This window comes from Eumetopias jubatus, unplaced genomic scaffold, assembly GCF_037043125.1.
Source record: "Eumetopias jubatus isolate StellerSeaLion01/CBP00866 unplaced genomic scaffold, mEumJub1_p1.0 scaffold_10, whole genome shotgun sequence".
NCBI lineage: Eukaryota > Metazoa > Chordata > Mammalia > Carnivora > Otariidae > Eumetopias > Eumetopias jubatus.
In genome coordinates, this window is record NW_028274816.1 from 36,941,252 (window position 1) to 37,011,244 (window position 69,993).

The 69,993-nt window shown below is 51.1% G+C and overlaps 1 protein-coding gene, 1 long non-coding RNA gene and 1 pseudogene across 2 annotated transcripts; 1 reads left to right on the top strand and 2 right to left on the bottom strand.

Annotated features, from left to right (window-relative positions):
* Window positions 1-23,647: 23,647 nt before the first annotated feature.
* Window positions 23,648-23,952, bottom strand: LOC114199689 (enhancer of rudimentary homolog pseudogene; annotated as a pseudogene).
* Window positions 23,953-47,283: 23,331 nt separating this feature from the next.
* IRF8 (interferon regulatory factor 8) lies at window positions 47,284-69,828 on the top strand. The gene is made up of 9 exons (XM_028093231.2): window positions 47,284-47,357; window positions 50,983-51,157; window positions 56,312-56,495; window positions 58,900-58,988; window positions 60,332-60,437; window positions 61,587-61,634; window positions 66,098-66,484; window positions 66,999-67,114; window positions 67,588-69,828. The coding sequence occupies exons 2-9, from the start codon at window positions 50,984-50,986 to the stop codon at window positions 67,762-67,764; spliced, it is 1,281 nt and encodes a 426-aa protein (XP_027949032.2). The 5' UTR covers window positions 47,284-47,357; window position 50,983; the 3' UTR covers window positions 67,765-69,828.
* On the bottom strand, window positions 65,098-67,771 carry LOC148163185 (uncharacterized). The gene is made up of 3 exons (XR_015769158.1): window positions 67,570-67,771; window positions 66,934-67,194; window positions 65,098-66,704 (listed from the first exon to the last, which is right to left on the bottom strand). It is a non-coding gene; the product is annotated as an uncharacterized LOC148163185 (long non-coding RNA).
* Window positions 69,829-69,993: the final 165 nt, after the last annotated feature.

Genomic DNA, 69,993 nt, shown 5'->3' on the forward strand with positions numbered 1-69,993 from the left:
GAGGGGGTTCCTGGGAGATGCATTTCCAGCTTTTCACACGGGTACTCCCAGGCCCCTGACTGGGACCCCGCCTGGTTCGGAGGGAGTACTCGGGTTTGCTGAATGAAAGGATCCGATGTGGAGCCCCAGCCAATGCGGTGGTCGCGTAGGGCAGAGGGGAGGTGCCTTTCAGAGGAGTCCTTCTGTGCCATGCCAAGCGGCCAGCCGCAGACACACTGCCCACTCCCAAAACGCGGGGTGACCACAGGGGTGACCTAATTTGAGGGAGGTCAAGCCCAAAAGCTCCCTGCCTGTGTGACTCAGGGACGATTCTTTTTTACTGACAAGTTAGAAGCAAGAAATAGTCCTAAGTCCCAGGGACAAGACTTACTTGCCACTCTCCTTGGGACATTCCATGTCTAAAGCTCCTTCCAGATGTTCCCAGCCTGGGCAGGAGGACCTGACCCCCAACACCTCGTAGTATGGACCACAGGGACAGTGAGCCCACTCCCATGTCTGCAGAGGGAGCACGGAGTGGGAGATGACCTCCCATGTCCACAGGCTGGTCAAGGCAGAGCTGGGCATGCGATTCTGTCCCAGTCCCACAGCAACTCCAAGGAGAGAGAGCAGGCTGCATTTCAAAGTGCAAGGGTGGGCAGCATCGCTCTGCGCGGTCTTTCGAGTGTGAGTGTCCTCGGGAGCCTCGGTGGTCGGTGGTGCTCCCTGAGTCCTCACAGAGGGCCAGATCAGCACCCTTGGCCTGTAGGATAATCTGGAGCCACGGGGGAGAACGTGGCCCTATTCACACGTCTCCACACAGCCTCCAGGTTCTCAATCTTCGCCATGACAACAGTTAGGGCTGAGCCCGTAGTCTGAATGGCCACCATGCATGCCCCCAAATCTCCACGCTGTCTCTGCTGCAGCAGCAAGCTGGGGAGGGCTTGGTTCTAGGTCTGGCTCATCAGACCATCCCTTTTCCTCCTCTCTTCTCGCACAGGGAGATGCCCTCCACCCTTCCACCCGGTCAAGACTCCTCGCCCTCCAGAGCTCAAGGAAACCTTTTCCCCCACTCCCAGCTGGAGCAAATCCTTCTCCCCAGATTTCTGGAGGCACCACTGTGCAAGGGAAGGAGGGCTGAGCCGGGCTCTCATCCCCACCCCACCACGGGCTGGCAGGGGATCCTGGGAAGGGCATTTTGCCTATTGGAGCCCCATTTTGTCATCTGCCAAACAGACCGAGTGTGGAAATGCACAAGGCATTTTCGGGGGGGTCACGGGGCCACAGGGCCACGGGAGGATGCAGTGTAAGAAGGGGACGGGAAGCCAGGAGCCCCAAGCTCGCCCAGCTAGTCTGTTCCTCTCCCGTGTCACTTTAGGAGAGTGAGTTCATCTCTTTGGGCACAAAATTCTCCCAATCCTTTGAATGTGGGAACAGAAGACCTAAGCTCCCTTCTGGAGCTTTGGACGTCATAAAGTATTTCTCACACTGTGGCCTCTCTGGTGTTGGTCCCTTATCAGATTGTGAATCATTCATCCACCTGTCTGCATCTCCAGCTTGCCCCGGGCCAGGGATGCTGTCATGTGCTTTTTGGGCATGTATGTGATTTAAAATCTGCCCTGTGGTGTTAAGATTCTGAAATCTGTCTTTGAAATTTTGGTCACCCTGGACAAGTGGTGTGGGAGTGAAGACTTTTTTCTTTCAATTCTAATACATAGAATTTAAAAATATTTTCCCACGCATGAGCAGCCTTTTCAAAGCTTACCTCCATGTGGTTAATCCTACCCGATGGCAGGAAGCCTGGGTATTTATAGTCTTTGCTTTCCTCTGGTCTCCGATGACTGAGAACAAGCCCCACTGGCAGGGAAGGCTGTCCTTTGACCACTTATGTGGACTTGGTCTGTGTCAGCTAACTTTGCGAAGCTGGGTGTCAGGGGTTCTGCCTCTCCCAGAGCAGAAGTGACTGATTGATAGATTGGGCATCCACATGATTGATTTTGAAATCATGACTTGAGCCATTCACATGACAAGTCAATTGATTCCCCTTTGCATGGGGTAAAAAAGTTTCATGTGACTCTCCTTGATATACCTGCAGCTTGGGTAGAGCTTTGCGTGGTGCAGGATGCATCCTGCTCACACATTCTGCTCATTGAGGTCGGTGTGGGAGCTTGGTGCAGCTGCGCCCACTGAGGGCTGCAAACCAGTGGCCGGAAGCAGCAGGAGTGCAACTTCTCTCGGCTCCCGAGGCTCCAGGGAAGGACCCTCGCTTGCCTCTCTGCCATCTTCTGGTGCAGTCCTGGGTGTTTCTTGGCTGGTGGGCCCATCACTCCAGCCCCCGTCTGCACCATCTCTCGGCCCTCCCCAAATTTCACTCTCAGGGCACCAAGCATGGGATTCAGGGCCCCCGCTACTCCAGCATGACCTCATCGTCACTTGATGGCTTCTGCAAAGCCTCTATTTCCGAATAAGGCCACGTCCATGGGTGCACCACGTCCACGGGTAAAGGGGTATGGCTTGAACACATCTTTTCGGGGGATGCAATTCTACCCACAACAAGGAGAGAAACTGCTCTTATTTTTGGTCATCGATATAGCTTACACTTGGAGCTCATTAGTTTTGGAAGTCCCATCCAAAAGTGTAACAGAGCTCGTTTTATTTATTTATTTGGTTGTACCTGTTCCTGTGATAACTCCTGGGCCACTTCAGGCTTCCTGGTTGTCCTTCATTTGTGGCCTCTCCTGGACCTGTGTGTGGCTGGATTTCTAAGAACGTGGTCTACTTCTTCCCAGTCCTCACGCACGATGCCCTTCTTCCACCTTCCAGGGGCGTGTTGTGTGGAAAAAGCGTGAGGCTAACCTGTGTTCCAGGACTGGCTTTGCCTCTGTAAAGGGGCGGGCACGTGGGGAAAGTCTGGGGGAGCCCATGCCAGCTTCCAGAGCCCTCTCCCGGGGGTCACACAGCAGGATTGTCCACCGGTGATGCCCGTTAGGGGCTCAGGCCCTGGGATCCCTGGGGAGCCGGTCACGTGAGCACCCAAATCCCAGAGTCCCGGGAGGAAGGCAGGGGTCCTGCATCAACTACATTGTTTGCACAGGGAGCTCCTCCTACCATTTCTGGGAATGGGGGACCCTCCCCGAATCCACGCACCCAGACACCCGCAGAGGGGCCTTTCTGGAGGCTGCGTTAGCTGCGTGAGCTCGCTTCTGCAGGGCGGCCCTGCCCCGAACTCTTCTGCTGCTCCCTTTGGCCTCCTCATGACCACACTGCTTCAGGGTTGTGACATTTGGAACTTCCCACACACCTCTCAGAACCCCGGCACCTGTCCCGTGACCCTCCCCATGCTCTATTTTGGGATCGCCAAAGTCCTTACAGTGGAGATGTCGTTTCAAATTTTCATCTCTTTCCTTGCATGCATCGAGCCCACCACAGCCCAGCTTCTCTCGGGTGACCCCCCGCCCAAAGATTCATTCTACCGTTGGTGTTTGGTGTTAGTGTTTCCACTGTGGGCTTTTTAGAGTAGAAACACGTGATTCCAGATCGGTTATAAATCGCTTGGCGTCTATATTGCTGTTCATGGTCTTCAGTATTTCAGGTCGTGGAAATGTCTGTTCGTTTTTCTTGGCAACTGTGCCTAAGACACGGCATATTTGCCCAAACGCGCTCTTGCGGGTCCCTGCTTTTCTGCAGACCCTGCCACCGCACTCTTTCCCCACGTGGGTCTGCGAGCTCCACTGAAGCCCCCTGCCCCCACCCTGAGGGCTCTCCGCCGCCCTCCCCTCGGGGCCAGTTTCTCAGGGGTGGATCTTCTCTCACTGTTCAGGTGCCCATGGGTCTGAAGATCGCGTGCCCTTTAACCCCAGTGTCGATCGGAGACGTGGACGGGGCTGCTGGCGCCCGGGGCTGTAGCAAGCTTGTGTCTGGCTACTGATCTTGCCTGACAGGTTCAATATTTGCCAATATTTGCCGCTTGGTGCGGCTTCCAAAAAGTTCCCACTCCTTTTTTTTATATTTAATTTTGGGGCTCCTGGTGGCTCGGTCGGTTGTTTGCCTTCAGCTCAGGTCATGATCCCAGGGTCCTGGGATCGAGCCCCGTGTGGGGCTCCCTGCTCAGTGGGGAGCCTGCTTCTCCCTCCGCTGCTCCCCCTGCTTGTGCTCTCTCTCTCTGTCAAATAAATAAATAAAATCTTTAAAAAAAAGAAATTTTTTTTTAAGTTATCTCTGCACCCAACATGGGGCTTGAATTCACAGCCCTGAGATCAGGAGTCGCACACTCTACCGACTGAACCAGCCAGCTGCCCCCAAAAGTTCCCACTTCTTAATTTCAGAGTGCTGTTGGAAGACTGGGGGGGAGGTGTCTCACTTCATGGAAAAACGTTTACCCTGAAAATAAATCCTGCATATTATTCTGCACTCTGTGTTGGTCAAGAAAGGCCCCGGCCCCGTGGTCAAGAACAACTGAGTCAAGGGTATGACCCTCGTTTGACCGAGACCTTACTTGCACGCAGCTGATTTGTGAGGAAGCGTGGATTTCCTCTCCTGGCCAAGTTCCCACACATTCTTTGGATGCATCAGCGTGTGCGGGGCCCCGCTCTTCAACCTGAAGGAGGCCTTCTGCATCCAGCTCATCAGCGCTGAGCGTGGCCCTTTAGCAGTTGGTAGCACTTTGTCTGACTCCCCACCCTCTCTGCAGCTCTCTGGCCCAGGTCCTTCAAGGCCTTGTCCTTGGAGTTGCTCTCCAGAAAACAATCCCCATAATCCGGGCATCTCATCTTCACACGTTGTCTGTGGAGGAAGTCTTGGTCTTTGGTGGTCCTCCTTCCAGATGCTCTCTCTCGGTCCCTGTCCCCTCCTGCAAATATTTACCCAAGCCCTCCTGTGTGTAGGGCATGCCGGGCCACCCTCAGTCTGGGTCACAGAGTAGTCAGCGCGGTGGACGTGTCCATGGGAGTAAGACACGTTCCAAATGACCCTGAGCCCAGGCCTCAGGCAGACTCGGAGTTGGTCTGGGAGAGTTCCGGTGGAACAGGGCTTCCGGTCTGTTACAGTGCTAGTCCTTCTTGCTTCCCAGGCCCTAGAGTGTCCATCTGGGGGGTTGCAGGGCGGGTCTTGACACATCCAGCACCAGTGTGAGGACTCTGTCCAGTGGAGTTCGTTGGAAACGTCCCGTGTGCCCAGCACTGCTCTCCACGTATTGGGCAGACCTGGCTCCTTGCGACCGTTTTGAGGGCACGGGCAGGGATCTCTGAGAAGGGTGATGGGAGGGACCGTCTTTAGATCCAGCCGTTGCTGATGGTCTCAGCAGCAACCTGGAGCCAGCAGCTGGAGAGTGGGGTTGAGAGGACCACAGGAGGGGCACGGGAGAAGGCCTGAGCTGGAGTGGCGGACCTCAGGTGTGTCTGACTGTGAAGGAGCCACGAGAGTCTGCTGCAAATAAAGATGGGGCGACTTCACGGACAGCCAGAGGGAACCTGCAAATCCCATACTGCAGAGAGTGAGTGGGAAGGAAAAGAGACAAACCATCAGCAAATACTTGTTGGGGGGCCTAGACTGCATGTTTAGGGCAGAAAAGCAGCCTGACTCCAGGGCGTGGAGGGAAGCCAGGTGGCAGAAAGACTGGGTGTTGGAGCTGGAATCGGCAGGTTCCTGCCATGAGGGGAGGAACCAGGTGCTGCGGAGGCCCCCAGTTTCCTCGGCGGTAGTAGCTTGACTTTCAGTAGCGCTCTGTTTTGCTCTTAAAGGTGTGCCTGTTGGCCAAGGAATGGACACAACAACCTCATTCAGAAGCGCCAAACACTGCAAACAGTCCAGGAGTCTATCTACGGGAGAATGGGCGAGCAGACGGCGCTATTTTGTACAATGGGATGTTACTCAGAGATAGCAAGGAGCAGACCACCGCTCCTCACAGCAGCGGATGAATCTCAGCCAGGTGCTGAGGAGAAGGAGCCCACCTAGGAGCATACAGGCAAACCCCAGAGATGAGGTGGGTTCGTTGCAGACCACCACAATTAAGTTAGTACCACCATAAAGTGAATATTGCAGGAGAGCGGGTGAGATGAAGTTTTTGGTTCCCAGTGCACATAAAAGCTGTGTTTACACTATACTGTAACCTCTTAGCTGTGTAACAGCACGATGTCTAAAAAATGTGCCTACCTTAATTTAAAAATATACTTTATTGCTAAAAAATGCTTTCAGCGAGTCATAATCACTGATCACAGATCACCCTAACAAATATAATGAAAAGGTTTGAAGTACTGTGTGAATTACTGAAATGTGACACGGAGACAAGAAGTGAGTAAATACTTTTGGAAAAATGGCGTGGATAGACATGCTCCTCACAGGGTTGCCACAAACCCTCAGTTTGTAAGAAGTTTGTAAGAAATGCAGTATCTGGGAAGTGCAATAAATGAGGTATGCCCATATATGGTGTGAGGTAGGGGTCCAATCTCATCCATATGGATGTCCACTTATCCCAGCATACTTATTCAAGCAGAACACAATGGAATATTATCTTCAAAGAGATGAGCAAATATAACTGTCAGGCTAGAACTATCACTATCGAGAGTGAATTATGAAACCAGGCATTGTAGATGGAGATGCAGAGAGGTTCACCACCACTGGCCTGCAGGGAAAGATGTAAAGGCTGTGTTCAGCAGTGGAAGATCTACCCAAATCTACCCTGATCCAGCAAGGACCCCATTCTGTTCTTTTTTTTTTTTAATGTCATGAGAAGTGTTCCAGCAGCCCAATGGACAGGTCATGAGTATAGCCAGTGGTGAGTACCGGGGTTTGGTCTGATCGACCCCTTTCATGAGATTTTCATGCCGAGGCCGGGCAGAGCGTTGCTGGCTCAGGCGCAGAGCCCTTGCTGAAGCAAGGTTTTCTTTACCTTCACAAATTTAGGACACCAGGGGGAATCTGCTTGTTCATGTCCTTCCTAAGTGGAAGGGAGAAGCTTTTACAAGAAATAACTTTTTCAGCAAATCCAGTGTATTTTTTTAACCTCTCATTTTTTTTTCTCCCTGCAATTGTGACATGTCTACATGAAATTGGCCACAGGAAGGAAGCCCTGTTCAAGAAGCTATTTTCTGAACATCCCTCTACACCCTGGATTTCACAACATGCCTACATTTAGGTGGAGAGACAGAGACTTTGTGCTCCCAGGACAGCTGAAGTTTGGGAGACCAGGGCTGTCGTGAAGTACTTACAGCTTCTGGTGATCTCCTCCTACAGACAGAAAAGGCAAGAATCAACGGCGTAATTAAATATTTATTTTGGAGAAAGAGACTTTCAGAGCAGAAAGTCTAAATGCTTCTGGAAATAAGCCTGAAGTCAGAGGTCAACTCAATGAGATTCCACAATGGGGAAGTTAAGCGTTTAGAGAAGGACTAGGGAAAAATAGAATGACCCAACCACTGGGAGGTACCAGTGACTTGGGACTGCTGCTTTTAAAAGTACCCTTCTGGCTTAGATGGGGAGTCCAGGGTCACCAGTTTACAGCCTGAGGAATGTGCAGCCAACACTGACAACTTACTCCAACGTTTGTGCTCAGCCATCTGAAACAAGGGGAGTCACCCTCTAGTTTCCCCTTCTGTCTGGGTTCTGTGAACTGCACAGAGTTCATATCAAGCGTTTGGCACATAACAGCGCTAACCCCGCGCTTCAGGTGGGCAGGTTACTGCTGCCGTGTTCCGTGTCTCCTGGTGCTTCTCTTAGCTCATGCTGTCCTCACCCCAGCTGTCTGAGGTGGTTACTTCTGTCTGTGGGCTGCAGAGGAGGACACAGGCTTGGGGTGGTCAGAGGGCTTTTGAGAAGGGCACACGACAGGTCTAGTGGAGTGGGGCATGACCACAGGGCCGCCGGCCCGTGCTCTTCGTGGCTGAGCTCCCCTGTCCCCAGCATGGCGCCCCCTGCTCCGTGGGTGTGGCTGGGGTGGTCCGGCTGCCCTCCTCACTGGCATCCTTGGAGTGGGATAGACTCCAGCTCACTCCTGAGGGCTGCTCCCTCTGACCTGCCATCATTACCCCTGCTTTATTCACTGATGCGGCTTCAGAGCCTTAGGGGCCTAGAGACCATCTAAGTCAAACTCACTTTCCATAAGGAAACAGTTGCACTGAAGAGGAATACAGGGGCTGGGCTGATGTATCAGTGAGCGTTGCTGGTTAAGAAATGGCCTCTGGACTCAGGGGTTTAAAATAGCGATGACTTATTCCTCGGGATTCTGTGGGTGGACTGGTGATCCCTCAGCTGGTCTTAGCTGGCTCACTCGTGGCAGCTGCCAGCCGGGAAACCTTTCCTCCTGGGCATCTTCAAACGATGGTGAGTGCTTCCCAAGAGCGTGAAATAGGACCTGCCTCACCTTGGATGTCACGTGTCATTCCTGCTCCACTGCATGGGTCAGAGTTGTCCCAAGGCCCTCCCAGAGGCAAGGACTAGTCCAGCTCGTGATGGGAGGAGCTGCAGAGCCACGGGGCTAAGCAGGGAGAATGCAGGGAGCACAACAGGCAGAGGGGGTCATTATTCTAACATTGCCCGGATGATGTGGCCAATCCCTGGCAGAGGCAGAATGTGAACCCAGGACGTTCTAGGGTCCCATGGGCTTTCCAGGAGTCTACCTAATGCACTGACGGGCTTCTGGCTCCAGTCTGTCAGGGAGAGACTTTGTGTGTCCACCCGTCCACTCCAGACTGTGCCAAACAGTGTCCTCTCCCCAACAGTCCCACAGAGCAGCCACCATGCCACTTCCTTTCTCCAAAGCATCCTAAGATGGGAGGATTCTGGGTTCTCTCTCCCCAGAGGGGGCTCAGGTGGGGCAGTGGGGTCAGGAAAGAAAATACAAGACTCCATTTATATTTCCATTTGCCTAAAAAGGAGATTAGCTGCACTAATGTTTAGAAGGGGAGAGACACTGGCACCTTCCCGCGGTCCTCATGTCAGGTGTCCTGAGAGTCCTGTTGGGACGAGAAGACCTGGAGGGAGGAGGAGACACTTCACAACCCAGACACACAGGTGGTGGCACGTTGAGAAGGTGCTCACCTGTCTCATTTAGTGGATTGAGGGTTATATTGTCTTAACACTTGGCGATAGTTTGCAGTGAGATGCAGCACGGCCACAGAAATATTTTGTATGGCACAGACTTCCACTGGCAGCGTGCTTTAAAGAGTGACCCAACTTAGGGATGACTCATATGCTTTTCCATCAAGGCACAGGTTCCAAATTGCTGCTTTCATTTTTCGATGTGAGAAGTAGTTACCTGTAGATTGGTGTAATTTCTTTCCTTGTGATATACATGTATTGTTTACCTTATAAGTAAATATGAAAATACATATACTTCATCTGTCTCTTTGAAGTAGAAGACATTCAGACTATGAAGAAGAACACTTTGGGGCGTGTGGCAGCTCTGTTGGTAGAGCCTGTGACTCTTAATCTTGGGTTCATGAATTCAAGCCCCATGTTGGTTGTGAAGCCTACTTAAAATTTTAAAAAATTTTTTGAAAATGTTTGGAATTTTTCCCATTGTTATGTGATTTCTGGGACTGAAAATGAAGAGGGAAAACCATAAAATATCGCTCATCTGTACATCTAAAACGTTGTGTTTTTTTTTTTTTTTAAGTAGGCTCCATGCCCAGGGTGGAGCCCAACTCGGGGTTTGAACTCACGGGGTTTGATCTTGAACCCTGAGATCAAGGCCTGAGCTGAGATCAAGGGTCGGACACTCAACCAACTGAGCCACCCAGGTGCCCCAAGTACATCTAAAATTTTGGAAGCAATATCTTTCATGTGCGACCTGCAGCATTTTGTTATGTTTATTCTTGACTGTGAGTGACCTGAGGGCTTGCTCTGTGTCTACTCATCTTCCCATCTCTGGATCTGCCAGGGCCTGGCCCATGGGTCAGGACCTAAGTGTCCTTTGTGGCTAAATGGAGTTGCGTCCTAGTTGCTTGCTGTGTGTAGAGGCCCTCGTGGTGAGTGCCCTCTAGAACCTTCTAGAAGTACTACAAGAGGCATGAGCCCAGGGCAGCTTTATGCACGGCCCGTATCTGTTCTCCACTCTTCATCTTTTCTTGTGGAGCTGTTGGCGTAACTGACACAAGGGGGTGCCTTGGATAAACCACTCTTGTTCTGGGGGTCGAGTGAGAGGCTTTGTTCCAGATTGTTCTGTTCCCACCCCTTGGGAGTTTCCGGCTGAACCCCTGCTAGGAATAGGCCTGTTCAGCCATCAGTGTGTTTCCTACTTGTGCATTGCGTTTGGCACCTGGTATACATTGCCTTGCTGTCCTCCCAACGGTCCCTCATTTTCCTGTTTTCTTGTCGTTCAAGGAATGGATGGGAGCAGAGGACATCTAAGGGCCTGAGCTAGTTTCCCGTGGCTGCCGTGATAAATCGCCATAAACCTAGTGGCTTAAAGCCACACAAATTTGTGGCTGCATAATGTGGAGGTCAGAAGTCTGATGTGGGTCTCAGTGGGTGAAAATCAAGGTGTCAGCAGGGCTGTGTTCCTTCTGGAGGTTCCAGGATGAAGCTGTTTCTGACCTTTTCCAACTTCTAGAGGTGCCTGTGTCCCTTGCCTCGGGGCCACTCCTCTACTAAGCCTGCAACCCAGCAACTTCCAATGTCTCTCTGCCTCCCTCTTCTAAGGACCCTGGCGATTACATGGCCCCTGGGCCATCCAGCACAACCTCCTATCTCCAGGTCCTTAGCTCAGTCGCATCTCTGTGCTTCTCTCTTGCTCCCTCCCCACTTCTGTCCTTCTGCGGGACCCACACGGTTTGTAATCCTGCATACGCGCCTTTTTGGAAGCTCTATCTGCTTGTTCATGGCTATGTTCCTGGGACTTAGAAAGGAATGTTGGCTAATATCCTCAAATTGAACATTTCTCTCCTTTTATCCGTCCCTATCCACTTGTAGGCCATACATTTGTCCAGTAAGAGAGGGTGAAACACTGACACCACGTGCCAAACTCAGGGGCTTCCCAGCCAGTCTCGGGGCAGCACATTTGGGCAAGTACTGTGGCCTCTGCACATGACATCGTGCTGTGGGCAGTGCCAGGCCTGGGAGCTGGGGGTGTGAACCCTCCGTGACGGGCCTGCCTGTGGGCAGACGTGGCCCGAATCTCAGCTGCCAGGCTCCCTGTCCTCTGGTTCTCCCAGTGGTCTCGGAACTGGAGGCTTGAGGAGAGAATATCTTGGACAGCTGTCTGGAAGAGAGGAGAAGAAACGAGAAGTGGGTATGGTCACTGGACAGCAGGAAGGCTTGCTGAGGGTCACAGGCCTCACAGATGCAGGTCCCCCTCCTGCCATGGTCAGCCGCTGGGTCCAGGATGCAGCAAGCAGAGGATGGCATTTAGCCAGGTCTAGTGTTTGCTGAGTGGGGAGCACTGTGGGAGCAGGTTCCCTTCCTTTTCTGCAGAGTGGGAGGGACCTCCCACTGTGGACTGAGGGTGCCTGATTCAGAGGTGGGAGTGGAGGAGCTTATTACATCCAGAACTTCCATAGCATTCCCACCAGAGCCCAGGTAAGCTGAAATTTACTTTCCTTCAAGGCTGCCCTGAAATGTAGTCTGATCTCATGCACCCCATGTGGGAGGTGAGGGCAGGTGGGGGCTGGGCGTGAGTACCGAGCCAGAAGCTCTCTGGCCCAGCCCCAATCCCCCACTAGGGACTCTTGTCTGAAGAGAGAACGTATGAACAATCTTCATCTTGAAGGCAAAATTCTCCCATCAGCATCGTCTTCATGCTTATGGCACAAATGTCTGCCATGTGCCCAAGAGATGGGGTTCACAATGTATGAGACCTCGAGACACTGGCTTTCTTATGGAATCGATCAGCTGTGACAAGGACACAGCAATAACTGATATTTAACAAGCTCAGACCTAGGCATTATGACGGAGCCAGGTTTGTCTTGGCCCCTGAAGGCAGGCGATGGGAGAAAACCAGGGCTCAGGGGTTTGAAGAGCAAGTCTTGTCTGTGCTGCTGGTTGCTCCTGACAGGTATGATCTCGATGCCTTTCATGGGCCACACTGTGACTCAGGCAGCCCAAGGGACTCCCCCAGTTTCCTACTGGGGTAGGTCTTGCTGATGGGAAGTGGTGCCTGCTCGTTCAGTTTCCTTTCTTGTCAGTTTCTTGCGAATCCTGCCACTCTGATACTTAAAGCTGGGTGGGGAAAAGCCCTTCCTAGGAATTTTTGGTGCTGTGGGCATCTGTTCCTCAGCTCCCAGAGGGCCTGGGCGGTGGCAGGCGAAGGTGAGTGTCCCAAGGACATGTGGGTGACACCTGGCAGACAGGTCTTGGCTCTTCCCTGCCGGGCTGGCACTCACCCAGGGACGGTAGTACCCTGTCATTTCAGAAGCCACTGGCCTGTCCTCGGGACCCTGTGCCGGGAGTGGTGTCATGTGGGAGAGCTCTGCTTCGGCCGTTGTTGGGAGACACCTTTTCCTCTGAGTCTCTGCTGGAGGGCATGTAGTCTCCAGAACAGTCCCAAGGGGGTGACTGTGGTCTGGGGGCAGGTTTGAAGGAAGTGGGGAGAGGGAAGAGGCGGAGCGGAGGGGAAGAGACCTAAAGGGGACTGAAGCAAAGGGAAGAAACAAAGCTCAGTGGTTTCCAACCCGGCGCTTCTGCCCCTGGAGGATGCTGGGCGATGTGTGGAGACATCTGCGGTTGGCACAACTTGGGGAAGGGGTGCCCCCAGCATCCGGTGCGTGGAGGCCGGGGATGCTGCTCAACCTGCTCCTGCACACAGGACGGCCCCACCACAAAGAACAATCTGGCCCCAAATGTCCACAGAGCCTTGATGTGACTCCCAGGACTGGCAGAGGCTGGAGGACAAGGACCCCGTTTGTCTCCAACTGAGCTCTGCAGGGAGAGTCTTTTGACTGGGAACTTCTCCAGTGGAGAAAGCTCCCCTTTTTTTCTTCTTGAGCTGCAAGTAGTGTGCGTGATATGGCCTTTGGGCAAATTGTGGAAATGGAAAAGTTAAGTTTGGCTCTCAGCCCTGATTTTGATCTTTTCCATATGAAGCTTCCTTTTTGATTTCCCCTCATCCAGACAGGAGAGGGTATCATCAGTCATTGGCCCCTAAATACAAATGGTTGTCCACCCCAGGCCGCCTCCCTCTGGGTAATCACCAAGTAGCCTTTTCTGTAGGTGACAGAGCGCCTTGCGTGGCCTTGGGAGGAGGTTCTAGGTGCCTGGGTGCAGTGGGGCGGCCCTATTGGTGAGGGCTCCCTGGTGACCGCTTACACCTGCCTGGCCTTGCTGAGTGTGTTTGCCACGAACTGGGCTCTCACCACTGAGATTGGCAGCTTGCTGGCTGCCAACTGTCCTTTGAGGGCCCAGTTCCACGCAGGCTGCCTTCTGGCTTTGCATGGGACCCGATGGGGATGGGGCGCCGGGGAGCTGCCTGGGCCTCTCTGCCTCGTCCAGCAGAGGCCTTCCTAGGAGCAGTCTGAGGCCCTGCACTACTGTGGTGAGGAAAAGAAGTTGGAGCAGGAGCGAACCGTCATGGGGAGTGTGGTCTGGGCATCCAAGGAGGGACGGGGACCGGGACTCGTTGGGTGTGGGCATTTTTGGGGAACAGCTTAGACACCCAGTGAGGCTGTAACTGTAGGGACAACAAGAGTGTCCTGGGGGCTGGAGCATGGGGCAGTGTGCTTCACCGGGGACAGTCGGGGCAGGTGCCAGGCCCAGTCTTGGGGTGCACCAAACCATTTCTGAGGGTGTGATTACCTCCCGGAAGCTGAGATCTGAGCTGTGCCCCTGGTCCTGGCCTTCCCTTCTCCCTTCCATGCGTGTCGCTCATGGTGGGTCCGTGGAGGGCCCTTCTCTCTTTAAGACTGCCCTTGATGTAAACGTCGGCCAGGTGTCGCTGGAAGCTGGAGCCTGAGGGCCGTGTGAGCATCCACCACCGGCTGAGGCTGCAGGTCTGGGGTGTGCACCAGGGAACACAGCTTGGAAAGTACATGCTGACAGGGCAGCTGAGAGCCGAAACCCCTTCGAGCATGTGGTCATGCCCCTCTAATAAGTAGAAAAACCAAGAGTCCCCGCCCGGTGCTGGGAGAGCCGCCATGGTCAGGCTAGGGGACTGGGGGTGGGGGGAGGCATCGGGAAAACTCTGAAAATTCTGCACAATGTTTTGCTTTCACTCACCTAAACTTAGAGGAATCCTCTGGCAAAATGAAACTGAAATCTTGCTTTCCCGCTGACCATCCTCCTGGTGACTGCAGTGTATGACTTGCCCTTGAGTGTAGACTGGATGCTTTTTGGGGTCAGCTCTGTCTACATATCATTCAGGTACAAGGAAATCCACCCATTTCAAGCGTACAACCGGTACGTTTTTACCAATGTGTGCAGCTGCGTAAGCCCCGCAATCCCACCTCATGCCGTAAGGCGACATTTCCATCGTCCCAAAGTTCCCTCCCCTGATCTCCTCCCCTCCAGCCCCAGCCCCCCCCCCCCCCCCCGCAAGCCCTGATCTGCTCTCTCTCTGCATTTGACCTTTTAAAAAAAATACTTGTTTATACCTGGAATCTTAGAGTGTCTGGCTTTTAAAACTTAATGTAATGCTTTTCCGTTTCATGCACACTGTTGTGTGCCGCAGTAACTTGTCCTTCGGATGGCTGAACGCCGCTCTCTGGTGCCTCCAGGGACACCACAATTTGCTGATCCATTCACCAGTTAATGGCCACTTGGGTTGTTTACAGTTTTTGGAGCCTCTGAAGAAAGCTGCTATAAACATTAGATTACAAGGATTAATATGGACATCTGTTTTCTGGTTTTTTGTTTTGTTTTTTGGAAATACCTGTAAGTGTAATTGCTGGGAGAGCTTATGGTTAACTTTTAAGGAACTGTCCACCTGTTTTCCAAAATGGCCTTGCCATCTTGCCTTCGCAGTGGTAGTGGGTGGGGGTCCTGGCCGCTCCCTGGTCCTTGCCAGCACTGGGTGTGGCCAGCCTCTCAGTTTAAGCCCTTCAGCGACCACAGGGGGATCCTTTGTACGTCCCCGAGGACCAGTGATGTTTCCATGGGCTTACTTGCCGTCTGTGTATCTTCTTTGATGAAATGTCTGTTCAGATCCTTTGACCACTTTTTAAAACCTGAGTTGTTTTTCTTTTATGATTGAGTTGCAGGAGTTTATATATATATATATATATTCTGGATCCAAGTCCTTTGTCAGATATATGTTTTGCAAATATTTTTTTGTGGCTTTCCTTTTCATTGTCTTTTTTTTTTTTTAAAGATTTTATTTATTTGAGAGAGCGACAATGAGAGACGGAGAGTGAGCACATGAGAGGGGGGAGGGTCAGAGGGAGAAGCAGACTCCCTGCTGAGCAGGAAGCCCGATGCGGGACTCGATCCCGGGACTCCAGGATCATGACCTGAGCCCAGGGCAGTCGCTTAACCGACTGAGCCACCCAGGTGCCCCTCCTTTTCATTGTCTTAACAGTGTCATTTGAAGAACAAAATTTTTAACGTTGATGAAGCCCAATTTATCAAGTATTTCTTTTATAGTTTGTGCTTTTTTTGTGTCTTATTTAAGAAAACTCTGGCTAACCTAAGGTCACTTATATTTTCTCCTGTGTTTCTCCTAGAAGTTTCATACTTGTAGCTCTTACATTTATGTCTTAGGCCTTCTCTGGGTTCATTTTTTTGTATATGAGATGAGTCATGGTTCATTTTAAAATTTCCATATGGATACCCAGTCATTCCAGTACCATTAGCTGAAAAGATCATCCTTTCTTCATTGAATTGCCTGGGCACCTTTGTAGAAAATCAGTTGGCCATGTGTATGTGGATCTACTTCTAGATTCTATACTGTTTTGATTTTATTAGAAAGAGTAAGACTAAAATATAGTGCTTCTCATGAAAACACATTCACACTTTATCAAATAATGTATTTATCTGGGATGCCGATTAGAGTATTCCCTTCTCCCTGAGGACTATAGTCTAATTTTGTGCAAGTTGGTGGTGTGCTTTGGCTAAAGCATTAGTAGCTGGGGCCCATTTAAATATCATTAACTGGGCGCCTGGGTGGCTCAGTTGGTTAAGCGACTGCCTTTGGCTCAGGTCATGATCCTGGAGTCCCGGGATCGAGTCCCGCATTGGGCTCCCTGCTTGGCGGGGAGTCTGCTTCTCCCTCTGACCCTCTTCCCTCTGGTGCTCTCTGTCTCTCATTCTCTCTCTCTCAAATAAATAAATAAAATCTTATAAAAAAATAAAAAAATAAATATCGTTAACTTATGCAAACAAATGGGCAAAACGGCCTAACGACTTTTGAGAATGAGATAGAATAATCTGAAATATATACCTTACACCTAGTTTGGTATTTCTTTCTCTTCTACAACTCCCAGGTCCACGAGTGTCCAGAAACCCTCTGACTCAAACTTGGGAAGGTAGGTGCTGGTTTCAAACACAGTTCTCCTTGTCACAGCACGTTAGGAACGCTTCCTAATTTCCAGGAATATCTTACATTTTCTTTGGTTATCCAGATATCAGGTGTGAGTCTACCCAGGTGAATTTCTGTTCCTCGGCACAGTAATTAATACAGTTCATCAGTTGTAGGGGCTCTCATGTTACACAACCTGTTCATCCCCACATTTCCATCTCGTGGCACAGGGACACGCACCACGCAGTGTGTAAGGGGAGAAAGGGAAAAGCACTTATGTTCTTGCCACTGTAAAACCCTATTTTCATATTCCTATGTAGTCTTCATCACATGCATACAAAGGTATAGATACTCTCATCTTGTATTCTCCTTTCATATAGGATACATTTGATCACATATGGCCTTGTCAAGGGCTTCCTACTCTGTTGTGTTTCTAAGACCAGTAGGGGGAAAAAACAAAACAAAACTATGTTGCACTGGGGAGTTGATACTTTAACTCTGTAGTAAGGTTGGGCGTCTGCCCGAATGAAAAAATAAAATCTTAAAAAAAAATTAAAAAAACCCAACTACCATACAGCAGTGTCATCATTCATAAAAGAAAGGATACTTTAGCTCGACATTATGAAGGCCATCTCAGACTGGCATTGTACCTGCACCAGCGTTTCGGAGCTGCCAGGTAGACCCTCAGAAAGGACACAAGGCTAGAATCAGTCTTGGGATGAAAAATAGGGCTCTGTCCCTTTCTTCACTGAACTGTTTGCTCTCTGAGGCTTACTGTCCTCACCTGGTGTTTTAATAACAACCCATTTCTAAACTGAAGCTGCTCACAAGTTTTATCTATCTATCTATCTATCTATCTATCTATCTATCTATTTATTTATTTAGAGAGAGAGTGTGCAAGAGCAGGGGGAGTGGCAGAGGGAGAAGCAGACTCCCCGCTGAGCAGGGAGCTGACATGAGGCTCGATCCCAGGACCCTGGGATCACGACCTGAGACTAAGGCAGGTGCTTCACCGACGGAGCCGCCTGGCGCCCCTGCTCACAAGTAAATGACAGCTCTCCCAGCTTCGGCCCCCATCAGGGCTTTAAAAGCCAGAGGATCAGTTCAGTGTGACTTGCACACCCAGGACAGGAGGGTGTGCCCCTTGGGGTCTTCCCTTTGGGGCCCCATCCAGCTAACACCCTGTCCTGGAAGCGAAGGGGCCCCAGAGGCGTGCAGACCACGGGTCCATCAGCAGCCGCTCTGTCCCATCGTCTTGGGAGGGTCAGGCAGATGCTGGGCCCCCCGGTGCCTTCCCGTCTTCCTTCAATCTCCGGAGCGCACGCTTAAACTCTCTCGCGCGTGATTTCTTTCAAATCTTGCCCATTTACCTGGAGGAAAGTCAGCGTCCCCTTTTCATTCCACTTAGGAATAGAAACCCTTCACCAATCCTTTATCGGACTGATAAAGCAAGAGAGGTGGGGATAAGGCAAAAGCAAAGGAAAGCCACAGGCATCAACCCTCACCCCTGGAGAGCAGAACTAACCGGTGACAATCAGCTTGGGCATTCTTGAACGTCCCCTGAAATCTCGACTAAATGGTATGCCCTTGCTTATCTTCCTCTGATTGTATCTTTTTCTCAAGTATTAGCAATTGAATAAATCCTCACGGGAGGGAGAATAACGGCCCCCACAGGTGTCCACATCCTCACCCCGTGACCCTTGGCATATGGCTATGTCACGCAGCAGGGCAAAGGGCAACGAGGACCGCTCATCAGCAGACCTCCAGACGGGGAGAGGGGCCTGGGTTATCCAGGCGCTGTGCTATTACGGGGTCCTTAAGAGTCACCAAGGAAGGCAGGAGAGGGTCAGTGGAGCTGCAGGGTCTGAGAGATGCAGTGTCTCCACCTTGAAGGTGGAGGAAGGGGGTCGGGTCTAGAAGCGTAGGCGCCTCCGGGAGCTGGAAAAGGAGAGGAAACAGATTGTCCTCCAGAAAGGAACGCGGCCCGCTGACCCTCGGTTTTTGCCCAGTGAGTCCTGTGTTGGACCTCTGCCCTTCCGGACTGCAAAATAATAAATTCGTGTTGTTTTAGGCCAGTAAGTTTTTGGTAATTTGTTATAGCAGTGATCGAAAACAGATAAAATATTTAACCATTCCTTATTCATTTCCCCCCTGCTTTGTTTAATAGGATGGCCACAAAATTGCTTTGCAAACTTACCGATTTTTTTTTTTTTTAGACTGGCATGAGAGTGTGCCCACCATTTTAAAGCATTTTTCCTCAACTCAATCATTTTCATGTCACGCTCCCACTATCTTAAAGATTGTTTTTCAAACTAGAAAAGTAGGGGCGCCTGGGTGCCTCAGTCAGTTAGGCGTCTGCGTTCGGCTCAGGTCATGATCCCAGGGTGCTGGGATAGAGTCCCGCATCGGGCTCCCTGCTCTGCGGGGAGCCTGCTTCTCCCTCTGCCTGCTGATCCCCCTGCTCGTGCTCACTCTCTCCCTGACAAATAAATAAATAAATAATAAAAATCTTAAAAAAAAAAAAGGAAAACAACTGCAATAGAATTTTTGGAACAAAATCTGTGATTATGAGCTTCCCACTTATGAATTTCTATAGATTTTTTCTATAGCGTAAGTCCAAGGAAGTTTTTATAAATGCCACCACCATCCCCTCAGAGTCACCTGCTGGGGAGGGACTCTCGCTCTGTGCTGTCACAGCAGATGGCCCCACCTCAGTTTTTGAAAAGGATTTGAATTGGAATGGACTTTTTCTCAATCTAAGAGTTTTCTGAACATTAAACGATTAAAAAAAACAAACTGCTGTATGAGATACCAAATTTCTTATTTCTGGAATAATTCAAAGAGGCCCCCAAGGGTGTTCTAGAGGGGATTCCTGCAAGGGGTGGGAAGTTATGTTAGGTCACCCTCGGGTCCTTTCCAACGCAAAGAGCAGATGATTTCCTTATCTGGAAGAACCTGGAATTGTTTCTCGGCTGTCTTGCCCTGATGGCCCAACCCCCATCCGTGTTGCCCTGCCCAGTGTTTCCCAAGAGACAGATGTGTGACATCAGAGCTGGAAGTGTCCCTGCACGTTTCCCTTCCTTGCCAGTGTGGCCAGCCTTGGGGGGTGCGAGGGAGCTGGGGCCGGCTACCACTGCCCAGCCCTTCTCCCCGAGTTCACGTGCTAGGGGTCCTTGGGGAGCCTACCGTTCCTGTTCCTCCCTGCCACCAATTCGTTTAACCCACACTTCGGTTGGAGAGGTAGGGGTGTGCCCCCGTGACCGTGGGTCTAGGAGTCCCTGTTTCCCGCCTCTGAATGGACATTTCCTAGGCTATGATGCCGGCCGAGTCCGTGTCCTGCAGGACAAGCACAGAGAGGGAACAGGAGAGAGGGTGGACAGTTGATTTGTCCAGTGGTAGAATGGGGAGTGGCTGGCTTTCTTCCATGTTCCACCCTTGACATCACGGAGTCATTCACTTTTCATTATGGGAAAGTTGCTGTGAGAAATCGAGATCCTCAGTCTCTGTGTTCAGAAAAATGGCCCTTGAGAGGAGGGGGCTGACCGCTGGTCCTGTCTGCTCCGAGTGGGCGCAACCTAGAAAATAAAAGTGGAATTACTGACCACAGTTTTCAGGGCGTTAGTCATCGTGATTAAAAAAGGAAGTCAGACATATAAATGGAGGAAAGGGTAGTCACTATCTCCCTATCTGTGGGTGATGCCAGTACCGTGTGTCCTCGCATTAACCAGTGAATGAGGAGACCGACAGCATGGCTACTTACAGTATTCAGAAAGCTCTATTTTACCTGTAAGCCAATAATGATAATTTAAAAATTGTAATGGAAAAGAAAACATTTCATCCACAGTAACAACAAAATGCATAAAAATCTATAAAAAATTTGCACAAAAAATCATGCAGGACCCAAAGTGAGAAATATTGATGGCTCCATTAAAGGCATAAAAGATGACTTGTCCTCAGGTAAAAATTGTAATTTAATTGATTTTAATTTAATACAGAAAAGACTTACTATTGAAAAATGTCCATTCCTCATAAATTTTCTATAAATTCAATGCAGTTCCAACCAAATTCCCATGAACTTTTTTTTGAGCTTTTATTTTTTTAAAGATTTTATTCATTTATTTGAGAGAGAGAGAGAGCACAAGTGGGTGGGAGGGGCAGAGGCAGAGAGAGAAGCATCCGGGCTTGATCCCAGGACCCCAGGATCATGACCTGAGCTGAAGGCTTAACTGACTGAGCCACCCAGGTGCCCTGAGCTTTTTTGTTTTGTTTTGTTTTTTAAAGATTATATTTATTTATTAGAGAGAGAGAGGGCACACAAGCAGGGGAGAGGGAGAAGCAGGCTCCCTCCTCAGCAGGGAGCCCGATGTATGTGGGGCTCGATCCCAGGACCCTGGGATCACGACCTGAGCGGAAGGCAGATGCTTAACCGTCTGAGCCACCCAGGCGCCCCAGCCTTTTTGTTTTTAACACAATTATTTTAAATGTATCTGTGAGAGTACACATGGTAAGGTGGCTAGGAAGTATGTGTGGTTTGCTAGCGTCCACAAAATCTATTGTAAAATTTACATACAGTAAAAGTCATTTTTTTAAAAGATTTTATTTATTTATTTTACAGGGAGAGACACGGCGAGAGAGGGAACACAAGCAGGGGGAGTGGGAGAAGGAGAAGCAGGCTTCCCACTGAGCAGGGAGCCCGACGTGGGGCTCAATCTCAGGACCCTGGGATCATGACCTGAGCCGAAGGCAGATGCTTAACGACTGAGCCACTCAGGCGCCCCTTATTTGCTAATATTTTGATGAGGACTTTTGCATCTATGTTCATGAGGAATATTGGTCTGTAGATCTCCTTTCCTGTGTAGTATTTCTCTGGTTTTGGTATGAGGGTAATGCTGGATGCATAGAATGACTTGGGAAGTAGTTCTTCATCTTTTATTTTCTGGAAAAAACTTAGAATTTGTGTTATTCCTTCACTGGGTGCATGATAAAATCATCTAGTCTTGGGGTTTCTTTCTTGGAAGGTTTTCTTTTTAAGCTACAAACTCTTGGGCGCCTGGGTGGCTCAGTTGGTTAAGCGACTGCCTTCGGCTCAGGTCATGATCCTGGAGTCCCGGGATCGAGTCCCACATCGGGCTCCCTGCTCAGTGGGGAGTCTGCTTCTCCCTCTGACCCTCTTCCCTCTCGTGCTTTCTATCTCTCATTCTCTCTCTCTCTCAAATAAATAAATAAAAAATAAAATCTTTAAGCTACAAACTCTCTAATAAATATAGGACCATTTAAGTTGTCCATTTCTTCTTGAGGGAGTTTTGGTAGTCTGTGTCCTTGAAGAAACTGATTGATTTCACTCAAATTGTCAAATTTGCCGTCGAATTTTCATAATATTACTCTGCTCTCCTTTCTTTCTCTCTCTCTTTTTTAAAGATTTTATTTATTTATTTGACAGAGACACAGCGAGAGGGGGAACACAAGCAGCGGGAGTGGGAGAGGGAGAAGCAGGCTTCCCACTGAGCAGGGAGCCCGATGCGGGGCTCGATCCCAGGACCCTGGGATCATGACTTGAGCCGAAGGCAGATGCTTAACAACTGAGCCACCCAGGCACCCCTCTCAATCTCTCTCTTTTTTAAAGATTTTATTTATTTATTTGACAGAGAGCGATAGAGAGCACAACAGGGGGAGTGGCAGCAGAGGGAGAGGGAGAAGCAGGCTCCCTGCTGAGCAGGGAGCCCGATGTGGGACTCCGTCCCAGGACCCTGAGATCATGACCTGAGCTGAAGGCAGACGCTTAACCTTCTGAGCCACCCAGGTGTCCCAGTCTGCTCTCCTTTCAATATCTCTCGGCTCTGTATGCTATCCTTTATTTTGATGACTTTTATCTTTCCTTTTTTTTTTCTTGGTCAGTCTGGCTAGAGGTATATCAATTTTTTTGATTTTTTCACAAAACCAGTTTTTGGTTTTATTGATTTTTATCTATTGTTTTTCTGTTTTTTTTTTAAGATTTTATTTATTTATTTGACAGAGAGAGACACAGCAAGAGAGGGAACACAAGCAGGGGGAGTGGGAGAGGGAGAAGAAGCAGGCTTCCCGCCGAGCAGGGAGCCCGATGCGGGACTCGATCCCGGGACCCTGGGATCGACCTGAGCCGAAGGCAGACGCCTAACGACTGAGCCACCCAGGCGCCCCTGTTTTTCTGTTTTTAATGCAACTCATATTTGTCCCTATTATTATTTGTTTCCTTCCTTTTCCTTGCTTTGGATTTAATTTGCTCTTTTTTTCCCCTAGTTTCTTAAGGTGGATGCTTAGTTTATTTATTTGAAATCCATCTTCTTTTCTGACATAAACATTTAATATCTCTAAACTTCCCTCTAAGCACTGCTTTCCTGGCATCCCACAGATTTTGATAAGTTGTATTATTATTTTCCTTCCACTCAAAATATTTATAATTTCCCTTGTGATTTACTTTGTGGCCGAGGGATTATTTAGAAGTATGTTGTTTAATTCCCAAATATTTAGGGGGATTTTGTAAATATCTTTCTGTCATTAATTTGTAGTTTAATTCCGTTATGGACAGAGAACATACTTTGTATGATTTCGATTATTTTAGATTTGTTGAGTTTTGTTATGTGACTCAGGATATGGCCTATGTTGATGGAAGTCCATGTGCACTTGAGAAGAAACTGTATTCTGTTGTTGCACAGAGTACTCTAGAAATGTTAATTAGGTCAAATTGGTTGCACATTGGTTGTTCAGGTCTTCTATATTCTTGGTGATTTCCTGTCTACTTGCTTTATCAGTTATTGAGAGTGGAATGTTGACATCTCTCAGTATAATTTTAGAATTTGTCTGTTTCTGCTTTCACTTCTATCATTTATTTCTTCACATATTTTCTTTTTAAACTAAAGAACATTTGTTTTTCACTATGACTTTATCTCAAGGACGTAACTAAACTGTCCCCACCCTCCCACCCTAACCTGAGGAAGGAGTGGTACAGTGAATGCAATAAAGCCGATATGAACAGTTTGAAGGATTGGAACCAACATTAACTGACAAAGAGCAACTTCTATCTAAATTATCATAAAAATGTTTAATAAAAAAAAGCAGGGGAGGAAGGGGGTAATGAGGGAGTAATGAAGGTTTCCTATGGAATAAGATCCTCACATGTCATCAGACACATTCAATCCTGACCATAGTGTGCCAGACGGGAGCCGGATGACTCTAACTTGTGTCACTTCTGGCACAGCATACTCTACGCATCTGTGTTCAAAGCCCATCCCCTGCCCCCTACTGCTGCCAGCTCAGCTATTTAGCAGCCTTTTGGGCCTGCTGACAAAGGGGCATGTGGATCTTCTCTTTAACCCAGTCTCTGTTGTAAGGCTGACATGTCTGTCTGGGTATCAGCTCGGTAAGCAAGGCTGAGGTCTGTCAGATTACCAGTAAGATCAAACAACTGACTGACACCATATGCGACAGAGGGACTATTGCATTCACATGTTCTTCATGCATTTTACAAACGCCTTCCCTGCATTCATTCACAGATTCACAGTCTGCAAAAGTTCTACCTCTGGCCTCTTGGTAGGCTGTACCAGGAAAACGGTGTGAGACATCACGCCAAACTCTCTTGCTGCAGCCACTGCCCACACACCCTTGCACACCGGCTTAGCCCCAGCACTGCCTGCTTCTTCACGCATTTTCATTCTCTGCCGTTATGTGCATACACATTTAGGATTGTTATGTCTTGCTGAATTGGCCTTCATCACCATATATTATTTCTCTATATCTTTGGTAATTTTCCTTGTTCTGAAAGTATTTGTCTGCTATTAATATAGCTACTCAAGCTTTCCTTCCTAATATAAACAGCTTTATTGAGCTATGATCCATATACCATAAAATTCATTTAAACTATACAATTCAGTGTTTTTTTTAGTATATTCACAGTATGTGAAAACATTGCATAATCAACTTTGTAACACTTCTGTACCCTCAAAAGGAACTCTGTACCCGCTAGCGATCAATACCCATTTCCCTCCTACTCCTCTCTGAGCCCTAATCAACCACTAATCTGCTTTCTGACTCAATAAATTTACCTATTTTTGACACTTCATATAAATGAAATCATACAATTTGTTTTTTGTGTGTGTGTCTGGCTTCTTTCACTTAGCATAATATTTTCAAGAGTCATCCATGTTATAGCATGCATCAGTATTTCATTACTTACTATGGCTAAATAATATTCCCTGGTATGGACATATTTTATTTATCATTTCATCAGTTGATGGACATTTGGTTTGTTACCCCTTTTTGTTTATTCTGAATAATGCTGCTAGAAAAAGTCATGTATAGGTTTTTGGGTGAACATAGGTTTTCATTTCTTTTGGTTACATACCTAGAAATACAATTGCTGGGTCATATGTGTTTAAACTTATGAGTAGTTTTCTTTTCTTTTCTTTTTTAAAGATTTTATTTATTTATTTGACAGAGAGAGACAGCGAGAGAGGGAACACAAGCAGAGGGAGTGGGAGAGGGAGAAGCAGGCTTCCCACGGAGCAGGGAGCCCGATGCGGGCCCTGATCCCAGGACCCTGGGATCATGACCTGAGCCGAAGGCAGACGCTTAATGACTGAGCCACCCAGGTGCCCCAGTAGTTTTCTTTTAATTAGTGTTTTCATGATAATATGTTTTTCCATCCTCTAACTTTTAGCCTTTGTATGCCATTGTATTTGAAGTGGATTCTTTGTGGACAGCATATAGTTGGATATTTTAAAAAATTCAATCTGACAATCTCTGTCTTTTAATTCATGTGTTTGACTATTTACATTTAATGTAATTATTGATACTGCTGAATTTAGGTCTAGCAGTTTATTATTTGTTTTTTGTTTGTTTCTCTGTTTTTTGTTTCTCTTTCTCCTTTCCTACCTTCTTCTGGATTATTTGAATATTTCCTTTAGTATGCCCGTTTTAATTTGCTTATGGGCTTTGACTATATTTCTTTGTAGTATTTTTAAATGGTTGCTCCATGGATTACAATATACATACCTACCTAGGGTTTTATCCCGTCTCCTTACTAATAGTTTACCACTTCAGGTAAAATGTAGAAAACTTATGATCATAGATATTCCTGTCCTTCCCCCTGCTTTGTGTTGTACTTGTCAGAAGTACTTTATCTACATACCTCAAAAACCTCATCAGAGGTTTTTGTTATAGTTTTTCCTTTCAACTGTCATTCATAGTTTAAAGACCTGAAGAAGATTGTTTATTAGATTCACCATTCTGTTGCTCTTCCTTAATTCCTGAAGTTCCTAGTTTCCCTCTGTTATTTTCCTGTCACTTTCTTTCTTAGCATGTCTTTTACTGAAGGTTTATTGGCAGTGAATTCTATTTTTGTTTTATTTAATAATGTCTTTACTTCATTTTTATTTCTGAAGAGTGTTTCTACTCTAGAAGTATGGGTTAATAGTTATTTTCTTTCAGCATTTAAAAAAACATTGTTCCACTGTTTTCTGGTACCCAATGTTTCTGATGAGAAATCTCCAATCTTTTAGATTATGGTTCCCTTATATATAATGTATGCTTTTTCTCTGGCTGCTTCCAATATTTTTTCCTTTTATCTTTGGTTTTAGCAATATGATTATGATATGTCAGGGTGTGGATTTCTTTGGGTTTATCTTCTTTAGGATTTATTGCATTTCTTCAATCTGTACATTATGTCTTTCTCCAAATTAGGGAAGTTTTCCACTCTTGTTTCTTTGAATATTTCTTATGCACCATTTTCTTTCTCCTGTCCTTCTGGTACTCCAATGACATGAATATTAGACCTTTTGATATTTTCCTACAGTTTCCCTGTGTCTCTGTTGATTTTTCAAACCCTTTTTTTTCTCTGTTGTTCAGATAAGATCCTTCCTATTGATCTATTTTAAAAGCTCACTGATTCTTACTCCTGCCATCTATTCTGTAATTGAAATGTGAATTTTTTTTATTTCTGTTGTTGAATTTTTTAGTTTTAAAGTTTCTATTTGATTCTTTTTTATTGCTTCTATTTCTTTGCTGAGAACTTCTGTCTTCACTCTGTTCTGAGTACTCCCCCTCACTTCATGAAGCATGATTTTATTAGCTGCTGGAAAGGCTGTAATAATTCCAACATCTGGGTCATCTTGGGTTTGAGTTGTTGAGATTTTCTTGATTCTTTGTATGTCAAAGCATTTTGGATTGTATCCTGTACATTTTGAATATCATGTTACAAAACTCTGGTTCTTGCTAAATTCCTCTGGAGAATATTTCTTTTTCTGTTTTAGCAGGTTCCCAATCTGGTTAAGTTCGGACTGCAAAGTACTGACCTACCTTCTGTGGGCGGTGGTTCTGAGTTTGTTTTGTTTCCAAAGCCTCTATAGCATAAATCTTGTCACTTCACATGCACACCGCCCAGTGGCCAATCTGGGACACCAGTAGCCGGCCGCACCATGGTTCAGTTCTCAAAGACTTTGCTGTGTGCTGTCAGTCAGTGATGCACATGTGCAGCTTGGAGTGAACATAGGGTTTTATCCACAGCTTTAAAGGGTCCCTTTCTCTAGATCCCTCCTCCCCTGAGGCCCCCTTTTCTAGAAGGAGAGGGCTTAGCCTTCTTGCACTATTGCACAGTTCTGGCCTTAGGGTAAAGCAGAAAGAAGAAAGAGAAGAGACTTTGGACTGCCAGGGTCCTCTTTCCTGGCAACTCTGGCCAGAAGGAAGGGTTTTCCCTCAGTTTCGGTTGTCTGCAGTCTCCCATAGGCACAGACACTACCACGGGAGAGCCGATCCGTGATGGGCGCTGCTTTAGGGTAGGGGCAGGACAGTGAAAAGAAAAGAGCAGAAAGGGGGTCTTCCCCACTCTTTGTTCCTCAGGACCCCCCTTCCCAGTCCTCAGAGCAGAAAGAGAGTGTTTGTCTTGGAGCGTTTTCCTGTCCACATCCAACTATGTAGTTCTAGGGTTTGGGCTTCCCTATAATAAGGTCTGGAAATAAGGAGGGAAGAAACTCAGGAAGCTCATCCCCCTATTGGTTGTTCTTCGAATTTTTAAATCTGCGCTCCCCTCCCCCACCTCCACGGAATCCACCTGCTGTCACTGACTTGTTGGGGTTCCCACGTAGTTGCTTCAGGCGTCTGTTCAGGGTTTGGTTGTGCTGAGAGGGAGGAAGGATGGGGTTTTTCCTGGCTTGGGGTCCCAGGAAATGTGTGAATGTCTGAACTGTGTGCATAACGAGGCAGGAGTAGATGGACCAGGGATAAATTAAGAATGCAGAAATGACCTCACATAGCAAATGAGGACTGTCAGAGGAAGCATTTTAAGTCAGTGGGAGGAAAGTAAGATTATGAGACTACTGGCTGGACATTTGGGCTAAAAAAGTGGGAACCACACCCAACTTCTTATATCAAAATAAATTTAGGAGAGAATGGACTATTTACATGTGAAACACAGACACAGAACTAGTTGAGGAGAATTGGGGTGAATTTTTATAATCTTGTGGTGGGGGGATCTTTTATGACCATGACACGAAGTCTAGAAGCACTAACTAAAAGCTTCATGGATCTGATTCCCTGAGAATTAAAAAGCTCTATAGAGAAAAGCAAACGAAAATGCCATTAACAAAGTTAAAACGACAAGCTGAGAAAGCATGTTTGCAATACGTGACAAAGAATAAAGTTCTATTTTTAAAAACCTACAAATTAATAAAGAACAAGGTCAAAGTGAGCAAAGGAAATGAACAGGGAATTCAAATAAGAAGACATGAAATTGCCTGTAATTATAGTTTGTGAAAACACGATATATTTTGCCCACCTTGCTACTGCTCAGGAAGAGGCAAATTACAGTAGCAGGATGCCTGCTGTTTGTCAGATTGTCGCATAGCAATGGCCCGTGTTGGTCAGGGTGCAAGGTAATGGGGACCTTGTGCACCATCAGCGGGAGCATAAAATGTCCACAATTTGGGAAAATGTTCAAAAACTTCAAGTGCATATTCTTCCACACAGTAATCAAGATCTAGAAACTTCTGGGAGGTACCCGGACATGTTCACAAAGTCAAATGGGCAAGGATGACCACTGCAACATCGTTTATTGTAGGGACGAACTGGAAGCAACTGAAATTGTCCAATACGGGGGCGGCCGGTTAGACAAACTACGGTTTTACCCACACCTTGGGGCAGCTACCAGCTTTTGAAAAGGGTGCCATAGCTGTAACTCTACTTTTTTTTTTTTAAGATTTTATTTATTTATTTGACAGAGAGAGACACAGCGAGAGAGGGAACACAAGCAGGGGGAGAGGGAGAAGCAGGTCTCCTGCCGAGCAGGGAGCCCGATGCGGGGCTCGATCCCAGGACCCTGGGATCATGACCTGAGCCGAAGGCAGACGCTTAACCATCTGAGCCCCCCAGGCGCCCAATTTTTTATTTCTTTAAGTAATCTCTACATCTGACATGGGGCTCAAACTCACGACTCATAGATCAAGAGTCTCATGCTCCACTGACGGAGGCAGCTAGGCACCCCTCCCCAAATTTTATTTACTTTTTTTTTTTTTTACAGAAAATGCTTTTAACTCTCCCACAGAAGGCAAAATATATTTACATCTGATTTTTTTTTTTTTTGCACGAGTTCAAGGAAATAGCAACTTCATTTTCTCCCCATTCTGCGTTCCTTGGTTAGCTGCTGACTCAACATGTCAGAATTGGAAAGTTTTTGTTTTCATAAGGTTAATGTTTATCATTTAAAGAGTACAGCTTATCTATTTTTCCCTATTGCTGAATATGTCTTTGAACTTTTTTGTTTGGTAAAATATACACAACATAAAATGTCCCATTTTTAGCCATTTTGAAGTGTGCAGCTCAGTGGCATTCAGCACACTCACACTGCCATGCAGCTGTCCCCACCATCCATCTCCGGAACTTTCTCGTCTTACCAAACTGAGGCTCTGTCCCCATGAAACAGCAGCTGCCCTCCCCTCCCCCAGCCCTCGTAACCACCATCTGCCTTCTGAATCTATGGATTTGACTATTGTGTATTCCTTGTCCACGTGGACCCAGACAGCACTTGTCCTTCTGTGTCTGGTTTCTTTCTAGCTCCTCCGTGCTGTAGCATGAATCATAACTGCATTCTTTTTTAAGGCTGAATAATATTCCATCAAATGGGTGGACAACCTTTTGTCTGCTCATCTGCCGACGGACGTTTGCACGATTTCTGCTTTGGGCTGCTATGAGCACGCATGTACAGATGTGATGATCGATTTTTAAAAGGCATAAACCCAAGAAAGATGCAGTGTACGGGGGGAGTGGAGGAATGAGGGACAGGTCAGGGGTCCCAAGCGCCCCTTTTCTATTCAAAGCAGAGGATGGACTCAGGCATGTGCACCTAGAGATGCTGGGAGGGAAAAAACTTTAATAAAAATGAAAATATGCAAAAGCTTGATGGCAGAGCTAAACTTTTGTAATCAAAGAATTTTGGTTCATTTCCAACGTAAGAAAAATGATAACCTGCTCGTCAAGATCTCAGGAACTTGAGTGGAGCATTTTACCTTTTCCCGACCCACAGTCACCCCTGTTGGGTCGTGTGACTCAGAAGGAAGCACATTCTCCCGGGTCACGCTCAGCCTATCCTGGGATGTGCAGGAAGGAACCTAGTTCCTTGCTGGAGCCACAGTCCATGTCAGCGAGGTCAGCATCTTTAGAGCAAGATTTTTTGAGAAGTAACAAAGAGCGTCACATGTTTTTACCAAAAACAAGTATAGAATGGATTTCAAAACATGACCCTGGAGATTTCCCCACCAACACTATTCAACCGTCCTCAACCTATACCTCCAGGAGCAATCCCAGGAGGTCTTCTGGGAGGTGGTGTGCTCGGCAGGTCTTTGCATTCTTGATGACAGGCTCAGCGATTATAATAACAGCTTTTCTGAAAGGGGAATTTAGAACCTGGCATTCTCGACACAACGAACACTGAATTGCAAATGGATTAAAATTTTCTAAGAGGGAGTACACATGGAATACAAATTGAAGGGGGACACTAGGGAGTGTAAAATATGACAATGTTGCGGGTTAGTAGGAAGAGGAAGATGGATGAACAGTAAGTGATTTTGAGGGACCACGTCCTTAGCTCACCTCTTCCAGAATGGTTGCACATACCCCTCAGTTTCTCCTGGTGTTGGGATGACCCCTGACCCCCCAGTCCCCCGCAGGGCTGACCTTCAGGGCAGGTGGAGGGCCTGCATGCTGCTGTGTCCAACACCTGCTTAGAACCCAGGCTTCTGCTGCCCTCTCTGATCCACGGTGGACTGAAGACGCAGCACGGGCCCCTTCAGAGAGTCGATCGGACAGATCTTGGGTGAACTTATATAAAGATAACCGTGGCTTAGAGAAGGCACTTATAAAATTTGATCACGTTTTGGGGATCATAACCTTTCTTTACTTATATCTTTGGATATCCTGCAGAAGGAGACCAAGAACCAGACATCCCTAACAACTGTGCTACCACCCACGTGGTTTCTGGGCTTATCAGCGCCCGTTCCTAGGGCAGATGTGGGGGGCAATGAGAGGTCTCCCAGGACCTCAAAATACTTCCCTAAGTCCCTCAGCCTGTTGTCTTGTCCGTATTTGAAGACTTTGTTTGGTTCAGGGCATTTAGCCTCGCTGAAAAGGCAGACTTTGTGGTTGTTTGGGAGGGCAGCCCCCTGGGCAGTAGGTCAGGGGCTTTGGACTTCTGCCCATCCCCGCCCTGTCCCCCTCGCCCTCTGACGCTGACCACTCTACTTCTCTGAGGCTTGGCTGGGATGCAATGTGACCCCCATGCCAAATTTAAAATTTTCTAGAAGCTACATTAAAGAAGTAAAAAGAAAGAGGTGAAACTAATTTTAATAGTATTTTTTCATTTCACCCAATTGATGTATGTAATCAGTATAAAAGTTATTGATGAGATTGTTCACGTTCTTTTTTCTTTTTTTCTTAAGATTTTTTTTTTTTTTTTTTAACAGAGAGAGAGACAGCAAGAGAGGGAACACAAGCAGGGAGAGTGGGAGAGGGAGAAGCAGGCTTCCTGTTGAGCAGGGAGCCCGATGTGGGACTCCATCCCAGGACCCTGGGATCATGACCTGAGCCAAAGGCAGACGCTTAACAGCTGAGCCACCCAGGCGCCCACGTTCTTTTTTCTTGAACGAAGTCTCCAAACCCTGGTGTATTTTATACCTACAGAGCATCTCCATTCACAGCAGCTGCATCTCCAGGGCTCAGGGGCCACACGTGGCTTGTGGGCGCTCTACTGAAGGGGGTGGGAGCATCCAGTAACTGGTCCTGGGGGGCTCTGTCCGCTGCTTCCTCTCTCTGTGACTCTTCGGGGCCAGAGGCCACGCATTGGCCCACTCCCAATGGCACAGAGGTTGTGTCAGCTTCCTTCTGCCATGCCACCGGCTGCCACGGATTGGTGGTTTCCAGCAACAGCCATTTGTCATCTTACAGTTCTGTAAGTCAGACGTCCATGTGGACTCAGCCGGGTCCTCTGCTCAGGGCCTCAGAGGCTGCCCTCGTGGGGCCGGCTGGGCTACATTCTCCTCCTGAGGCTCGACCGGGTAGGCTCTGCCTCCAAGCTCACTCGGGCTCTTGGCAGAATTCAGGTCCTTGTAGATGTGGGACTGAGGTTCTCCATTTCCTTGCTGGATGTCATCCGGGGGACCAGGCTTCACTCCTGGAGGCCACCCACCTTCCAACTCATGCTTTGCATGTGGCCCCTCAGGCTTTCACTCTGACTTCCCCTTCTGCTATCAGCTTTTAAGGGGCTCATGTGAGTAGATTCAACTCACCAGATAATCTTCCTTTTGATTCACTCAAGTCAACTGATTAGTAATCTTAATTACAAAATCCATTTTGTCATGTAACACATATAATCAGGGCATGACGTCCCGTGGCCTGCATAGCCCCGGGGGATTAGGGCAGGAAGTCTTGGGGGCCGTTTTCAGGGGCGGTGACCTCGTTTCTACAAGTTGAGGTGGATGGAAGCACGAGGCTCCGTCAGGCTCTCCTGCTTACCTGGCCTGGACATCCCAGCAAGGTTGGCGGGGCAGGTGGAGGCCGTGGCTCTGTAGATTGCATACGTCTGTCTGATCTAGGGCTGATTCTGGGACTTCTCTCTTTTTCTCTGAATAATCTTCCCAAGCATTTGACCAAGGGCAACTGGTCACCCGTTTTCCCGCCCAAGTCTACAGATCAGGGGACACTGTGGTCTGATGCTAACACTTTTGGTCCTTTTGGGTTTCTGAGGTTGAATGCGGTGGTGATTTTAGAGCAACATTCTCTTGAATGTTTTGGAGGAAAAACGATCTTTGTGGAAAGACGGGTCATCGCAGTCTTTCTTCCCCCAGCTATGAGGAGTGGGTCCCATCGTGAGCAGAGCAGGCTCCCTGCAGGCCCAGCTCGGGGCTGAGCAGACCCTGTGTTGGAGGACCCACTGGGGCGCTTGGAAAGCCTATCCCCTGAGATACACGTGCTGGGAGGCTCTCCTGCCCTTTACAAGCAAGTTAAGGGGAAGGTGTGTCACAGAAATGTGTGTTTCTTTCTCCCTACTAAAAGTCATTGTTTGAGGCTTCACATAGGTCACTAGGCCTTGAAGTCCAGCCTGAATGTCCTGGGCACGAGGCCTCCGGATACGACTGCATCTGTGGCAGAACGTATGCATTTGCCAGAATGGGCTCGAGTGACAGGTGGCCCCTCCCTGGCCAGTGGCTATTCTCAAGGCATTCTGGTACATGGGAGTTCTAAATCAGCATGCTTACCTGATAGGACCAACACCAATACATTCTCCAGTGAGAGCCATAGAATTTCTCCTTGTTCCTCACCTGGGACTCATGGGGTCCAGAGAGCAATGGGCACCTCAGTAGGATTGGCTTCTTTGTCAACCCTATACCTTGCATTCTATGCCTTTCATAAACATTATTCCTGACAGGGCCCATCAGGCCTCACCAGATTGCCATCTGTACGAGTGTCCTGGGGCCGCCGTAACAAATTGCCAAAAACTGGGTGGCTGAAAACAACAGAAGCTTGTTTTTTCACACCTTCTGGAGGCCAGAAGTCTGAAATCAAAGTGTGGGCAGGCTTTGGAGGAGATCCTGCTCTGTGCCCGTCTCCCAGCCTCTGGTGGCTGCCGGCGACCCTGGGTGTTTGTTGCTCGGGCTGCGTCCCTCGGGCTGCGTCCCTCGGATGTCTGCCTCCCTCGGATGTCTGCCTCTGTCTGCATGCGGCCTGTCCCCGGACGCCCGTGTCCTCTGTTCTGATAAAGATACCTTCAATCCTGGATAATCTCCTCTTGAGAGCCATAATTTAGTTACAGCCACAAAGACCCCTTTTCCCAATAAGGTCACATTCCCCAGCCCTGGGTCTTAGGGTGTGGACGTATCTCTTTGGAGGGGTCACTGTTCAACCCACCGTGGAGTCCATGACACAAAAACGGTTAAGAATCCTTGTGATCTTTCTAGAGGATGACTGATCTCTCCTGTCAAAACTTCACCTTTTAATGATTTTGGCTGTTGTAAACGTGCTTGCATTCCTGACTTGCAAACTGAAAATAATGATGGTTCCCCAGACCCCCTACCCTCCTTAAACAGCTTCTGAACATGATCAAGTTACAGCGGGGATGGAAAAGGGCGCCTTTTCCCTTATTTTACGCTAAAAAATGGTCTAATCAGGAAAGCACTGGATGGAGATGACTTGACGTCTCTCCTAAGTACATTCGACAGCATGACACGCGCTAACTGCTTTTTGGCCAGGAGGAAACTCCCGCCGGGCTTGGGGTGGCCCTTCTCAGCTTTGGGCTCAGTCTCAAGTTCGACACCCACATCCCCTGCCCCCTGCCACTTCTCCTGAGACACTGGAAACCACTGTGGGGTCACAGCTGGCTGGGCGCCCTGTCCTTTACAAACCACTTTCTCCCACATGACTCCGTGGGACCGCCGTGATGGTTCTCCTCCTGCTCACATGGCCCCTTGCCCTGCTCTTCTGCTCTCAGCTTAAATGTCACCTCCTCGGAGCTGCCCGGCCACTCTTTCTGCCCCGAGGTCCCTTGCATTTTCTCTTCTCTTTTTCCTCCTTTGTCCTTTCCTGATGATGTCTGCATGGCAAGGAGACAGGCAACCTCAATGCCTTTGAATGACATAATTTTTAAATTTCCTCCAGTCAAAACCAGAAGAGAGAAGTGGAAAACGCTGGGTGAAAACCGTGTCATTCGATCGCTTAGGATATGCGTGCAGTGAAATTTGGGTGATTTTAGTTTGGACGTGCAATGATAATTTTTCTGAAATAGCACAGGAGCTAAACATTGACCCTGATCCTGAGCTGGAAACGTTTCCATCCCCGGGCCCACCACTGCTGTTTTGAGCTGGTTTCTCCTCGTGTCTTCTTCTTCTCCTTTTTTTTTTTTTTTTTAAGATTTTTAAAATTTATTCATTTGAGACACAGAGATACAGAGAGAGAGAGAGAACATGAGTGGGGGGGGGGAGAAGCAGGCCCCCCGCCGAGCAGGGAGCCCGATGCGGGGCTCGATCCCAGGACCCTGGGATCATGACCTGAGCCGAAGGCAGATGCTTAACGACTGAGCCACCCAGGTGCCCCTCCTCATGTCTTCTTCTTGACTCGGAACTCACATGCCGTCAAACCCACCATTTTAAAGTGTACAGTTCAGTGGATTTTAGTACGTTCACAAGTGACATTTGGGATGCTTGGCTATTGCAGAGGTGAACAGTTCAAAAAAAATTTTTTCCCAGTGTGGAATTTGTGCAGTGTTTATTAAGGTATTGAAAGCACATTAAAAAACCTCGGGGCCATAAACACTGAGTGTTTTCTTTGTGGCGTCTGGTTCGGGGGCTACGGGAGAGGGACGGGACAGTGGTAGAGGCTGAGGCCCCGCTGGACGGCTCAGGGAAGCTGGGAGCCAAGGAAAGGAGAACTGGCTTTCTGGAAACCCCCAGGTTCACGGTCAGGGAGCCCAACCACCCACGGAAAACTTTTCTGAATGACACAATGAATTCTTTTATCCTGTCGCCAACCTGAGATGCAGATGCCCACAGAGCCCGCCACACCACGGCCTTCCCAGGGGCCAGCTGTGTCACAGCTCGTCATGTGGGATCTGGTGCAGAGAGCCCATCTCTGCACGGTTCCCCCCCTTCCTGCCATGTCCCTTCCTCTCCCGTCTGTAACCTGGACTCCAGTTCTCTGGCACCAACACTGTCCCCCGGCCACGCCCGACAGGCCCATGGTCTGCTCCTTAGACACTGGAGGCAACACAGTCCAAGATGAAGCCAGGCTTTCTGCCTCCCCAGGGGCCCCTGGCAGGAGTCTTCTCCCACTCGGGTCTTTCCTTCCTCTACCTATAACAAGCCTTTCTCAACCTTTAAGTCCTATTTCAAATGTGGCTTCTTCCATGAAGTCTTTCTTGATTGCTCCAATTCGGTGAATTTGATGCAGCAGGTAAGCTCTTCTTCCTTCACTTCAGAGAACCGCGTCTCCTTCTCCTGTTTGCTGGCTGGCCCACCTTGTGTGCCTCACTGCCTCTAGGTTTCTGCATGTGGCCATTGGGGGTGCCGGTGTTCAGCCTGTCCCCCTGCCAGACCACCGACGAGCTCCAGCCAGCAGCCTGTGAGAAGGAGCGCCATCAACTTTACCAGAGTGCGCTGCGTGTGTGCATTGCTGTCTTTCCCCTGGACTCCCATGTGCCGGCCCCTCCTGGGTCCTAACCTAACACATTTTGCTTTGAATTATAGTGATTGTGCACCTGTCCAGTCGTGCCTGCTAGAGAGGCCCCAGGCTTCCTGAGAGAGGAGATTATGGTTTCCTTCTTTATTCCTCTTGATGATTTAGTCTATGCCATATGTGTGCGTTTTCTAAACACGTTAAAAAGTCAGTCTTGGATCGGGGCGCCTGGGTGGCTCAGTCGGTTGAGCGACTGCCTTCGGCTCAGGTCATGATCCTGGGGTCCCGGGATCGAGTCCCGCATCGGGCTCCCCGCTTGGCGGGGAGTCTGCTTCTCCCTCTGACCCTCTTCCCTCTCGTGCTTTCTAGCTCTCATTCTCTCTCTCAAATAAATAAATAAATAAAATCTAAAAAAAAAAAAGTCAGTCCTGGATCAAGGAACAACGTGGAACGTCCTCCCTGTCCTAGCTGGGCCGTGTCTGCGTTCCCACGTGAGCACTTGGATTCTTGCCTGACTCTTCCCACCTGGTGCCCATCTCTGGATCTGTCCTTGTGATTTCTGCTTCTAGCGTAAGCTCTTCTCGCTGCTGGCTCTCACTCCCAGACGCCTCCTCGGTCACACGTCACGTTGCCACACCTGCGGGGCAGTTTCGGGGCTGACCGCATGGCTTCCTGACTTTCAGTCTCTACTTGGGTTGCCATCATGTCCCCTCAGTCCCTGCTCCGTGACAGGACTGGGCAGCGGGCAGGGCACACCCTCTGTATCGCTGGGCAACACCATCTTGGCTCCTCTCTGTGATGTTGTGTTTTCCAATCCATGAACATGGTATGGTCTCCACTCAGCTGTGTTCACTTCCAATAACAAGGTACTTTCTGGTTCATAGACGGTCCCCTCTCTCTGTGTCCTCACATGGTGGAGGGGCAAGGGTCTCTCTCGAGCCTTTCATACGGGCACAAACCCCATTCACAGAGGCTCTGTCTTCATGACCTAACTACCCCCAAAGGGGTCAGGCTTCAACATATGAATATTGGGGGACATGCATTCACGGAAGTTCGTGTGCCAAGACAGTAAATAACCCAAATCAAGCAGCAAATGAGGGGGTAAATGCATAAGGACAGTCTGTGGGGGAAAGAAGTGTGGCACCCATTGCTCGAGAGGGTGACACACTTGTTCACCATGGGGGAGTCTCAGCACGCATCAGCAGCACCCACCGTCTCTCCAGAGACCTATGTCCTGGGATGAGACAGGTTTTCCATTTACTCATACCCAAGAAAGAGTCCCTGTAAATTATTCTATGAAGAGATAGTCCCAAACGCTTGGCACTGCCCTGAGAGCAGCCCCAAGAGTTGGAGGCGAGCAGAAGAGGGTGTGCGCAGCTCCGAGGCTTGGTGTGAACTTGTGTCACCCTCACACAAATGAGGCCTTCGTGCCCGCTCCTGGGGCAGAGGGGAAACAGGTGTTGTTTGCACACATCTCTAGCTTGGCTCGCAAGCGATGATGCATCTATTTCATGAGTGGGTGACAGAGAGAGCTCAGAGCTCAGAGCAAGGAGAAGGCTGTCAGGAAGGAAATGACTATCTTGTACAGAAATTTCAGCCATTTGTGTCCTCTCCCAGGTGCCTCCCCACCAAGTTCCCGGTTGGCCTGTGTTGGAGCTTTAGCCTGGCTCTGCCCAGAGAAACGAGGCCTGGAGATCAGGAAGAAACTGGAGCGCCCGGCTAGTTCAAACCTTTACTCTTCCACAAGGGGAGACAGAGGCGTGCATTCTACTCCCTGCCCCTGCCCCAGCTGCACCTGCGTTCCCGAGCAAAGCAACATGGAGGAGTGGGAAGAGCCTTGGGCTTGAGGTTCAAGAGCCCTTGGCCTCCCTGAGCCTCACCATCCCCATCTACCAAATGGGGACAATCAGACCTGGCCCACAGCGCTGTTTGGAGAACCACGTGAGAAGGTCTGAGAGCAAGGGTTTGGTAAAAGAGAAAGCAAATTGCAGATTGAAGTTGCTGCTGCCGGTCTCACTCAGGTCCGCACACCGTCCAGCCCTCCCTCTTCGCTTCTGGGATGGAGTTCCGTAAGGCAGCAGTGGCCCCCGGGGGGGGGTCCCTGTGCTGCGCCCCGGCCTTGGGAACCAGCTCTGCCTTGTCTCTTCTTTGCGCCCCTCCTTTGTCGCCCGTTATGTGGTACATCACTGACAACCATGTGATTACAGCAAAACAGGTCACGACCCGGTATAGATTTAACTGCCTCCGGTCACGAAATACTCAGCAAACACCTGTTAGTAACAATGAAGGTGAACTGGAATTGCGATCTTTTGTTTATTTATTTATTTAAGTAAACTCTACCCCCAGCATGGGGCTTGAACTCACAACCCTGAGATCACGAGTCTCATGCTCTCCCAACAGAGCCAGCCAGGCGCCCCTGGAATCACCATCTTAAACTCGCAAGGGACCCGGGCGTTTAGGATCAAGCAATGCTCTCCCGATGACACAGGAGGACTTCCCCCCAAAACCAGCCACAGCGCAGGACGCACCTGTTCCCTCCACGGTCCCGGGGAGAGGCAGCTCCCCACCTCACCCGTGGGCTTGTCATCCCATGTTCCGAGGGATGGTGAGGGCACAGCCCATCCTTCAGGGGACTGAAGTAAACAGGGCAGCAGATCCTGCTGGTGCACAATCCCCATGGGCCACAGAAGTACCAAAGGCAGGCTGTTGACCCACGGAGACTGTTGTGAAGTCTTCAGCCCCGTCTCATAGGACCAGTGTGAGGATGGGGTTTGGGTGCACTGTTTTAAAGTCTCTTTGAATCCTCAGAACCTGTGTTTCTAATTAGAAGTCAGTAATTACTGTTGTACTATTTTTTTCCCTTGTGCTTAACACTGTATGTTTATCAGAGAGCTATTTGTTGCAAGTCAGCAGGGGTAACTTGGAGACGGGAGGGATAACAGGTACTCTCATTATTTATGTTGAGCGGGCGGGGTCCCAGCCCCACCCTGAATGTACTAGGTGCCTTGTGTTACTTATGCATATTAAAATTTAAGGACATTCATCTATTCGTCTACGGTACATGTCAGAATCCATAGTTTTGGTAAACCAGTATTTCCTAGCAATAGCCCCAGATGTTAAGGTATTTTTGATCTGTCATTAGACCCTTTTACTCCAAAAAACTGTTTTTCAGGACTGTTTCAAGCTCTTTCACTAGTAATCAGTATGAGTATAAAGTTTATATTTGAAAGGCAAAAAAAAAATTATCCTATTGCTTAATGCAATTCTTTACATTAAACTTTTATATGCTTTGCTTCCCATCCCTCCTTTGAAGGAGGGTTATGAATTAGGTACATGGCACATTTTTCAAGGATTGAATAAACTTCCAATAAGTGAATGAACAATGCATTTAGAAGTAATGAATTGTAGGATGTAAAACAGACTTATCTCGGATTTTTATTTGTCATCCTTTCAGGGTAAAGAAATAAATTGGGGTCAATATTAGTGATGCAGTTTTTAGAATGTTGGTGAGGTTGCTGGGGTCGTCTTGGGTGCAAAAGGTGGTTTTATAAAAGCAAGGGGCCAGAACCTGTGGGCAGAAGGAGCTGCTGTTCCGGCATAGTGAGGAGCAACTGATTAAATACTTTGGGGTGGTGGGAGGTAAAGATAAGGGAAGTTCCAGAAGGATTTTCATATGCTAAAGAAGACTCACTGGATACCGGAGGCCTGGCTATTGTCAAGCTAAGGTTGTTTTTCCATTTAGCAAAGCATTAACATTAAGACAGTCGGGAGCTTCCTGGAGGAAACTTATACTCTGCCTGCCTCAAGTATTTGCCAATGGGCTGCCGGTTATAAGGACATTTAATTTTATCTACATTTCCTTCTGCCTTTGTTTCCCACATCATTAGCAACTCACAAATAATCATCTAAATCCACCTTGAACAAATAGAGCAATGGATTCAGTTACTAGGGAAACTGCATGAAAGGACCTGGGGTCAAAGTTCACATCTCTAGCGCAGAGGATTTTTATCCGGTTTCTGGATATTTCCTTCCCCAAGGCCCTTGAGTCAGCCCTGACCTGCCACCTCAAAGAAAGCCCCCTTTTATTGGAAGACAGCCTCTTATGAAAAAGCCGACCCCCTATGTACCCGCACACACGCGTACACACACACCCTGTGCGTTCAACTACCTGACAAACGGGCCATCTGTTTGGTGTTGCGTCAACTAATGAATGAATCTGTCCCTTATCTGGCTGGATAACTGCCAACTTTCTACTCCAGGTCGGCTTTCCCAGGCGGATCCCTTACTTCCTGCAGCTGCGGCCCAGTGCGGCCCCCGCATGCAGCCCGGCCTTCCTTCTGACCTCGCCAAGGGTCCATCAGGGGTCTGCACTTGAGCCAACATCCCTGTCACTTGCCCGCAGCTCGTCAGCTGCCCTTTGGCACTGTATTCATTTTTCGTACAAACCTTAAATACAGCAGGATGGATAATCCGTATGTACACACCCCCCAGATCAAGATGCAGAACATTCCAGCCCCAGGAAGGCTCCCCGCTGATTCACCCCAGCCAGTTCCCGCGCAGCCCCCTTCCCCAGCCCCCAGAGGTAACTTCTGTTCCCACCTCTGTCGCCTTAGTTCTGCGTGTTCTTGACCTCGGACAAATGAAAGCAGACTCCCGGCTATGCTTCACTCGTCTGTGAGCTTCATCCTTGCTGTGGAGCATGGTGTTGCTTTGTTCTCTCTCACTATTGTGTGGTATTTCATCGCACGCACAGAGGCTGCTCCCGGCTCACATTGGGGTTATTCTGAATAAAGCTGCAATGGAGTTTCTTGTATGTGTGTTTTGGTGGATGTGCTCCCTGCCCTCATTTCTCTTGGGGACATATTTAGGAGTGGAATTTCTGGGAATAGTGTAGGTATAGGCTCAACCTATGTTTTCCAAAGTGATTGTAGCAGTTTGCACTCCTGCCGGCCAAGTGTGAACCTTCTCATCATTCCACACCTCTACCAGCATTTGGTATCGTCAGTCTTTTCATTTTAGCCATGCCGGTGGGTATGTAGTGGTATCTTACTCTGGGTTTTTTTTGTTTTTAAAGATTTTACTTATTTATTTGAGAGAGAGGGAGAGCACAAGGTGGGGGGTTGGGCAGAGGAGAAGCAGACTCCTGGCTGAGCAGGGAGCCCGATGCGGGGCTCGATCCCAGGACCCCCGGGATCATGACCTGAGCCGAAGGCAGACGCTCAACTGACTGAGCCACCCAGGCGCCCCTTACTGCGGTTTTCAATTTGCATTTCCCATGATCTCGATCACCCTATCATGCGTTTTCTGGCTCTTTGGTTAGCGCAGTGGTTGCGTCTTTCGGTAGACACAAGCCTGGAAACTCAGAGTGCGAACATGACTTCATATGTTAAGGGGATTTAATTTCGATAGTCTTAGAAGGACTGATTCAAATTTCAAATTCAGCGTCTGTTTCACGCCCACAGAAACCACTTCAGGGACATCAAGGATCTCTCTCAGCCCAGCAGCTCCGTGCATGTAAGTCACATTTCTATGACAAAGCCTTGAGCACTCGCCCGGGCTCAGGGATGGGACCACGTGGCATGTAAACACAGCCCTAGAGACAAGTCGGAGCAGCATGCAATCCCAGTGCCCGCCACCCACCGGGGTAGAGCAGTGCTCGGTGCCCCCTGGATGGGTCCTGGAGTCCAGCACCCACCCGCCCAGGCTGCGTAGACTACATTTCTGCCACAGCCGTTGCTCCTGTTTTCTTCGAAAACAGCCAGTGATATCTGGCGGCACAGTCCGCAGCCCCTGCTGGGGGTGGAGATGCCATCTGCCTTTCTCCTTCTGGGGCATCTCACTTCTTTATAGCCAGCATATAAGTCATTTCTTGAAAAAGGGTGTGGTGAGCCTCTCCCAACGTGGTGGCGCTCTTCACGCTGACTGGTAAAGACCATGAACTCTTAATTTTAGTGACGTCCGGCGCGTCTTGCTTTTCTTTCATGGTTGTTGCTTTCGCCGTCCTGTTTAAGGAATCTTTGCCCCCTCACTGCTTTCTTGATGGTGAGGTTATTTTTTGGCGTGTGCCTGTGCTGTGTTTCTGACCCATGGCCTGCCTCTCACTTCACCCCACACGCGCACGGCGCATTCTCTAGGGCCTTCCTTATCTAGCCGCCCAGATGAGCGCTCTGCAGACTGGCAGGTCTATTCCTGTGTCCTGTTCCTCCGCCTGCTTATCTGGAGCTCTCCGGCTGCCCATCCACGGTTGCAGCATTAGCACCATGGCTCACAATGAGCCAACCTTCTCTGATTTGGCGCTGCTGCCCTCAGAGGAGCGCGATCCAGTTATGACGTGGATGTGGTCTTAAGCAGAAAATTCAAGTTAGAGTCAGTATGACATCTCAAAAGGGATCAATTCTGTTAGAGTTGTCATGTGTTGGTCTCGTCGTGGAAATATGCAATCAGGAAAAAATGCCAAACGGTACCTGTTTCCTCTGCCCAGAGCTGTCCTTGGGGGGGGGCACTGGAGTCAAGCTCGGGAAGACAGAGAAACGAGGGGTGCACGTCGGGATCCATGTGGCCGACAGATGCAGCTCTTCCTCCCGGGAAGCCTGCATCCCACCTGCCTTCACTCCCAGCGTCCTGTGAATGCTGGGCCCCTGGGAAGCAGGAGCAAGCACAGCTCAGACTCGTTAACAAGTAGACACGGGCGGCTCATGGCAGGTTGGTAGAGCCACCAGGCACCTTTGGAACACGTGTGGAGCTTCTGTTCGTCAATAAACCCCTCAGAATTAAGAGTGTGGGCAGAAGGGAGTTCACGCAGCAGGGCTGAAACCGTGGTCCCCAGAAAGGCCTGCTGGCCAGGTCAGCCCGCAGCTGGAGTCTGGGAGTGTGGATTTAGGGAGGGTCCCCCCACCCCCAACTCCCAGCACTGATAAGAGTGGCACCTGGTGCCAACACTATGCAAACAATGTGGTTGCTGCAGAACACCTGCTTTCCTCCTGGAACTCTGGGCTTTAGGTCCAGGCTAGACAGAGGACGATGCTTACGTGACCAGCCCTCAGGAAAGCCCTGGGTGCTCCGTCCCTAGCGCGCATCCCTGGTGGACAACACATCACACATGCTGTCACAACGCACTGTTGTGAGGGGGGATTGAGCATGTCCTGTGTGACCCCCGACAGAGGGCTCTGGAAGCCGGCGCCTGCTCCCCCAGACTTTGCCTGCATGCCTGTCCCTTTGCTGATCTTGCTTTGGGTCCTCTCCTTCTAATACACCATGGCCATGAGTACAACTCCGTGGTGAGTCACAGTGAACTCACACGTGTCTATTTAAGGCACCCCTCATTCAGTGCTGTGCTAAGTAGGGGTGCTAACCCAGAATAAGATTTTATGCTTTATCTTAAGGAGAATTCAGTGAAATCATTCATAAATGTGTACATCAGGTCCCAAATTATGTTATAAAGATTTCAGTGTGGCTGGAGTCGTCCATGTGCTTAAAATGAGGGTCAAAGGTTGGAGGAAGAAAAAAATTAGGCTTGAGTTGGATCTTACAGATGGCGTGGCAGGCAGAATAATGGCCCCAGAGACACCTGTGTCCTAATCTGTGGCACCCAGGAATGTGTCACTTTACCGGCAAAGGGAAATTATGGCTGCAGATGGAACTGAAGTTGCTAATCAGCTGGCCTTAGGTAGGGAGAGCGTCCTGGATTATGCAGGTGGGAGATGCATGTACGCCCTGCGTAGTCACAGGGTACTTAAATGTGGGAGAGGGATGTCTTAGTTTGTTCGGGCAGCTATGACAAAATACCTACACTGGGTGGCTGGTAAAGAGCACACATTTGTCTCTCACAGTTCCGAGGTTGGGAAGTCCATGATGAAGATGCTGGCAGATTTGGAGTCTGGTGAGGCCCCACTTCCTAGACAGCTGCCTGCGCTGTGTCCTCCCACGGTGGATGGAGTAAGGGAGTTCCCGGAGTCCCTTTCACAAGGGCACTACTCCCGTTCACGAGGGCTCGCCCTCATGGCCCAGTCACCTCCCAAAGGCTTCACCTCCTAATGCTGTCCCCGTGGGATTAGGATTTCAACATATGAATTGGGGGGGCACAAACATTCCATCTATGGTAAGGGAGGCAGAAGAGAAGGGCAAGGTGATGTGATGTGGAAACTGGCCATCAGGGCTTTCAAGACGCAGGAAAGGGCCCTAAGGCCAGGAACACGGCTGGAAGAAGCTGGAAAGATGAAGGAACACAGTTCCGTGGACGCCTTGATCTTAGCCCCATGACCCTCGGGTTGGATTTCTGACCTGCAGAAATGAAAGTATATGATGTTATAGCAGCAGTAGGAAATGAATAGAGATTTGTTGGGGTTTTGTTTTTGGTGGATGAAGAACAGTAAAAGGCACGGGCTGCAGGCTGTGACCTGCTCATCAGAAGCGCCAGGTGCCACCACTTGTCGATTTCCAGGGCGGGAGGCAGAACCCCCACCCCAACCCCCGCAGGTGACTCTGGCTTCCTCAGGAGGGAGTCCACACTTGTCCTCCTAGCAAGCACCTTTCTGAGCTCTCTTGAACACCCCTCACTAAGCCTGGCTTGGAAGGTGCAAAGGAGAGGTGGGGAATGGAAAATGAAAAGCCCCTCCCTGAGAAATCTCTTCGCCAATTCCCTTATAGAGCCCCCAACCTCCCCGGCGGCCCCCCCCCCCCCCCCGCCGTGGTCTCAGGCAGCCCTCACTAATCTTAAGAGGCAGGAAGGACTAGGCCAGACCATGCAAAACTGCCTTTTTTGTAGGGCAGAAAATAGTTGAATGTCAGCAATTTCAAATTTTACATAATATTCTCATCAACACTATTGTACAGACGGGGAAACCAAAAGTTAGGAAGGTTAAGTCATTTGCTCAAGGGCACACATGTAGTGAGCCAGGAACTTGGATCTGAACCAGGGCCCCACTGCAGAATGTGCCGTTCTGACGGCGGAGATGGGCTGCGATCCATCGGGTTGGGAGGGTGTGGTTTTCAGATGCCAGGGTGAGCATCTGGACGTGCTGTGACGCCACGGGGGAGCCCTCATTGAGGGAGAGGCTGAAGCTGGGGGCGCAGCGACAAGGACACACAGGGACATGGTACAGAGGACAAGGCGTAGGTTGCTGCAGAGACCGGGGTGAAATTTCCCCGGATTATGAGGTACTGGCAGGTCATGGGAGAGGCAGAAATGGTCAGAGACACTTTTGTTCTTTGGGTCTCCTGTCCTTGGCACCGTATCCAGCCCATAGCAGTCGCTCCATCAACACTCAGTGAATAGGAACAGAACTAAACAGCTGAGGTTACAAGTTGTTCCCAGGCAGTGAGGAGTCACCACGTTGAAAATGCGGGGTTTCGGGAGCAGGTTCAATGCAAGCCCGTGTGTGGTGAGCAGCTCCTGTAATGTATATAGTGACACCTACTGCCGGCGATCCTCGCTGGGACAGCTGCAGGGCTGACTTCTCTGTATTTGTGCGCCCCCGGCTTGACCTAACTGGAGTGCCGAGTGGAAGTCTGAACACGCGTCTTTGTGCCGCGGGCAGCAGCACTGACCAGGAAGGAAATCTGGGCAGGCTGAAGGGGCACGTCGGTGAAAAGATAGGAGTATAAACATGCATGCGGGCTCTTTAAAGAATTTCTGAGTTCTGGAAGCTCGTCCCACATCATAGCGAACATATCAAAATACTCCCACATTATCCAAACATTCTTAAAGAATTTGAGCTTTGAAAAACGAGTTTTCATGGGAAATTATTTGGCGACAGGGAACTCATTTAATTTATGACTGCTATGACTTCCTGGCAATCATGGTATTAGGAAATTCTTACCAAGTGATTTCTAACTTCCATGTGGTTTTCAAATACGACCAAATGTTTATCAGCAGAGAAATTACAATTTGAAGTTGGCACGTTACGTGTTGGGGACTTTTCTTTGAACATTTATTAATTTCAAATTTGCAGCGTACTCTTTGCATTTGGGGGCCAATAAAATTTCTTTTTCAGGCTCAAATATTCTCACAGGTTCTTGAAAAGCCTAATGAATACATGGCTCAGTAAACATTGCTGCTTGTGTACGATTGCTCAACAAAGATTCCCATTCTTCTCCCTATAAGGGTGCCCCACACCTGAATGTGGGGAAACCTCTTTCCTTCTGTCTCCAGGGTTTCCTTTGTCATTTCCGTCACCAGGGCTGCCCCCCACTCTACTCCCATATATAGTAAATGCCAGCGAACATCCCAGAGGGGCTGGAAACTGGACACAGACACACAGAGGACCCTGCCTCAACACAATTGACATTTTCTGGAAAGGATTTATGATGAAAACTTCCCTAATTGGACATTCTAGCGCTAATATGCTAGACAATCCTGTTTCTACTTCTGATCTTCAGAGGGCAATGGTTTCAGATACCTTTTTATAGCTGGGCACTTTTTTTTTACACTCCCAGTCACTTGCCGGCGACTGGTCATCTAGGACCAGGTCTATAAGTAACCACAGGTCAGGTGTAAAGTTTGCGCCGTCTGGACATGTTACTAGGGGCTCCCTCCGGGTGGGGGGATGCCTCCCACGCAGCTCCAGGAACTTGGGCCACACTCACGGAGATGGGGGGGGTCACTCTGCTGCAGACAGGCCGTCTGCAGCACTGACCTCTGGGCCGCCACCATCCCAGCCGTGACTTCCAAGGATATCCACCTTGGCCCGTACCTGTGCGGCCTGACACCCATCGTCCATCCCAGAGCCCTGACTCTGGTATCTGAGCCCAGCCCCAGCCCCAGCGAGTCCGGACCTCCAAGATCCGACCTCTGCCTCTGCCCCGGGGCCCCGGCTATGCCCTGACCTCCAGCGTCCGGTCCCCGCATCGCCCCGGGGACCTGGTAGCGCCTTGACTTCCGCCATCTGACACCCACCACCCTCCCTGCCCTTGACTTGGCCGCAAGGACGCCCCCGCGGCCCCGCGGGAATTCCTGCGGACACCCCCGTCCCGCGCCACCCCCGGGACCCCCAGCGCGGACCCCGGAAGGGCAACCGGACCGTCAGCGGCCGCCTCTGCGCAAAGTGATTTCTCGGAAAGCTGAGCCCTTCGAAGAAGGCGGGCCGGACGGGCCGCGCCCATTGGGCGGTGCTGGCGGCGCATCCACGCCCATTGGGCGGCCCCGGCTGCTCTCCCGCGCCCATTGGCCCGCGCGGCCGCCGCTCGGCACGCCGGACCCGCCCCGGCTCTAGACCCGCGCCGGCGCCCGAGCCCGCGGACGCATCCCCGGAGCGCGGCAGCGAGCGTGGGAACGCGGGCGGCGGCGCCGAAGGCGGGCGGCGGGCTCGGGCGCGCGCGGCGGCAGGTAGGCAGCCCGGCGGCAGGTAGACGGCCGGGCCGGAGGGGGCCCGGGCGGCGGGCCAGCCCGGCTCCGTCTCTCCTCCTCGTCTGCTTTTCCTCCTGAACCCAGACCCAAAGTCCAGGCGTTGAGCACGGGGTGGCGGGTCCCCAAGTGGCTGATGCTTGACCAAAAAAATCCCATTTTTCTGAGAGTCGGGTTTGCATGGAAGACCGTAGAATGGCCTATCTAGTGAGGGCAAATATTGACCCCTTTATTGCAAGACCTGTTCTCCGGTCCCGCCCAAGTCCTGCTGCCTGGAGTAGCGCGCGGAGGGTCACGACCAAGAAACTGCCCGGTGACCATCCGAGTTTGTGTGAGCTAGTTGGTGGAAGCGGGTGCACACTGGGGTTTTCTTCTGCCTGATGACAGTTAACGATTTCTGAGTGGGCTTTGAGGCCCTTCGCTCTCATCATATAGCCCAGTGGTCCCTGGCAAGAAAGCCCTAGCTTTGTAGGGCTCACCGCTAACAGGAGCTTTTGGTGCAAAATGCACCCCAGGACAAAGGGAGACTTTACAAAGTGAGATATGTTGCTTACCCAGGGCTGTGGAGTGCTTTGTGAATGGAAACTAGATACTGAATGTTCCAGAATTTTAAAATAACATGTCGGGGGATATAACACATTTTTTTTTTTTAAACCTAAGTTAGGAGCTTGTTCTGAGCATGTCCTTTGGGATTATGGTAGGTTCTTACAAGAAAAGAATTGGGAGTGGTTCAGTCATTTCAGAAAGACTGGGGTCAAAGTGACAAATGGCTTTGATGCTTTTGGTCTGGGGGTTGGGGGATGTGGGGATTTGTGGCCGCCCTTGCCTGGGGCCCTGAAAGGTGTGGGAGGTGAGTCTTGCACCACCTCCTAGGCACCTCCTGGAATCTGCCTTGGGTGGGGCCACCGCAGCCTCTTATCACCTCCTGCCTGGGAAGCCTGATACCCGGGACCCATTTATTGGGAGGCAGATTAGCTCCAGATAGGACTTGGCCCATAAAGGGAATGATTATCTAAAAATCAAGGAAGAGGAAGTTATAAACATGTGACCGGGCTTATGAATTTTTTTTTCTGGCTTGACATTTGATGGGATTAATGCGTTAGCGTTCTATAAATCATAGTGGGTCATCATGGGACTAGAACCTTAGTCTTCTATTGCCACTTAGAGTCTTAGAGGTGATCTCAGTGAGAATTCAGGTGGGGCTGTCCACGTGCTTAGATCTGGTAACGTAACCTTAGTTTTTCTCTGCAGAGTGAGCAAAGTAAGACCCTCCTGCGGTGCCGGGGGGTCAGGGTGCCCTTCTGGGCTTCATTCAGTGTTTCCTCCCGTGAGCAAACAGGCTGGATTAGATGGTTTCTAAAGTATTGTCCAGTTTTCATATTATGTGATTCACTCTTCCTCTCATTGACCTCTTTCTTAACTTTATTTTCTCTTTTCCTGTCCTTATAAATCACCAAGACCATTGTCCTTAACAGTTTTGGGGGCTAAATCCATCAGAAAAAAATTTTTTTTAAAGGTTTTATTTATTTATTTGAGAGAGAGCAAGGGAGAGAGAGATCACAGATGGAGAGGGAGACGCAGACTCCCTGCTGAGCAGAGAGCCCGGCTGAGCAGAGAGTCCGACCTGAGCAGAGAGTCCGACGTGGGGCTCCATCCCAGGATCCTGAGATCATGACCTGAGCCAAAGGCAGACGCTTAACCAGCTGAGGCACCCCAAATCCATTAGAAATCTTGATAAGAAGGTGTTGACCCACTTTCTAGAAAAGCATGCATACAAACAAAATCTTGTTTTCATTTTCAGGAGGCTCCTGGAGGATGGACTCTGGTTTACAAACCTTGTGCTAAGGGGGTGAACAAAGTCCTAATGAGGGGGCACATTTCACTGAGTTTACAGACCCACACTCACCACCCCTCCTGTAGTGTTCTGGCCCCTCTCGCCCCCCTCCTGCACACAGCTCACTCCTCAAGCGAGGCGAGATTCTCCTGGCTTGCCCCCCTGAGAGGATCTGTAGGAATCAGTTCGGTGCTAGGTTATTTTCTGGGGGGTGCTCAGTGGTGGGGTTTCTTTTCTCTCCCTAGGTGTCCCTCCTAAATGTGTACCTTTCTTATTTAGAAGCATAAGGGACTGTTCAGGAATTCTGAGATGCTTGAGATGCAATTCCATTCACTTTGCCGCTGAGGAGAGCCTCAGAGAGGTTCAGGTGGTTTTCCTGAGGTCAAGTTGGAGAAAAGCCATTACTGGGTCTGCAGTTTCCAAATCCAATTCCTAATTCCACCCACGGTCACCCCTTTTACACCCAACAGTGGGCATGGAAAAGTTACAGTCGGCACTTGGGATTCACCTTCTCCCCAGGACCTGGACCCCCCTTCCTATCCCACAGCCACCTGGAGGGTGGCTGGGTTCCAAGTCATACACTTGCTTTATGGACCAGCATTGCTCTGGATGTAACCATATTCTTGGGGACATTATGTCTTGTCACTACTGATGGTTTCAAACCTATTTGCCCAAAAAGGTCACATTTTAATCAGAAGAATAGAAATGCCTTTTTTTTTTTTTTTGGTGGGCGTCTGTCCAACTGTCTAGGGGATTTCCACCCTTGTTCTTGTAAATGTGGGCTGTGCGTCGATATGGCATGATTGTTCTTTTTCTGTCTGCTGTTGGGAAAGCTGCCTGTTCTGGCAAGAATGTTCTTCCAAAGGATGTCTTTGGGCACCCTGGTGAGGTCCCCAAATTCTATTGCCTTCTGGAAGAGTCTAGCCTGGCTGACTTTGCCCTGTTCTATGGCCCCAATTGATTTCCTTGCTTTTGTTCTAAGTGGTTGTAAGAGTTCCTGAGGAAGAAAGTTAGGATAATAATACCTGTTATTTAGAGAGAACCTTCTAAGGTCCAGGCATGGCCTCAGGTACATCCTCTGAGCCCTCACCCCAAAGATGCTGAGTACTGATGGTTCTCCTGGGGCTTTAGCCTCCGGAGCTGGCACTCCAAGGTTAAATCATGATACAAGGTCACCCCGCTGGGAGATGGCGGGACTCAAACGGGACCCCAGCACTGTCTCATTCCCAAACTCTTGCTCTTACCAATAACCCGTCTGTGAAGGAACAATCCAGGAGGGATGGAGGGTCTCTTCTTTCTTGGAGCACACAGATGTCGTATTTGCTAAGAAACACTGGTCAGACTGGGCATCAGTCAGGGAATTGGCTCTCAATGAGCTGCTCATGGAAGGACCTGGAAATGTAAAGGTGATTATTCCCCATCGCATGCTAAAAAATGGAATGGTGCCCTTCGATGTGGCTTGTGTTTGCCCAAAACGGAGCAAGGGATAGGCTGGAAGGAGTATCAGCTAGGAGGGACAGACATCTGGTACGGGGCAGTGGCAGATTTCCCGGGGAGCTCTCAGTTTTCAGGGGTTTGAGGCCCAGGGGAGGCACGGTCTTCCCATGGCAGGTGGCCCAGGGTCCCAGGGTCCATGGGTTTCTGTGAGGCTGGCACCTGTGTTGCAACCCTCTGATTTTCCTGTTGGCAGTTCTCGGCTCTCAGGTACGTGGGGTGCTGTGATTAATGAGATAATATCTGTAATATCACAGAACATGTTCTTTTCTCTCCAAGGATGTGTGACCGGAATGGTGGCCGGCGGCTTCGGCAGTGGCTGATCGAGCAAATCGACAGCAACATGTACCCAGGGCTGATTTGGGAAAATGATGAGAAGAGCATGTTCCGGATCCCTTGGAAACACGCTGGCAAACAAGATTATAATCAGGAAGTGGATGCGTCCATTTTTAAGGTACGGACTCGAACCCCCTCCACTCAAGCACCAGTGGTGTCTGTCTTCCCTCCAGGCCCATGCAGGTGTCGAGTGGCATCTCTCTTATTTGCTTGAAAATTAATCTAGTTGTTTTTTTTTTTTAAGATTTTATTTATTTATTTGACAGAGAGACAGTGGGAGAGGGAACACAAGCAGGGGGAGTGGGGGAGGGGGAAGAAGGCTTCCCGCCGAGCAGGGAGCCCGATGCGGGGCTCGATCCCAGGACCCTGGGATCATGAGCTGAGCCACCCAGGCGCCCCCTAATCTATTTTTTTTCAACAAATATTGATCGAGTGCCGAATGGGTCTCCCCAAATATCCTAGGTGATTTTACGTCTATTGTATGACCGAGTTACTTCGAGGTCAGTTGGGTATTATTGGCATTTTCTCGACGGGGAGATGGAGGGCACTTTCCTCAGCTACACTATCATGTCTTTTGCATGAGAACTAACAATTGGAGAGTGAGAAGACTTCTTCAAGGCCCTGAGACAGAAACCTTTATCCCCTGGGCTGCCGTCTCAATTCCATTACGAATTCTAGGAAGGGTGTAAGTCTGTCCTTTCGAAGTTATTACTTCTGCCAGGCAGTGTAGGGTCAGCTCAGATGAGAGAGACACCATCTGTCATTGCTTCCGGGGCTGGGTCATGTTCGGGTGCCCAGAACCTGCAGCAGATGTCTAAAAATAGTCTTCCTTCCCTTGCGAATAAGAAGTACCCAAGCATGGAGAGGCTTGCTATTTACCACCGGCACTGGGTGAGAGCTTGCTCTGTGCCAGGCCCAGCCCACATAGTCCGATGTGGTAGGTGCTCCTCCTCTTGTTCTGTGCAGGCACCGAGGGGGAAGTGACTTGTCCAAGATTTCACAGCTCCTGGGCGATGGAGTCAGGCAGCCCGACCAGGAGCCCTGCTCCCAGCCCTGAGCAGTCATGATAAGCGGGGGTTACTTGCCATCATTCCTATGTTTAGGCAGAGGAATGGGAGCCAGGGCAGCCCAGCTGGGCTCTCAGGGTCCCCTGTGGGTCATCGTCACCTGCATGCTTCTCTGAGGCCCCCCACCCTGGGAGATTTGGATCCTGAGGTCAGGGTGAGCCTAGGCTTCTATGTCGGCAAAGGGACACAGCTCAGGTGGCTGACTCAGAGCCCCCCTTGTTCTGTGGGCATTTGGGGTCTGGGGAGGGGAGAGCGGGTAGGATGGGTGAGGGCGGGGCGGGCGGAGTTGTGGAAGGTGCGAATCGGACCCCAGACCGAGGTGAGGGCGGGAGCACAGGGGGCACCCCAGGGCAGCACAGGGTGCTGAGCTGGGGATGACCATCTTCTGGCCCGACCAAATACAAATGACGGAAGATCATGCCTTGGCCCCGGAGTGGGGCGCATGTAGGTGACAGCTGGCTTCGGAGGCCTGTCGGCCCTTTGGTTCTCTGTGGTGTTGGCAGCGGGGCTCCCCATTTCAGCAGTTCTGTTCCATCTCTAATCCGGGGTCCCAGATCTCTTTCGGAGACTGCTGTCAGTTACTGGCTCTTGTCCAGAAAAGTGGGCCCATGTGGACGGTTCGCCCTCACTTGCCTTCCAGGGGCGCCGTGTCGCCTGAGTGTCCAGCAGATTTCTCCCCATCAGGAGCCTGGACATTGGCAGGTGTTTACAGTGTCACTGGTATAGCTGCTTTACCATTCTTGGCGGTGCTGTGGACTCCTGTCTTGTAGAGGGTTTGCCTTTGGCATCGTGGTGAATCTCTCCTGGGAAAGACTTCAGCCAAATGTAAACGGTGCCCAGGGTCCACTGAGTCTGCTGGGAATTCGAGGTTATAGATGGCTACAGACCAGAGCTCTTCAACCTTAGCACTGTTGACGTCTCGGGCCAGATAGTTCCTTCTGGTGGGGCCGTCCTGGGCCCTGGAGCATGTCCGGCAGCCCCCCTCCCCCTCCCCACTGGGACCCGCGCGGGTTGCTGACCATGGCCAGGACCAGCAGATTTAGGCGGATGCCTGGGGTGCTGAGGGCCCGGTTTCCGGGTGACCATCACTGAGACCTCTCCGGGAGGGGAGTAGGGGCCCGACCAGTAGGCTGCATGTCCCTGGCTGTGGCCCCTGGTGGCCGTGCCAGGCCTCTCCCTTCACTCTGCTCCCTGTTTCAACTTAGGCTCTGGGGGTAAAGAAATAAAGCCCCAGATTTATATGTCTTATGCAATGCGCCTCATGGCCGTTTCAACAGCGTTGAGAAAAATGTGCAAGATTCCCAATGCTTCCGTTCATTACGCAGCCGTTCAGTGTGGCAATCTGAGAGGGGCCCATAATCTCAGCAGGAGCCGGGTGGGAGGGAGACGTGGGAGCCCCCCAGGGCTCTCGGCCACCGGGAGGGCGGCGCGCTGGTGAGAAACAGGGAAGGACCCACTTGGCGCTCTGCTGGGCCGCGCCAGCTGGTGCCCATCCTCCGAGGGTGTCTCCCCACGGCGCCCGAGTGCACCTGTGCTGGGCCAAGAGCCTTACGGGGTTTCTGGTTAAGTAGAGAACCTTTGGTATGGAACACTCAAAGAAAACCTTTCAAAAGAATTTAGTGGAGCGTGAGAAGCCATTTATACCAGAGCATTCTTCACTGCCTGCAGGTGTGATTGTGCGCCCTGCCTCGTGGTGTAGGCCGGAGACGGGGGTTGGAAGAGGCTGAGCTCGTTTGGTACCATCCTCGCGTATCCCGAGGCTCTCTTTTCCACTCGTTTTTTAAAAAAGTATTCTGCCTCCTTTTCGTGAAGCTGAGGGTTGTTTCTCTCATTGACCAGCACTGGGACCGGCCTAAATGAATTAGAACAGACATTTCAAATTCAGTAGGCTCTCAAGGAAAAAAACACAGGATGAGACAGTAATATTAAATCAGGAAGGCTTTGTGGTCCCAGGTTTACTGCTGGCAGCTGATAAGCGCCCAGGGGCGGGAGGCACGGGTTGGGGGAGGAGACTGCCCACGGGCCTCAGAATCGCTCCGTTCTGTCTGGTGGTAGCTCGAGAAGGAAGGGTCTTGAGAGATCACCCAGCTGAGCTGATCTTTTATTTATTTATTTTTAAAAGATTTTATTTGTTTATTTGACACAGAGAGAGACAAGCGAGAGAAGGAACACAAGCAGGGGGAGTGGGAGAGGGGGAAGCAGGCTCTCCGCGGAGCAGGGAGCCGGGTGCGGGGCTCGATCCCAGGACCCTGAGATCATGACCCGAGCCGAAGGCAGTCGCTTAATGAACTGAGCCACCCAGGCGCCCCTAAGCTGATCTTTTAGAGCCGGCCAGAGAGCCCATGAAAAGGCTCAGGGCAGGGCTGGAAGCAAGGTACCTCTGATGCCCACCCAGGGCTCCTCCTGACCACAGTGCCCTGCTTTGCGCTAGGATGTCCTGGCTTGCTTCATGGGTGAGTGTGACCCTCTGATGAGTGATAGGACGGTAAACCCTGCAGGTCTGGATAAAAACTAGCTGGTCCTAACATTGCCTGGAGACCCATGCTCTTCAGGGTCCGCGTATAATGTGGATTAACCAGGGGTTCTCAGTAGCGGGGTAGGGGAGTGTGTCGCAATGTTGCCTCCCCGGGGCGCCCTTGGCCATGTCTGGAGACAGTTTGATTGTTTTCTGGCCTCTGGTGGGTCAAGGCCAGGGATGCTTTTAGACTTTCAGCCACACACAGGACGGCCTCCACCCCAAAGTACGGTCCAACCCCAAATAGCAAGAGTGCTGAGGTGGAGAAACTTGAATTTAACCTAATAAAAGTTGGAAATTACTGTTCAACGTGTACGTGGTTCGCCTTCCTTGAAAAAAGTAAATCCAAGCCTGGGCTGCGATGCCGTTAAAAAAACACTGAACAACGATCGGGAGGGACCGGAGGCCATTTACTTGAGAGGGGAGTTTGTCTGAGTCAGAGAAAGGGGTGACGCTCATGCGCTCCAGGAGGAACATTCTCCTGTTCGCCTCCCGCAGCGGCACCCTGGCTCAGCTCAGAGCGCCAGCAGAAGAGCTGTGAGGTCTTGTCCCGGGGGCCGGGGTGACACGGAGTTCCTGCACGTGTGGCCCCCTGGTCACCCGCCAGTCTCTGCGACGCCTGGCTGAAGATGCAGATTCCCAGACTAAGCCCTGCTTACTGAAGGAGACTCCTGGGGTGGGGCCCAGGGATCTGCATTTCACGAGCCCCCGTGGGCGCCGGTGCGGGCATTGAGCTTGAGGACCCTGGCTGTAGGGGAACTCCACTGGGCTGACGGTCGGGGCATGGTGTTTAACACCCGACTAGGTCACCTTTGGAGGACTTGCGTCTTCCTGAGTGGGGCTGAGGATTCCCTCCAGACCTCGTGTTCACGGAGGCTGGCAGGTGCGTCTGATTTAGCCCGAGACCGAAGGTTTTCACCTGACAGCCCTGACCCCCTCGTTGTTGTGTCTGGATTCCAATTTCGAAATCTTGAAACTGCTCATCCACGTGTTCGTCTGAATTTTTTTTTCAGTTCTGCCCCCTTCTGCATTGTGGCTTTTGTAGGCTTCCAGCTTTGAGCGTCTTGGTCCTAGTTGAGGCTGTAAGGTTTGGAGAGGTTAGGAACAGCTGTGGAAAACCAAGAGAGACAGAAAACGTTTCATTGCCTTTTAAACAGGGCCCTGGGGGTGGGGCGGGGAAGGTTAGAATAAATGCCAAAATGCAAAACAAAATTTCTATTAAAAGTAGCAGGGCAGTGGATGACCACATTCAGACTTCTTGCAAATGTTCCCTTTTCATGCTAAATTTTGGCTAGGGGTTGATTTGAAAAAGCAACAAATTGTTCTTTGTTTTGAACATTGTAGTGAAACCATGTGCTACTTCCTCTTTGTGCTAGCTGACCTCAGGTTCCTGGCCCGCTGGTTCAGGGAAGGATTCGCCAAGAGGCAGATCCAAGATGTGTGTGTGGGGAGGAGCCACGGGCAGGGGCTGGCTTCTGGCTTGGCTCGGTGGCCCTGGGGGCCCCCTTCCTGGCCCGGGTCTTTCCGAGACGGAGATCCCTGAGTCCTGAAGGTCCCTGAATGCGAGCTCATAGCCAGAGGTGGCAGGACGGCAAGAACTCGCCGGTCCTGACCGTGGCCGTTGTTGCCCCACGGTCGGGGTGGAGTGGGGCTGGCCTCGCACCTCATGTGCTGCTTTCTTTTCCTTCAGGCCTGGGCAGTTTTCAAAGGGAAATTTAAGGAAGGGGACAAAGCTGAACCGGCCACTTGGAAGACGAGGCTACGCTGTGCTTTGAACAAGAGCCCAGATTTTGAGGAAGTGACAGACCGGTCCCAGCTGGACATTTCTGAGCCATACAAAGTTTACCGCATCGTCCCCGAGGAAGAGCAAAAATGTAACTATCCGTGCCGGGCGCTGAGCCCAGCAGAGGCTGCCTGGGTCTGGGGGGGACATGTGGGCGAGTGGTTTTAGCTCAGCCCACTGTGTGCTCCTCTGTGTAAGCAGATACTGAGAGCTCTTTCCCCTGACCTCGGCCACCATGTGCTGGCCAAGTGGCAGCTTCCAGTTGAGTGGGAGGTGGTGGCCGTGGGAGGAAGGGCGGGGAGGCTGCTCACCGCTGTCAGACAAGGGCTGATGGTGGGGCCTCCCCGAGGCGCGGTCACGGGGTTGGGCAGGAGCGAGTGGCCTGGGCAGGGTGGACAAGCGTTCCTTCTGTTCTAGCAATGCCCAGAGGAGGCTAGGGGACAGTTAGGTGGACGAAGTGGGGAGAGGGTAAGGTTCTTGAATGCAGTGGGGGACAATGGCACCATTGGCCTCATGGCCAGAGATTAGATACACTCGGCACGTGCTTAGATCCTGGTCATTATTTGGGAAGTCCGGGAAGTGAGGATTCTGGTTGGGCCTTCCAGCTCTAAAATCCCGACAGAGCATTCGCAAGGAGATGAAAGCAGGAGCCGCCCAAACCTGCCTCACGTACCACGGCCCTGCTGTGGCGCCCTGGTCGGACATGGCTCTTGGCCGGGAGGCAGCGACCTCCGGTCTGGCCTCAGAAGCCTTTGCGAAGTAGGGTGCTGTGTGCGGATCAGAGCTGGCCCGGACACGAAAGCTCCTTATCGTCAGGGGTTGAGAACATTCTTTTAACACATCCCTTAGCCATTAGATGTAGCCATTAGACCCCTGCAGCCAAATCCCTTGCTTCTTCCAAGCTCTTTAGTCATTCAGGAAGCCTGAAGGAAATAGAGCCCTCAGAAACTCTCCGGGGCTGTGCAGATGTTCTGGATTTGCGCTCTTCCCACTGGGGGAGGGTTGAAAATGTCCACAGAGAATTGAAAAAAGAAAAGTGGCTCTCCCAAATCTATAGTGAGCCTGGCTCAGAGAGTCATTCAACCCCTCCCCAAGGGAGCCGGCGTAAGGACAGAGACGGTGGGGATGGGGAGTGTGAGGCTCGGGTGGTGCTCGCTCCGCAAGCCCAGCTGCTGGGTGTCCTGGCCCTGGCGCGCGCCCGTAGTTTGGGGGTTTGTCAGAGGTGCTGGTCGTTTGTAGCTTCACTGTGTGTGAATTAGCACCTAACTTGACTGAGTCAGAACCATTCAGCAGTAAGTCAAACTGACCTTCCTCTGGAGAACCTGACGACCTTGACAGGGAGGCCTCGACCTTGACAGGGAGGCCTTGACCTTGACAGGGAGGCCTCCCAGCTAATGCTCTGGGAGGGCTCCGAAAGGCCAGCCCTGCATCTCTCCCCCTCACCTCCCAAGTTCTGGATAATTTTTCATCAACACCAAATGAATTGTGATTTGAGGGAGTGGAGAAGTTTCTCTTGGTTCCTCCACCCCAGGATCGGCCAAGCTTGAACTGGCAGGTGAGCCCAGCTTGTTTATAGCGTGGGGTGCAGCCAGCATCACCTGCCAGGGTGGGTTTTACAGAAGAAGCTGGTTCTCAGGGGGCAGAGGGACGCTGCATTTGCATAGCGTCTAAATGGACCCACTCTGCTCTGTACTTCAGTGGTTTGCAAGCTTCACTGGGGGTGCCCCCTCCACTCCCTACTTCCCCCATCCACAGCTTCTAGCGAATTCTTGAGTCTGTCCAAGTAGAATTGAGATTCAGTTGGGATGGAGCCATGCATGGGTCAGTCAGGTGCCTGTTGGTTATAAGACATGGCACACGGATCCCTTGATAAGGCAGATCTTTGACCTGGGGGTGGGGGCGGGGAGGAAATGAGCCTGGGGTGGGGGGCTTACTGTGGGGCAGCTCTGTGCCTGGAGGCCGTGCCTGATGGAGCAAGCCTTCCTGGTGCTCTGTGTGCACGCTCCGTCTGGTGTGTGTGCACAGATGCGCGCTGTATATTTGGAAAGGCCACAAAGACATTTTCTGTCAATTAACTTTAAAAAATGACTCCAATCTGCACACACATTTTGCCAGGAAATCTTCTGAGTGTCTTCGAATAGCCCGGCTTGTGAATGTAACCCATATGGGTGGTGAACGCCTGGCGTGAAGGGTGTCTGGTGGGCACTCCTTTTCCAGCTCAGCAAATGGGGACGAGCCACATGGCCGTCCTCACCCTCTGAGTGTTAGAAACAACAAAACCGACTTCTCCCTTTGACTTGGCTGCTCAGACAACTGAGGCAGCACGGGAAATAATTTCTAGGCCTTTTCCAAACGGTGAAGACACCGACTGACTTTTATTTCCTTCAACTCAGCATTAAAAAAACCCCAAACCAAAAAGCTGACTGTTTCTGGCCCCGATGACGGCTGTGGTGGGCTTAGTGCCGTGTGTCACGTGTCTGTCCGATTTTCCGCAGGCAAATTGGGCATGGTGACTCCTGGCTGCGTGAGCGAGATCCCCGAGATGGAGTGCGGGCGATCCGAAATCGACGAGCTCATCAAGGAGGTGAGCGGGCAGGCCGGCCAGAGTGGCCCCAGCCGTGGAAGCTGCGAGGGTCTCGGGGAGGAGTGGCATTGCATCTGCCCTGCCGAGGCATTCCGAGCCCTGGGCACTCTTGGGGTGCGGCACCTCCACCCCCCGCCCCGGTTCCTCAACTTCATCCTGGGGGCCAGGGCTGGGCTCCCTGCTCTGTGCTCCAGCTGTAAACTTGTCCTGTTCTAAACATTTTGAATGGCAGTCTTAGAAAATGCATCATGGAACCCCTTGGCTTCTTCGGTGGGCTGCACTGAACAAAATGTAAACCCCCCACGCGGCTTGGGGTGGTCCTTACGAGACGCTCCCAGTGGGCGGGCTGCCTGTCTTAGAATCTGCCACTGGGAGGCGGGTGATCAGCCTGTGAGAATTGTATGCAAACTCACTTCGTAGGCTCTAAGTAAAGGCTTAACGGGGTCTCCTTAGGCAAAATGGGTGGGGTTTTGGATGCCAGTTTTAGCTCTACAGATACCCTTTCTGTTACCATCCGCCTCTTCTGTGTTTATGGCTGTGACCAGGTGGACCTAGCGTAGCTGAAATCACCCCACACAGTCCTTATAAAAGGTGGTGTGGGTGCTATAGAAATCCTTCCTAATACTCGTGTGGCAATAGCGGAATTTTTAGGAGTAGCCCGTCGTCCGAGGATGCAGATAACAAAATGTAGCCTCCTCTCAGTGGCCTGAGTTTTGTGCAGATGGCAGATGCTGAGTTTCTGGGTGGTCTCTGGCAGCTGACCGAGTGAATTCCTGGCCTCGCATCTCCAGCAACATCCCGTGTTTCCGGCAGGGCTTTTCTGCTGACTCAGCTAAGAGAGTGAGGTGGTTGGGTTGCCACACCAGGATCCCAAGAACTGCAGAGTTCAAAATGTTGGCTAATCAGATGTATCAGCATCTGTTCAGGAATGGGCCAGAGGTCGGAAGTCCGGACGTGGAGAGGGAAGGAGGATGTGCTAAGTCATGGCAGAGTCTGTCCAGTGTCACTGTTCACTGGTGTCCCAGAACCTTCCGCCTCTCCGGGGCATCGGGGCAGCTGGATGACCTGGCCATTCCGTTTTGCGACAGGCAGTTTCACAGAAAAGGCCATGAACTTATTAGGGGTCCTGCAGAGGCTAATCACTCAGGCACATGGTTTGATCGCTATGCCCGGTGGGTTTGTCTTGGATCCTTCACGATGAGAAGTAAAACTTTCCTTTTGTCTTGGGATAAAGGTGACAGTATGTCTTGGTTAAGTCTAAACCGTTCATCTCTACAAACACCGGAGTCCTACTCTGGAAGCGCAGTGACCACAGCACTCTTCTCTCGCCCCTGTTCCTATAGCCTTCCGTGGACGATTACATGGGGGTGGTGAAACGGAGCCCCTCCCCGCCAGAGGCCTGCAGGAACCAGCTCCTCCCAGAGTGGTGGGTGCAACAGTCTGGCGCAGGTGAGGATGGGCCTCGGGCCTGCCCCACGTGAGGGGGTGGAGGGTGGGGGGCGTGGCACTCACCCCCTTTCTGCCTTCAGGCAGTGGGGGTCACGTGGGGCCATGGAACTGTGGTGATCCCTATTTTATTGAAAGTAACTGAGCCCCCTACACCACTGCCTCTTAGGAGGGCACAGGGACCCTTCCCCCAGGAGGGCTCTGCTTGCCGTCTGGGCTCCTGGGAGGGTCGGAGGGGAGGGAGGGGCGGTGGCAAACCCCTCCCAGACCAGAGAAGAGACGGGCTTTTGGCCACACTCAAGCTTGCCACGTGGGCCTGCCGGCCACTCTCCTAGGACATCAGGGACCCCTCAGAGCCACGGGGAGCCCAGGGCATCAGGAGAGGAGCGGGCCCAGGGCCAGGACTGTGCAGTTGCTCAGTGGGAGCCCTGGATTTGAATCCCATGGAGGGGGGGTTTGTGTAACTTAGTCAAGTCTCAGTCTTCTCATCTGATGGAGACCCCAGGACCTGTCCCAGGGGGTCACAGGGGCTGAAGGAGACATTCACGCATTTATCAGCTTCTGATGCCTCCACCCCACCTTCCCACTCGAACAGCTCTCGTCCGCATGCAGGGATTGCTGTGCCGCCTCCCTTGGGCTCTTCCCCCCACTGTTCCCCCGTGGGAAACTGGGAGGTGACTCTGGCCCAGCTGACTTCAGAGGTCGCCAGGCTGTCAGGTGGCAGTTTGGCCTCGGGGGCCCTGGGCGAGCCCCCCTCCCTGCACTGTGGTGACACCTTGGGGAAAGCTAGCTCGGGCCCCAGGTCCCTCTCTGGAGACAAGGCCTGGATGGTGGGCATGCAGTCCCGTGATATTTTGGGAGCAGGGCCTTGGGTGGGAGGAATTGGGACCCCAGAGCATCACACTGACCCTTGGTCAAAAATCACACAGCACAGAATGTTTCTTCTCCCTCTTTCCTGGTTGAGTTGAGGTCTGGTTTACGAAACGTGGGTTACCGTGCTGGTGCGGGGGGATTCCCAAATTCAGCAGAAGCCTGTGGCAGGAACTAAGGAGGACACCATGTGTGGCTTTTAAAGAAACTTTTGGAGAGGGAGCATTTGGGTTGTTTCCCCACACAGCTGGGTCTGAATCTGCCTCTCGCTTTCTCCGGCAGGCTTGCCGCTGGGGACGGGCTACGCTGCGTACGACGCGCACCATTCAGGTATGGAGCCGCGCTGGGCTGCGCTGGCGGGTGGGACATGGGTGCGCTTCGAAGGCAGAGCTCAGGGGACCTGTGTGGGCGTGCCCAGGTGCATGGACGAGCCGATCTGGTGTCAGAAGTCAGGACCCTGATTCCTCCTCCTCACTGTTTGCTTTTGGAGCAAGTGAGGGGCCGGCCTTTTTGAGGTTCTTCTCGGATTGGACCAACAAATAGATCCAAAGAGGTCTTTCTGCATAACCTTGCAGGAGAAGAGCCTGGGGACAGCTCGGGCCCAGCTCTGCCCCTCTTCTGTGACCCCAGGCAGAGTGATTTGAGACTCAGAACCTCACTAGAGTGTGGTGAGGATTAAATGGAGTGTCATTAAAAGTTTCTGGTAGGGACGTCATTGGTCAACAAATGTCACCAGTGTCTGGTGTCATGAGTGTCATGAGTATCCATTTGTTTTACTCTCTTCCACACTCAAGTTCGTAATGATACTAATGAATGGTGATGATGATGATGGGGATGGTGCTGCTGCTGGTGGTGGTGGTGATGATGGAGATGATGGGGATGAAGGAGATGATGGGGATGATGGAGATGATGGTGGGGATGATGGAGATGATGGTGGGGATGATGGAGATGATGGAGGGGATGATGGAGATGATGGGGATGATGGGGATGATGGAGATGATGGAGATGATGGAGGGGATGATGGAGATGATGGTGGGGATGATGGTGGGGATGATGGGGATGAAGGAGATGATGGGGATGTTGGAGATGATGGTGGGGATGATGGAGATGATGGTGGGGATGATGGAGATGATGGAGATGATGGAGGGGATGATGGAGATGATGGGGATGATGAAGATGATGGAGATGATGGTGGGGATGATGGAGATGATGGGGATGATGGTGGGGATGATGGTGGGGATGATGGCGATGATGGTGGAGATGATGGAGATGATGGTGGAGATGATGGAGATGATGGTGGGGATGGGGATGGGATGATGGAGATGGCAGTGGGGATGATGGAGATGATGATGGGGATGGCGATGATGATGGTGGCTGGCATTACTGAATGCTGACTAGGTGCCAGGATCAGTGCTGAGACCTTAATGTCTGCATCCCGTACTTCCCATCACCCATAGAGATGTGCTCTTGCTCTTCCCACTGCACAGGCTCAGAAGCCCTGGGTCGTAGCGCCGTGGGCTGCAGAGCTGGGATATGGCTTCGGGCTGTCCCATCCTTGCTCCTGTCCCTCATGGTCCAAGGTGGCCTCTGGTACATTTTTGTCTACTTATGTTGGGGACTCCAACGTCCTGCCAGTGGCCCCTGGAATTTGCATTCTGGCTCCCTGATGGGGCCTTAGAGCGAAGGAAGCGGTGTCTTCCCCAACAGCTGTCAGTTCTATGAGAAATAAACAGCCTGACTCATCAGGATGGACCACAGAACGTTAAGTCTGGGGGACCGGAGGTCTCTTGGTGCAGAGGAGGAAATGGGGCTCAGAGAGGTGTCTGGACCAAGGCCCTCATGGGACGGGTGTTTGGGGCAGTGGAGGCAGGTTCCCACCCAGGCAAGAAGAGGACACAGAGAAGCGGTGTTACTGTTCATAGCGCTGGTGTCACTGCAGAGCCATCCTGCACACTGGGGCCTGTCACAGAGGAGGGAACCCAGACTTAGAGGTTAAATCGCTGGTCAAGCTCACCCAGCTGGTAAGCAGGTGGCCGGGGTCAAAGCCAGGCACCTGGCTGCCTCTTCTGGGAGGCCCTGGCTCATGGGGCCAGGCCTCTGTCCTAGTCAGCTCTGGGCTGTGGCCGGGGCAGTCTGCTGACCGGTGCTTTTTGGGGGCAGGAGGGGAGCCGAGGGGCACGGCTGAGGCCTCTGGGCGAGGAGGAAGTGTGCTCGGTTGCCCCAGAGCTGTTCCAGCACGCAGCGGGTGAAGCAACCCGTAGCGCTGCCTCACACAAGGAAAAGCCTAACATGCTCTTCTAGAAGTTGTGGACTTGGGTACCCCTGTTCCGGTCACCCTCCCCCCAACCTGTGTAAATAAGTCGATGGCAGGGGTCCCCCGTTCTCAGCTCCGCAGGGACGAGGTGATGAGTGACCTGGTGGGTGAAGGGTGGCAGGGAGGCTGGATGCCACAGCCTTCAGATGCCGCCGGGCTTGATTTCCCCATTTTTCTGGAGAGATCAGAAGTCTAGGTTTTTATGTGAAACCTTCCCGAGTGAAATGTTGACCACAGACCTGCGTTAACAACGCCCCAGTGTGCTGGCAGATCCAGATGCGCCCGTGGCTGTGTTCGCGACGTTCGGGGGTGAAGGCGGGGGCTGAACTCGGACAGCGGGGGGCACCGTGCTGAGGACCACAGAGGCAGAGCCAGTCTGCTGGGGACGAGGGAATCCAGTGTCCCCAACTCAGCAGTCATGCTGTCCAAGCAGACGCCTTCGCCCGTCTACACCTGTTTCCTTACCTGTAATAGTCACCTCTGCCTCAGGGCCGTTGTGAGGATTAAATGTGCTCATAGGTCCGGTGCACTAGAAACAGCACCTGGTATCTACTGCAGAGACCCGGACTTAGGATTTGGAACTTCAGGAATCTCATCTACACAGCTAGTGGCTTGTCCTGTTAATCCTGATTTATCTAGTCGTAGCTGCTCGTGGGGTGCTTACGTGTGCTGAGTGCAAACATGAGCTCATGCCATCCTCAGCCGCCGGAGGAGGTGGGTGCCACTATTCTCTCTGCTGATGGGGAAACTGAGGCACAGAGTGGTGAAGTTGCTTGCCCCTGGTCACGCAGCTGGGCTCCCATGTCAGGGTGCCTGTGCTCCTAGCATTGTCCCCTGGTTGGCGGGTGGCTGTTGGGGGGCAGGACAGGTGGCGGAGGGCTGCCGAGACTTGCGGAAGGTCCTGGTGGTGGCTTCTCCTCTGCGGCTCACCTGTCGGGGGCAGTGGTCCTCGCTCAGGCCCTGCCAGCTCGAACCTGCCCCCAGCTATGCTGCCCTGTGGTTCCGGGGCCCCTGGGAGAGTCTTGCATGGGCATCTGGGGAGCTCCCCCGGAAGCAGCCAGTCCTCCCGGCCGTGAGGCACCGCTAGGGGGACAGCGGAGGCAGCGACAGGGCAAAGGTGTGGAGTGGTGGTAGAGTCCTCTGCGACGGCGTTCAGGATTGTTCTGGAGTGAAGGAAGTGGAGCGTGTCAGCCCCGCCGGGCTTGCTTTCCCCATTTTGCAGATGTTACAGACCCAGCTTGGTGGGCAGGATGGTGAACCGGGTGTAACAGGGCGCGAGGTCACATGCCGGCGCTGCCGTTTCCTGGCCGGGCGACCCCACCTGGGCCTCAGTGTTCCCACATGTCACATGAGTGAATCGGACTGGGACACCTGAGCTCCCAACTCGGCATGATTCCAGAATGCTGCTTAACTCCGACATGGGAGAAAATGGAGCCATTGGACGGCGGCGGGGGAGTCTTCATTCCTCGACTGAGCAAATGATTTTTTAAAAGATTTATTTGTCAGAGGAGAGAGAGGGAACACAAGCAGGGGGAGTGGGAGAGGGGGAAGCAGGCTCCCCGCCGAGCAGGGAGCCCGATGCGGGGCTCGATCCCAGGACCCCGGGACCACGACCTGAGCCGAAGGCAGACGCTTCACGACTGAGCCGCCCAGGCGTCGCTGAGCAAATGATGCTTAAGCAGAGCCCCGTGGGAAGGGCCCAGGGACCAGCTGCGCTCTTCAGAACTCTGGTCCCATGGCACCACCTGCCTGAGGCCCGGAGACCTGTTTTCTCCCTTTAAGAAGGAGTTTGCCCGGAGTTGGTTTTAAGGATCCACCCGCAGCAAGCTGGGGCTTCTTGAGGTGACCAGAGCCTGAGAGAATATTGTGGCGCCCGCCGCCCTCCCTCAGTCCCTCTGTGTAGCACATGCGGGGAGACGTTCACTTAATTTGAACGTTTTTCAGACTCCTGAGAACAGGTGTAGATGAAGGGTTTTGGATTCACCATTTGAAATCGCCGGAACCCCAAGGGGACTGCATTTGTCAAGGAGAGGATCGCGTCTTTGGTTCCCCTGCCCTGGAATGCGAATCTCGCATTTGCGTCGGTGATGAATTCGGGAGCAGGCCCCTTGGTTACGTAGCACGTGAGACAGTGTGTGCGTGTGGCGTACGTGCGTATTACAGGACAGCGTGGGAGAGTCAGTCACATTAGGATCGGGGAGGTGGAGCGGTTTTACGAACTTCTAAACTGTACGGGTCAGCGCCACCTCCGCCGGGAGAGTGGAGTGCGCTGTGCGGGTGTTTTACATTGAGTCATTGGTTTCCTCAGTAATTCTGTATATTCATGCATGCTTAAAAAAAAAATGCTTTCTAGAAGGGTGCATGAACTTCCTCGAATGCCCAGAGGTCCCAGGCACCCGAGAACTGAACCCGCCCCTGCGCCGAGAGGCCTGGCTCCCCCTTCCCTGCAGCCCCTGACCGGTGCCCCTCCCACCCGCAGCCTTCTCCCAGATGGTCATCAGCTTCTACTACGGGGGCAAGCTGGTGGGCCAGACCACCACCACCTGCCCCGAGGGCTGCCGCCTGTCCCTGGGCCAGCCGGGCCTGCCAGGCACCAAGCTGTACGGCCCCGAGGGCCTGGAGCTGGTGCGCTTCCCGCCGGCGGATGCCATCCCCAGCGAGCGGCAGCGGCAGGTGACGCGGAAGCTGTTCGGGCACCTGGAGCGCGGTGTGCTCCTGCACAGCAGCCGGCAGGGCGTGCTGGTCAAGCGGCTGTGCCAGGGCCGTGTGTTCTGCAGCGGCAACGCCGTGCTCTGCAAGGACCGGCCCAACAAGCTGGAGCGCGACGAGGTGGTCAAGGTCTTCGACACCAGCCAGTTCTTCCGAGGTGGGTCCCGCTGTCGGCATGCTGCCCTGAGCCTTCCCCTTGTGTTCTGTCCCTTGAGGCCAGGGTGGGCCCGTGGAGGAGCAGGGGACGCGGGGTGCAGGCAGCAGGAGGGCCCCCCCTGGTTCCGGTCCAGCTCGGTGCTTGCTTGCCGAGCAGTCCTGGGGAACCGCTCTGTGCCTCTGCGGGGCCTCGGATTAGCATCCCGCCCTGGGTGCTCCTCCTAGAAGGTCAGGGTTGCTGCAATCAGACCAGCTGCATTGCGGCGCTGGCTCCCTGCTGTGTCCCCAGTGCTCTCTGCACCTGGAACAGCACCAGCTCGGGGCAGGTCTCCTGCCACCTGGCCTGAGAACTCCCAGCGGGGTGGGGGCGGCTTCCCTGGAGAAGCGGTGCTATAGAGGGGGGCGAGGTGTGGCGTGTGAGCTCAGGTGTGCAGGCCCTGGGGTGCCTACCTGGGGCAGAGGGGAGTGAGGCTGGGAGCTGTGGTCAGCGCCCCCTTCCCCCTGTGTCCTCCCAGAACTGCAGCAGTTCTATAACAGCCAGAGCCGGCTTCCCGACGGCAGGGTGGTGCTGTGCTTCGGAGAAGAGTTTCCGGATATGACCCCCTTGCGCTCCAAACTCATTCTCGTGCAGGTAAGATCTCCCGGCCCACTCCTCGGGACTCCGTTTATACTTGGGCTGGAGAACAGGCAGCAGGGACTGGGGGACTCCACCTGTGGACAGAGGCAGGCCCGGGGGAGACCTCTACATGGGGCTTGTGGATTCTTACCACCTCTGTCCCTCTGTGTTCTCCCCCTGCCTTAAGTCAAAACGCCCTTTCTAGGAAGGTTTAATTGCCTCAAGGTCTGAGAGACAGAATAGACTTTTCAAGCCCTTATTTAATCTAGTCAAAGGAATGCAACTCTAATGGTGGAATTCTGGACACCGGCTACCAGGTTGGGACCGTAGACTTTGCAGCAATACCACTTGCCCTTCCCTTGCACCTGCCTATCTGGGACTCATGTGGAGGTTCTCGGCACTTTGGGTAATCAGAGAATCTGGCCGGGGTCCGAGACCGCCCCACCGCATTTCCCACCTCCACGTCTGACCTGTGCCCGTCCCTCTAGATCGAGCAGCTCTACGTCCGGCAGCTGGTGGAAGAAGCGGGGAAGAGCTGCGGTCCCGGCTCCCTGGTGCAGCCTCCTGAGGAGCCCCAGCCAGACCAGGTCTTCCGGATGTTTCCAGACATCTGTGCCTCACACCAGAGACCTTTTTTCAGAGAAAACCAACAGATCACCGTTTAAGCCTCTCTCTAGGGCACCCCGTCGCACCCCGTCCTGCCCACACCTCGTGTTTCATTATTACAATTACTATTGTAATTATTTAAGGATGTGGATCCCTGTGACCTGGGGCGGGATGCCTCACTCGGCTCTTAATTTAGTAAGGGCGTTCCCTGAGGACTTGACCTTTATACCTGAACAGGAGAAGCATGACTCGACTCTCAAACATTGAAACGTGCCCCCCAAATGACCTGGATGCTGTAACTGTAACCTGTGATTCAAACATTTATTTCCCCTAATTATCATTAGTTGCTAGATTCTTTCAGCATTTGGGGGTAACGGATATTTCCAAAGGCTTACCCTTCAATTTTACTAGCTCATAGCTGCTTCCTGGAAAAAGATTTGAAGATCAGCTTGTCAGAACAAGGCTGCTTTTTGTCTTTACCTTGTGTTAGAGCGATAGATTCATGATTTCATACGCTTGATTCGATGTGGAGTCTTTTTTTAAACATGTTAATAAGATGCCGAAATACTTAGATAACAATCTCCCTTCAGCAAGAGAAAGCACAACGCCAGGCTTGTTAGAGGAATGGACACCCTGCCTAGGATGTCCTGCCAGGCGGCCGTGTCCATCACCAGATGAACTGGTGTGTCCTCACCTTCACACCATGAAAATCTTCCCTGTGGGCCTTACTGCCCGGAATCTTAGAGCTAAATTTTTCATTTCTATAATTAAATCATTCCCAGATCCCTTGCTCTTTTCTTCTTGCTAAATGGTTTTGACCTGTTTTAAAAATACACATACTTTTACTTGTCCTATTGTAAACTGCTTTGAAAAAATTTTTTTTTTTTTTATAAAGTGAGCAGGCTATAAACCACAAATTCAAAAGGTAATGGTAGATTGTACAAGCATTTTGGCTGTGCCTTCCATTCAGCGAACCCAGAGCCCAGGCGGTGGTGGGGAGAGGGTGGGCGTGGCTCGGGCGTATTGGAGGGGGCGTCACCAGCACCCGGCCTCACCACCCCGGGCCTGGGGGGGATGGTAGCAGGGACAGCGCCTTCCCCCGCGCTGGGACTCCTTGAGGTTCAGGGTGGCCTGGGGCCATACCCAAGTCTACTCTTCTTCAGAGTCCTATGGTGAGACACCGAGGGGAGAAGTCCCAGTTTTAGCCCCAGAAGAACTTAGGCTGTTTGCTAGCAAAGATGATGCATTTACTACCCCACGCGTGTCAGAAGGGCAAGGGCAGGTCAGCCTTGCTGCTGGCCATCTGTCGCACACATGACACATCTCCACAATGGCTCCAAAAACACTTTCATGATTAAAAAGCACTTGGACATTTTTTTCTGGGGGGGGGGGAATATTTTGCTCAGTTGGGGTACCTCTTCCCCGTGTCCGGGGTGATGTGCCAAGACGGGCGGAGGTTGGCCAGCCAGGTGAGTGCGGAGCAGGTGTCTGCCGTGTGCCCCGGGGAGCCAGCTCCGCGCTCAGTGTGGCCACCAGGCGGGGCTGGGGGCTCTCCTTCCGCGCTTGGGGGTGCGGTGGGGTGGGGAGAAGGGTCTTTGCCCCACTTCTTTATAACCCAGCCTGGTCACCACCGGCCCCGGCTCGGTCTCACCTGAAAGGGCAGGAAGGGGCCTTACCTGTCAAGGTGCGCTTTGCGAAGTGGGAGAAGCTGGGGTTTCGGGGACAGGGTTGCCTCCTGGCAGCCTCGTAACCATGAGTCTGATTTAAAATCCAAGCCTGAAAATCCCCGGTCACATTCCCTGCGGCCGCTTCTGTGAAGGTGGTGGAGCAAGACTTTGTCATCGTAGGTCCCTCGCACTGTGTTTGAATCCACCTGAAAACATAGGGGATTTTGCAGCACAAGTAGCTTTTCCTTTTTGGCCCACAAAGCCAGCATCACATTTTTAAGGATAACAGATCTGTTTTCTGAAATTATGTCCGAACAGTGGGTTTTGGTGTCTAGCTCAAACAAATGGTAAAACATAGATCTTGAATATGCTAAATGAATATTTATTTTTGTATCCACTTAAAACGTATATTGATCTTTTTTGTTTATTAAAATAAAATGCCCTTTTAAAAGCTGATTGATGCTCTGTGTTTTAAGCCACTGTAAAATGTTTCCTCACTTAGGGGGAATTAAAAAACAACACTGCACTGAGTTTTAAGGATTTTCTGCTTGTTTTTCACTCATCCCCAAAACAGCAGCAGAAACGTAGAGAGGCTTGCAGATCATAGAGAACCTTCTGGAG

Excerpts from the sequence above, each read along its gene's own strand:
- IRF8 (XM_028093231.2), top strand. The coding sequence starts at position 50,984 with ATGTGTGACCGGAATGGTGGCCGGCGGCTTCGGCAGTGGCTGATCGAG. Across the intron at positions 66,485-66,998 it reads CACCAGCCAGTTCTTCCGAG|AACTGCAGCAGTTCTATAAC; the intron begins GTGGGTCCCGCT and ends GTGTCCTCCCAG. Across the intron at positions 67,115-67,587 it reads CCAAACTCATTCTCGTGCAG|ATCGAGCAGCTCTACGTCCG; the intron begins GTAAGATCTCCC and ends CCGTCCCTCTAG.